Below are 60,948 nucleotides of genomic sequence, written 5' to 3'. Positions count from 1 at the left end.
TGTTGTATAGGAAACCAACATAGAAAGTTCTCCTGAATTCTGTAGTCCCTCTCTACCTCTTATACCATGATCTTAGTAAAGACCGAGATGGTAAAAAGTCCCATAACTACTCCATAATTCTTGCACTTTCCAATTTTGTTGCAAATAACAAGCAGAAGTGCAAAATTAACAGCCAGCTTTCAAATCTTTGCCAGTTACAACTACCAAACAATTACAGATCAAAAATAGCTTCGGTCCCAATTTTGAAAAGCAGGTCTTCCAAGGACGTTGTGATGTTGCAATATACACTGTGTTCGTTCACATTTCGAAGTCAAAGCTCAACATTCATGAGCTGAAAATGTGTTGCTGGCTAAAGCACAGCAGGTTAGGCAGCATCCAAGGAACAGGAAATTCGACGTTTCGGGCCAGAGCCGGATTCCTGATGAAGGGCTCTGGCCCGAAACGTCGAATTTCCTGTTCCTTGGATGCTCCCTAACCTGCTGTGCTTTAACCAACAACGCATTTTCAGCTCTGATCTCCAGCATCTGCAGACCTCACGTTTTACTCAACATTCATGAGCCAGCTCCCAGCAAATATTATTAAATCTGCCTTCTTTAATCACAGTATAAATTCAAACTCAACGTTTCATTGGTTAATGCACGCCTTCCAGAATCCTTTTTTACGATAACTCAAAGGCAGAGGATTAATGGAGATGGGGCTATAAATTTCAATGATCTTACTGGGCAGGTCAACGTTCCAAAGTATGTTCAGTTGTGACTAAATATTTTGCAACACAAAACACACAAGTTTTTAAAGTTTTTTACTCTAATTTTTTTATACAGTAAATACAAAAATATTCTTTCAAATACATATGGATTTTAGGCCTACAAAACAATCAACTGAATGCACTGGAAAATGTAAATCACAGTGACAATGAAGTTACAGCAGAAAAAGACATTTTAGGCAATTACTAAACTTTTCATTCTGCTTTGTAGACATTTATATGCAGTGCTATATATATTTACACACACACACACTAGAAAAATCAGCAGACTTGTCATTGGCCATTAGAAGTAATCAAAAACAAAATTACCTATAAATGCTTTCCTGAAGTGATGAAATTCTCCAACTGTAAAGATTTTAAACCTCAAAACCCGATACCAATAACTAAAAGGACTACTTTTTTTTGTTTTTTGTTATATACACAAAACATTAACGGGGAGGGGTAACATAAAAATACACAGGACAAGTTTTTTTTGTTATTTTACAATTATTAAAATTACACATCAGCCTTCTGAAAAGAACTGTCAATGCAATACTGATTGTTTTTCAATAAAAGGCTGTTCACAAGTATTTACACACATACAATGCATAATTCAGGGCGAAGAGACAAATACGTCCAGAGACACTGGTTGATCTTAAGAGGCCAGAAGCTATTCCATCCACTTAAGGCTTTGATTTTCTCCCCCCTCCTTCCTCATTTTCTATAACAAGGCCTCAGATTTATGGATATTGGTTAACCAGAGTCAGTCATCAGTACATGTTTTGAAATGTAAACCAAAATGTACTTCTGGTACCTTTTGCATCTTGTCTGCAAAACATATAATGGAGTAGTTTCGACTAACCCACCTTCTGGCTTCAACACCATGTCAGGATAACAATAATATAGCAGAACTCCACTTTCAACGTCTGGGCAAATTTTAACAAAATACAGCTGACATGCTTGAATAGTTTAAGAATTACAAATGACTTTTACCTGACAAGTCAGTGTTGCTACCGATTAAGGGTTAGTCTGATGGAATTTTTTATGACACGTATACTACTCGTGGGAATTGGAGATGATGCATCTGGTAGCTCCTTGCTGGGTAGTCTCTGTAAAGAAAATCAGCACCAAAAGAAGGACAGAAAGAAGCATGTTAAATTGCACTGATTAAAAAGGTGAATTCTAGAAGTACAAGAGGTGTTTTAATTTAAGAGTGAAAATTCACTCTTCAGAATCTTCAGAAAGTTTTGAGTGCAGACATTACTCGTAGAATCATCGTTTCCTGTGAAGAAAGATATTTAATAGGTAGTACCTGTGATCTTGTATCAATTGTTGGAATGGGCATGGATTTCACTTCTCCTTGGCTGTCCTGTTACATACAGACAACAATTTAATCAATTGAAGCAAAACAAGTTTTACAATCAGATAGGTGAAGTTAAGTGTCACTAACCCCCTTTCCCACTACAAAAAAACCTTGAAATGTGATTATATTTAGATACACTGATTATTTTAAAATATTTTTCAATAGTTGGATAACTATTACTTGAAATGGAAACAACTGAACCAGGCAGACATTGAAAGGGAGTGGAATATCCACTGTGGTAACTGGGCTATTCCCATGTTTGTTGATTCAAAAATTAGTCCTCACTTTGATTAGCATCAGCTGTGACAACAATATGAAGTGCTGAACCACAACAAACACTTCCCTTCAGGGGAAGAAGCCACAGGAAAAACTGCATGTAAATGGCACTTAATTTGTGCTGATAGTCTGCATTACTGTAAAAGTCAAATTAAATAGACAGCTGAAAACAGGCTTGTTATAAGTCCTTGTACAAGGTATAAAAGAAGTCTAAATCACCATGGCACAGACTGTAAAATGCAGCATTTAAAGCAAGAGCACATCTTGCACAAACTGCCTTTCCTGTATAAGAGACAGCATTTGAATAGCAACTATACATTGTGCAGACACAAGAATGCTTCATCTTCAGGAATATTCTACACAGGCAAGATGTTAATTACATCTAAAATATTTCATTAATACTAAAATGTGTTATTATTGAATATTGATAATCAAGCTGAGAGAACTGACTTACAGTAGTGTTGAGGATTATAGAAAAATGAATATTTACTGACAGGATCATCAGTTTAAGGGTAAAGCTGTGCAGTCTAATCTTAGATGCAAGTGTATGCTACATTTTAACCAGTGAGACATGAGACCCTTGTAGTCAACCTTCAGCTGTAGTTACCACTACCTGTCCATCTTTCTGAGATTTTTGTGCATCCTCTTCATTTGATGAGTAAGATTGTTTGAAAGCACAATCATCTGGCTCAATAGTACACATCTGGAAGGACAGGATAGATAAAATATTTAAAACAATATTTCAAAATGTTACTAATGCCATAAAACATTTAAATTTAATAGGAGTTAGATCAAAAGATGCTGCATATGAAAGTCCGCTAAAGTTAATGCCTATTGGCTCCTAGAAAAATATGTGCCCAATTTTGTTCTGAAATGAACATATTTCATATCCTAACATCATTGCAAAAGAATACGTTCTTGTAACATTTGCATTACAAACAAACTGAGTCAGGTGTTGTGCAGACTAGCAAAGCTTTTCCACCATCTGTGAAGATCAAGTTAGGAATGCGATAGCATTCTTACCATTTGGATGCAAAAAACAACATTCATCATTCAAGACAGACCATTACCCTAAGCTTAACATCCACTCTCTCCCCACCACTATAGCTGCACCAAGGACAATTTAGAAATACACTGCAGTAACTTAGCAGGTTTACTTTACAACATAATTACCCTCATCTGTGACTGAGAGGGAAAGCAATGAAATCACAGTTACATCATCTTCTCAAAGCGGAATACTTTAACATAAGCATGTCACCTATTTATTCAAAGTCACTTGGTCAATATCGTACTGTTCCTTCAATCAGAACCTTAAGAACATCTGTGTCACAAGGGATTCAACACTTCAAAATAAAACCTACACTCAGTGAGCCAAGGAAATGGCAAGGGACTACAAATACCACATCCAAACTGGAAAAATGTTGAGAACAAATAATAAAAATATACTTAAATGACACTTGCCAATTAATTACTTGTGTTGAACTTCATGTTTACAATCATGATGCAACAATTTCCCAAATGTATGAATCAGTTGCACATCATAATTTCCCTCCAAAAAAATAAGCTTTTTTTTGTATTGTCTGAAAAACCAATGGCCATTTCTAACTTAGGTCATCTGGAAACAATAAACTTGTTCTTTCAACATAAACTGCTTAACTGAAAGAACATAACACAAGCATTTTTAAAAGTTTACAGCGAGTGGTCAAGAGAAATATTTACAAAAAAAAAATCACTGTAGTCGGCTATTCCCCAAACTACAAAAAAAAGTAAGGGCATGAACAGTTCTCTTTTCTATTTGATTTGTAAAATAAGGAGCTTTCCTCCATTTAGACATTAAACATTGGACAATAAATTAAGTGCAATGTAACCATATTTTAATCAAAAAGCAAATGAGAGAGTACACACTATAGTTTAAACATACACAATTAGCTTCTAATTCTAATGGGTCTGCAACTGACTCTCTACAGCACCACAGCAGACCAGAAATACAATAAACTGAAATGGAAAAAGAAAATTATGTCAAGGTCAGACTAAGGAAAAGGATAAGCAGATAGGTTCTGATAAACACCTTTCCTGTATGGTATATTAAAAAAAAATCACTTTCTCCCTCAACTGCTACCGATTAATACATATTGCAGTCTATAAATACTGTTCCAATATTGTTTGAAGCATTTATTAAACTACACCATGTAAATTAAACCTTACTGGGTACTTACCACCGGGAGGTCTTTAAGCCGTTTTGGAGATTCTTCCAACGTAGGTGAATGAGGTCGTTTTGATGAAGAGCTGTTTGGGCTAGTTGTTAACTTGGTCCCATTTGGCAGTGGCTGGTTACATGGAGATGTCAAACGAGGAATTACACTGCGCCCAACAACAGTGGGAATAGAACAGAGTGCTTGAGAAGGAGTGGAACTCGTAGTAGTGGAAATAGAATCGTTCTCTGCAACGAAACATTTATTATTTAATGTCTTTGAAATCAAAATATGAAATCTTGTTGAATAGCTGTTACAATAAGTTGACGTACTTGCAACAACAGGCCGATACTTCCCTTGGCCAAGCTGAGTTTCTGGAGAATTGCCATCGTTAAGAATTTGTTTTGTTACATCTGAAGCTTGTATTTTTCCAGGTGAAATACTATGTCTATATAAAAAAAAGAGAGAGAAGTCTTCAGTGCCAAAATGTTACAACATGAATGTCAATGTGGTCAACATGTTCCAAATAAGTTTCACATACTTCTGCAAGTCCTCTGTTCCCTGAGTATTTGGTTTGGAAGATTTTTGTAACAATGCAGGAGAACCAAAAGGGGTGCCAACATCAGTATCCCTAGAACTGTCCAAAGGACTTCCTTCTAAAGACGTGCGATTTAGATTTCCAACATTTCCAGAAGAGTTCCGATTAATGTCAGGTATGCTTTGCTGGAAGGCCAAACAGAATGAGACATTAAAAAAATTGAAATCCATGGTAAAGTGCTGGATCACGTCAATTTAGCAGATTTATTTACCTTCTTTTTTTTCTGTAGGATTTCAGCTGGCAAGTACTGATGGAGCTGTTTTTTCTTGACATGTGTAGCTTCGATTCTCATTTTCTCCTTCAACATGTTAATGTTATTTGCTTGTCTATACACTGGAATTAAACCAGAATTGTTCTCTGATAAGTCATGAAGTGAAATTATTTTTACAGTTTAAATAATGTAATATCTAAGCTGTTAATAATCATAGAATTCTTATACTATGGATGACAGAAATGTTGACGTACATTGGTGAGACCTACCACTGTTTGAGGGACCACTTTGAAGAATGCATTGTTAAAGTCAATGATCACGACCTTGATATTCCAGTAGCCTCTAAATCTTAACTCTCCTTTTGTTCTCATGCTGATAGTTTTGTCCTCAGCTTCGTGCACTATTCTAGTGAAGCTCAAAGCAAACTTGACCACGGACAACTCATCTTCTCAGTTAGACCCATTTTATAGCCTTGACAAATCAATATTCCTCATTTTCTGACTGAAAGCTGTTACCCCCCTCCCCCAAAATGTTTGCACGTTTCAATTTTCTTTTTGTTTTCAGTCAGCAGCGCATGTTTTAGTTTCTTTCCTTCCCACATCAATATTCTCACTAGCCCAACAAAACTAAAAATTTCTTCCTTTGTTCAATCTCTCCTGTCTTCTACCCTGTTAGAGACCCTTTTATTATCCTGCTTCACCTGCCCGTGATCAAAGCCAATTATAATGTTTATCCGTGGATCTGACAAGGGTCAGTGACCTCAAACACTTAAGAGTCAGAGATGTACAGCACAGAAACAGCCCCTTTAGTCCAACTTGTCCATGCCGACCAGTTATCCCAATTTAGTCTAGCCAGCACCCGGCTCGTATCCGTCCAAACCCTTTCTATTCATATACCCATCCAGATGCCTTTTAAAATGTTGTAATTGTACTAGCCTCCATCACTTCCTCTGGCAGCTCATTCCATACATGCACCACTCTCAAAATGAAAATGTTGCCCCTTAGGTCTCTTTTACATCTTTCTCCTCTCACCCTAAACCTATGCCCTCAAGACTCCGCCCCAAAGAAAGGACTTTGTCTATTTATCTTGTCCACGCTCCTCATGATTTTATAAACCTCTATAAAGGTCACCCCTCAGCCTCCAATGCTAGGGAAAACAGCCCCAACCTATTCAGCCTCTCCCAATAGCTCAAATCCTCCAACCGTGGCAACATCCTTGTAAATCTTTTCTGAACCCTTTCAAGTTTCACAAGATCCTTCATATAGGAAGAAGGAGACTACACTAAAAGCCTAACCCACGTCTTGTACAGCCACAACAGGACCTCCCAACTCCTGTACTCAATACTCTGACCAATAAAAGGAAAGCATACCAAATGCCTTCTTCACTGCCCTATCTAGCTGCGACTCTACTTTCAAGGAGCTATTAACCTGCACTCCAAGGTCTTTTTGTTCAGCAACTATTAAGTGTATAAGTCCTGCTAAGATTTGTTTTCCCAAAATGCAACACCTCACATTTATCTAAATTAAACTCCATCTACCACTCTTCAGCCCATTGACCCATCTGATCAAGAGCCCACTGCAATCAGAGGTAACCTTCTTCGCTGTCCACTACACCTCAAATTTTAGTGTCATTTACAACTTTAATAACTAAACATCCTATGTTCAAATCCAAATCATTTATATAAAAGTAGTGAACCCAGCACCGTTCTTTGTGGCAATCCACAGGTCACAGGTCTCCAGTCTCCACTACCACCCTTTGTCTTCTACCTTCGAGCCAGTTCTGCATCCAAATGGTTAGTTCTCCCTATATTCTATGAGATTTATGATTCTCCATAGATGATGCCTGATCTTTGCAGCCCCAGCACTTACAAATCTTAAATCAGAAATAAAATCACAATAAGAACAGGACACCGCTGGAGACCAAAATTACAGAATTTGTATATTCAAAGATCAGTAACCAAAGGAAGCACATAATGGGAGTGATTAAACAACTCCCTAACTTTGCAACAAGTTTCCAAAAGTCTATAACTCCTACTCGAGGCTTTGCAATGATTTGTTCTGCATTGTACAGTCCCATACAAGATGTAGATAGTTGGACAATATACTTATGAAATATTGGTAACTGCAGGAAGATATAATATGTAACAATTAGCTGGTGACATTTTGTGTTCATGTTTTCAATTTGGTCCTGTTTTTGTTGCTACTAATGCTCGGTCTGAGATTATAACCATGAAGATTTGGCTTAACCAGTAGCAATCACACTATTCTTTATAGATGAGTTCAATGTTAGAAAAGGAGTACCTTGAAGTAATTAGCTGACACATTGTCATTGAATGGAATAACATTATATTTTGATGGTTTTCTTTGCATCTTGGTGCTATGGCATTCCGTTACTAAACAGATATAGGCTAGAGAGGGCAAATTATCAATAGTGATTGTAATGCCAAATTTTTGTATTTGTGAATTTTCTTTCACATATATGAAGCTGCCCTCTTACTAAATTCATTACCAGTCCGATCCAATCATCAGTTCTTTTCATCAATTTTAATATGATCACTGCTGTAATTCAACAGTTAGTGGAAAGTTGACTTTATTTGTGGTCTGCCAAGTTTAGATGCCCTGACTGCACTATGCTATCAAAGCAAGAGATTATCAGTGTGGAATTCAGGAGGACATAACTTTTACAATATGGGCACATAGTGTGCCACTCTTTTATAAAAAAAGATTCTCACATTCAGCATAAGGAGTGGCTCTGATAAACATTTTGCTTTGTGTTTGAACTTTGCATTTTATGGGAGGTGGAAATGTGTTTATAGAACAAGGAAAAAAAAAGTTAATTTCAACATCCCTCTTTATGGCTATAAATGTAAAGTTGCTCAGAGTTGCCTGAAATTAATCAAACTATTTTTCAGGTTGTAATGTCAGGTACCACATTAATCAGATTAATGCAGGTATGCTTTGCTGTAGGGATTTGCTGTATGTGCTTCCTGCAGTTGGCATTAGTCACTATTGATAATTTGTCCTTTCCCTAGACTATATCAATTTAGCAATGAAATGCCATAGCATCAAGTTGGAAAGAAAACCAACTTCTAATGTTATTTCATCCAATGATAATGTGTTAACTAACACAAACATAAATCATCTATAAGGAGTAGTGTGATGACTGCTACTGGTTAAGCCAAATCTTCATAGTTATGATCTCGGACACAGCATTAGTAGCAGCATAATCAGCACCAAATTGAAAACATTAATACAAAATATCACCAGCCAATTGTAACATACATCTACCTGCAGTTACCAGTATTTCGTAAGCATATTGTCCAGCTATCTACATCTTGTATGCGACTGTACAATACAGAACTAATCACTGCAAAGCCTCAAGTATGAATTATAGCCCTACATCTGATAAAGTATTGTCATTCAGTTTCAGAGAAAGTTCCTGGGTTCAAATTTAGTTCTACAAGAGAAATTACTGCACCTGAAAACCATTTAAAAAAACACTTCTATTACATATCCAATAGTTTTAGAAAAAAATCTTCACTTTACATTTAACTTGGTGTTTGACTTCACACTTTACCAGCATTGATAACAGAGACTCTCAACCACCACCCAGATGGGAAATAAAAAAATCAGAGTACAAAAAGGAAATGAGATTTAATTCAAGATAAAACAAAGTAAATTTTAAAAGTAAAGAAATTAAAACTCCACTCTCAATGGGAGCCAAGCACATTGTTCAGTAAATCACCTGTTTTATAATTAAGCTTGTAACTTTAGACTGGTTAGGGTGTAATTACTCCAGATAGTCCATCTCCAATTAGATAGTTCATTGCATAACTCAATAGCATTTGAAATGGAGCTGTTTTGGAAGACATTATCCATGATTGTACCATGGTGGCCTGACTTCAGAGGTCAAACATGGTTCATCTTCTGAAGTGCAAATATTTGAATTTAATTACATGCTAGTTCCTATTCTGTAAAGAGGGCATAGCTGTAGCTATAAAATCAGAAACTGAGAGATTAGAAGCATAGATCATAAAAAAAGATGAAAACAACAAATGGGATATGAAAGAGTTAGTGATGATGATAAGTTTGGACAAAGAAATTCCTGAATTTCAGAACATGTATAAAGCATGTGGGATACTGGCAAAGTTGTCTTAAATGCTCAAAAATGGTGTTTGACAGAAGACATCGATTAACCTTTTTTCTGGAACATTTCATCAAAGGGCCCGAGAAAAGTAAAAAGTTGGTTGATATGGAGCTACAACCCACAAGCAAAAGATTAGGTACTGTCCTTAGATGATAGGCAATTTAAGAAGTTGCTTAAAAAATATGGAGAGAAAACATTTGAGAGCATTATAGTAAAGAAAAAATATAAAATTAATTACTGTTGTAGCGAAAAGTCGGTTTGAAAATGCAGTATAGTTAGTGGAGAATGCTGACTCAACGAAGTTGGCTTCATCAAAAATTACAAACTAGTCGACTATCTCAGGTGGGTCTGTTTGTGGAATAAATGAACATCTCATGACCTTTCGGCTCACCACAACCCAGAAGCAGTATATACACCTTAATCCTATAAGCAACAGATGAGGCCAAAAACAAATTCCATTCCAATTAGGATCAATGGTTTTCAATTTACAATTGTCCTTGATGCACACAAACTTCTGGAAAAATCACAATTAGCAAGAAAGGCATAGTGAAAACACAGAACAATTAATCCCATCTTCTGACAAAATGCCTTGAATATGATCTGGTCATTACACATTCTATTTCAACAGAGACATACATCTTATGGCATCACTCACATCCCAAACTTTAGCACCTGCTTGACTAAGTCATTGCCTGAATGAGTGATCACAAGGATGTCTGCACAACACATGCCATGACAAGAGCTGACAACTGCTGGATCGAACCTCACCTAAACCAGTCAACCTAGACCCAAAATAGCAGTGGCAGAAGCTCTGACAATGAATATCCTGTGGCAATAAACTCAAAGACCTGCAATGAGAGTCCTGCTCAGCTAACACTTTAGTTATCTTCTTTAGTTTCAACGAGCAGGAACCACAAGATGTCCGCAGGTTCAACACAGAAAAAGGTGACATAAAAGAACAAATGACTGTTAGAAATAGTGCAACCATGAGCTAGATAAGATTCTTCAGTGCACAGAAGAGCATCCACTGCCAAGCATCCAAATAGCTATTCCACTGAAAGCCAAGAATGGAGTGGAAGCATGAGGTCAGACAAGCTGTTAGCACTCAGTGGAATGAGGACTTTGAGGAACTCAACTGTGACTCAGTCCTTGACGAGTGCCTTCAATCTCAGCACAACCAGCCGGATGTGGAGACTGAATAAACTGTCTCACAACTGAGAATCGACAAGGCTGCCTTACAGCTAGAATCCTCCTAAAAACAACACTGAAATAGGGGAAGAAACACTTATGGCAATGAACACAGGATGTCAGATTCCTCATCTGGAAAGACAGCATGTATGCCAGGGGATCACTCTGACAGGTGACAAGACTAATTACAATAATTACATAGGGGCCTTTCTGCTGTCTGCCAGGTAAAAAAGGTATGACAACTGAGCTTGGTCCAGAGTCATAATGTGGACTTTGCATCCATTAAGAAGCTCCGCTGAGGTCTTATTGCAAATATCATAAGTCCATAAAATATACAGAAAACAGAAGCAATGTCTATGCATGGCCGTCTTTGACTTCCAATTACTAAGGCCTCCAACTATCAACAGGGACAGATTATGGTTAATATTTAGGAAATGTGGTAAGGAAAAGCATGAGACTACAGACCAGTGAGCCTGACGTTGGTGGTAGGCAAGTTGTTGGAAGGGATCCTGAGGGACAGGTCTTACTTGCATTTGGACAGGCAAGGACTGATTAGGGATAGTCAATATGGCTTTGTGCGTGGGAAATTATGTCTCACAAACTTGATGAGTTTTTTTGAAGACATAAGGGCTACGGGGAGAACGCTGGTAAGTGGAGTTGAAATGCCCATCAGCCATGATTGAATAGCGGAGTGGACCTGATGGGCCGAATGGCCTTACTTCCACTCCTATGTCTTATGGTAACCAAGGGGGTCAAGATGAGGGCAGAGTGGTGGACGTGATCTATATGGACTTCAGTAAGGTGTTCGACAAGGTTCATGGTAGACTAGTTAGCAAGGTTAGATCACGTGGAATACAGGGAGAACTAGCCATTTGGATACAGAACTGGCTTGAAGGTAGAAGGAGGGTGGTGGTGGAGGGCTGCCTTTCAGACTGGAAACCTGTGACCAGTGGTGTGTCATAAAGATCGGTACTCGGTTCACTGCTTTTTGTCATTTATACAAATTATTTGGATGTGAACAGAGGAGATATAGTTAGTAATTTTGCAGATTACATCAAAATTGAAAGTGCAGTGGACAGCGAAGAAAGTTACCTCAGATTACAACAGGATCTTGATCAGGTGGGTCAATGGGCCATGGAATGGCAGATGGAGTTTAAATTTAGATAAATATGAGGTCCTGTATTTTGGAAAGACAAATCAGGGCGGCACTTATGCACTAATGGTAAAGTCCTAGAAAGTGTTGCTGAACAAAGAGACCTTGGAGTGAAGGTTCATAACTCCTGGAAAGCGGACTCACAGGTAAATGGGATAGTGAAGGCGGCACTTGGTATGCTTTCCTTTCTTGGTCAAAGCATCGAGTATACGCGTTGAAACATCGTGTTGTGGCTGTACAGGATATTGGTTAGGCCATTTTTAGAATATCGTCTGCAATTCTGGTCTCCCTTCTATCAGACGGGTGTTGTGAAACTTGAAAGGGTTCAGAAAAGATTTACAAGGCTGTTGCCAGGGTTGGAGGATTTGAGCTAGAGGGAGAGACTGAACAGGTTGGGGTTGTTTTCCCTGAAGTGTCGGAGGCTGAGGGGTGACCTTAGAGAGATTTATGGATATGGTAAATAGACAAGGTCGTTCTACCTGGGGGCGGGGGAAGGAGGAGCAAAACAGTCCAGAACTGGAGGGCATAGGTTTGGGGAGAGAGGGGCAAGATTTTAAAAAGGAACCTAGGCGGCAACATTTTCATGCAAAGAATGATGCGTGTATGGAATGAGCTGCCAGTAGAAATTATGGAGACTAGGACAATTACAATATTTAAAAAAGACATCTGGATGGGTATTTGAATAGGAAGGGTTGGTTGGGATATGGTCCAAGTGCTGGCAAATGGGACTAGATTACATTAATCTGGGACATCTGGTCTGTTTCCATGTTGTCTATCTCTAACTTTATGTCGCATCCACCTCCACCTTGGTTGCCCACTGAAATTCATCACCAACCTCTGTCTGCAGAACACAAGACGAGACGTGATCCTCACTGACAGATCAAATACAGACTCAGTAAAAGTTAAAACTGGGGTAAAGCAAGGTTGTGCCATCACACCAAATGCTCTTCTATCTTCCTCATCACAACACTCCACCCCAGTTCTACGAAGCTCCCAGATAAACGCAACATTACTAATGACTCATAGCACTCCCTTGTATGGGATCACTCAACTGGAGAAATAGTCCAAGGGAAGATACCATTCATGGAGTGTTGAAAAATGCAGGGGCAGTTCAAGTGCAATCAACAGAAGTGACGTGCGAAAAATCTGAGCAACCTACTTCACAAACACCATCTATGGCAATGTATGCAGATCCAGTATTGGGTAATTTATCATCTCAGGACCCATAACTCCAAAGTGGAAGAAAGTCATTCTCTGACCTAAACTGGATAGTTACTGAGGAATCTGAGCTGATAGCATTAAGCACATTTCAATGATAAAGCCATAACATCACCAAAACCTTTATTCAGAAAATGCAACACATCCAAAGTCAAGCTGCAGTTTTTGAAAAGATGTTAAAATTAGTTCATGCAATCTATTTTTTGCATGGGTTCTATAAACCTGTAATATTGCACAAAACTGATTATAAAATGAAAAGATTACTAGTGCTCAAACCTTCCTAATTGAGTCAGAGTTAATATTGCTAATCCAGATCAGACAAAAAGTCACGTACCTTCCCAAGATTTCTCAGGCCTGACTTCTGAAGAGTCCACTGTAAGAATCTCAGCCCAGTAAACCATGCAGACTACACTGGAGTGAATACTCTCAAAAGCCAAGCACTTTTTTATTGACTATTGATGTATTCCAGCAATGGACAAAGTCTTTAAAAAAAAAGTCCCGAAGCCTCTTTGTAAGCTACCAAAAAGGCAAGTAGGTGAGAGGGTAAGGTGAAAAGTAGTTCAGGGAGGAGTTAAAAGGTGTGAAAACAGGGATATTGGTGAGGGTCATCAGTGTTGGAGAGACCATGAAATGAGGATTAAGGTGAAGGTCAGTTTTATATTGTTATCCAGGCAAAATCTAATCTCACCCTAACCTTTTCCTGGGTAGATACTCAGGTTGAGTCAAAGCTCTTGAAAAGTCTCAGACTCTGCAGAGCTTCAGACATTTTTGGAGGCTTACGGACAGAGGGTAATTTCCTATCAGGAGCTTAAACCTCCTGCGAAGTCAAATTGGGATACACAAGAAATTTCAAAGCACACCTCTTTCACATGTCCTGTTTCAGGTTACCTGGAGATCAAGATCTGGACTAAGATCTTTTCTTGTCCTATTAAGTCTAAAACAACTCTAAATAGCAAATATCTCAAAAACTATCAAAGCCACTGAGCTTAAATCAAATTGTGCATTATTTTTTACCTGTATCAGTGAATAATTGAATATCTTGTGTCAGATCAATGTTTACACTTTCTGCATTTTCCACCTTCTTAAAAATTATTCCAATAAACCAGATGGTAACATAATCACCCCTATAAAAAAAAGAGAAAAATAGATCTCTCAGTAGGTATTTATTGTTAGAACATTGCTAATGATTTTACTTCAACAGGATTTACAAAGGTAAGCTACATTTGAGGCAGATTTTGCATTCAAAGTGATAGCAATAATTTAAATTGGAGAAACTTCCTGCAAAGATTTAGAGCAGAGGATATAGGATCAGAATAAGGTCTATCGACTTTGTTCCACCACGCAATTATGACCAATATATTTATCAATGCAATTCTCATGTTTTTTCATCACAAGTGATCTCTTGTGGGCTGAACTTTACCTGTCAAGATATTGAAGTCAATTCTGGCTTCAGCTTAAAGTAGCCCGCAGTGGTCATACTATCAAGCTAACCAGCAAATCAGGTCAGAGTTCTTACAAAGAAAGAAGAAATTAACAGTGCAAGAGGCAGCTATCTGGCCCATCATATTTGTGCAGTTTGAAAGAGCTATTCAATCTAATCCTACTTTCTAGTTCTTTTTGCCTATTTCTCATTCAAATTCACCACTGCTATGACATTTACTAATGATACTTGTTATTCATACTTAAGAACCTTATTTGTTTACCCCCAGAAAGAAAAGTGGATCGTATTGTAGAATATGGCCCTGAAACACCTGTAAAAATTCCAATTAAAATTAGAATTTGCTTTACACAGTCTGGTAAAGCCAGAACTCTGCAGTTGACGGAGTGACTGGCTAAAAGATTATCTGATACTTGTTAGACAGCTTTGTAATTGCCTGAAGCTATCCTAGACCAACACAACAGGATGCAGACTCAACTGTTACCTGACTACTCTCCACAGCGTTTTTTTTGGTTAAATGACTTACACAGGACATTAAGAAGCACACTTCTCACTATTCTGAGATCTCTTGGATCCCCACACTATAGAAACAGGCCATTTGGCCCTTCGAGTCTACACCAACCCTCTGAAAAGCATTCCAGACCCACCCCCGCTACGCTATCCCTGTAACCCTGCATTCCCATGGCTAATCCACCTATTCTACATATCTCTGAACACTATGGGCAATTTAGCATGGTCAATCCACCTAACCCACACAACTTTGGACTGTGTGAGGAAACTGGGAGTACCTGGATGAAAACCATATAGACACACAGGGAGAACATGCAAACTCTGCATACACACAGTCATTAGAGGCTGGAATTGAACCCAGGTCCTTGGTACTGAGAGGCAGTAGCACGAACCACTGCGTAACCATGCCACTCCAGTACAGTTCATTGATCCAAAGTGCATTATCTCACCCACTGCTTACTGATTTTAATCTGCCATTTTACTCTCACCTGATCAGTCCATTGATATCTTTCTGCAACATACAGCTTTCTCCTTCATCATCATCCACATGGCCAACTTCCTTTCTTGTCCCCAACATTGATAAAGTACCACAAAAAGCAAGGGAGCTAATATCGAGCTTTTCAGAATCCCACTGGAAACAGGCAGCCACAAAAATGACCATAACCTTCAGTTTCTTGCCACTGCATCAATTTTGGAGGAGCCTGTCATGCAGGACCTTTTAAAGCCACACATGCTCTATGCTACCCTGAGGTAATCTGCCTTGAATTAGTCAAACACAACCAACCATTCTTTAAATCAATGCTAATGGTCCTTGATAAATAATCAATCATTCAGAGTAGCTCAGATTTATAATGCCCTTTAATTTGCTTTCCCTTCAAATTTACTGTCTATCATAAGATGCTTGGTCTGTCACTTAGATGATCCTTTCCCCTCTTTTTAAGAGGCAGGCAAGAAGCCAGGAAGTAAAATACATTAAATTACCTTTCTCTTCATAAAAAATAAATTATATTGGAATACACAAACAAACACAACAGTTGAAGCAGATGTTAATATTTTAAAATTTTATCACAAGGAAGCGTGAGGTTCCACAATTACAAAATATTTCAGAACCAGAGAGGCTGTTCTTCTGAGTTTATGAATTTAGTTCTCGTTCAATTAACAAGGTGTGATCTATTCCCAAGGATTTTGACAGATCAAAAAAAAGAGAATTCATATCAATTGAAGAGAACAGTAAGAACATAGTAGTCACAGACGTACAGCATGGAAACAGACCCTTTGGTCCAACCTGCCCACGCCGACCAGATATCCCAACCCAATCTAGTCCGCACGGCGGCCCATATCCCTCCAAACCCTTCCTATTCACATACCCATCCAAATGCCTCTTAAATGCTGCAATTGTACCAGCCTCCACCACATCCTCTGGCAGCCCATTCCATACCCACACCACCCTCTGTATGAAAAAGTTGCCCCTTAGGTCTCTTTTATATATCTTTCCCCTCTCACTCTAAACCTATGCCCTCTAGTTCTGGACTTCCCCACCCCAGGGACGAGACTTTGTCTATTTATCCTATCCATGCCCCTCAATTATGTAAACCTCTATAAAAGGTCACCCCTCAGCCTCCAATGCTCCAGGGAAAACAGTCTCAGCCTGTTCAGCCTCTCCCTGTAGCTCAAATCCTCCAACCGTGACAACATCCTTGTAAATCTTTTCTGAACCTTTCAAGTTTCACAACATCTTTCCGATAGGAAGGAGACCAGAACTGCACGCAATATTCCAACAGTGGCCTAACCAATGTCCTGTACAGCCGTAACATGACCTCCCAACTCCTGTACTCAATACTCTGACCAATAAAGGAAAGCATACCAAACGCCTTCTTCACTATCCTATCTACCTGCGACTCCACTTTCAAGGAGCTATGAACCTGCATTCCAAGGTCTCTTTGTTCAGCAATACTCCCTAGGACCTTACCATTAAGTATACAAGTCCTGCTAAGATTTGCCGCATTTATCTGAATTAAACTCCGTCTGCCACTTCTCAGCCCATTGGCCCATCTGGTCCAGATTCTGTTGTAATCTGAGTAACCCTCTTCGCTGTCCACTACACCTCTAATTTTGGTGTCATCTGCAAACTTCCTAACTGTACCTCTTATGCTCGCATCAAAATCATTTATGTAAATGACAAAAAGTAGAGGACCCAGCACCGATCCTTGTGGCACTCCACTGGTCACAGGCCTCCAGTCTGAAAAACAACCCTCCACCACCACCCTCTGTCGTCTTCTACCTTTGAGCCAGTTCTGTGTCCAAATGGCTAGTTCTCCCTTTATTCCATGAGATCTAACGTTGCTAATCAGTCTCCCATGGGGAACCTTGTTGAATGCCTTACTGAAGTCCATACAGATCACATCTACTGCTCTGCCCTCATCAATCTTCTTTGCCGCTTATTCAAAAAAACTCAGTCAAGTTTGTGAGACATCATTTCTATGCACAAAGTAATGTTGACTATCCTTAATCAGTCCTTGACTTTCCAAATACATGTACATCCTGTCCCTCAGGATTCCCTCCAACAACTTGCCCGCCACGGAGGTCAGACACACCGGTCTATAGTACCCTGGCTTGTCTTTACCGTCCTTCTTAAACAGTGGCACCACGTTTGCCAACCTCCAGTCTTCAGGCACCTCACCTGTGACTAGCACAGGAACAGGTCCTTTGGCCCACCAAGACTGTACCGACACATGATGCCTTTACAAACAGTCCACTGAACCTGTTCAGCCAGTTAGGTAGTGGATGCCCTGTACTTCAATTCCATTTATTAGCCATTGCTCCATATCCCTTGCCTAACAAACAAAAACTAATTTTGAGACTTCCAACAAATCCATTTGCCATGGCCTTTCAGAATGCTGAATTCAAAATTTTCACTTCCCATTGAGAAAAAAAGCTTCCTGATTTCTCCCATAAATAGCCTTGCTTTGGCTTCACCCACCAAAAGGCAGGCTTTCCTGCATCTACCCTATTGAATACTTAAATCTTTTAAAATATGTCAATTAAAACTCTCTTCAATTTTACTCAAGAAAAATTAAACAAGTTTATGTAACTGGTCATCAGAGCTTGAGGAGGCAAATAATAGCATAATTCTGCTGAATCTCCATTCACAAAACCAATATATTCTTCCCAAAGTGTAAGTGTTGAAAATTTAAAGAAACGTGCTAGTTGGGATCTGACCAAAATCTGTCTGCATTCCCTGGGAGTTAAGACCAACACTCCTTTCATTTGCAATTGCCTTTTCTACTGGTGCATTAACTTTCAGCAATTTATGGGTAAGTCAGGTCTTTTTACTCCTCGTGTCACATTGATTAGAAGACTTCCTGATTTATGTTGCTTGGATCTAAAGTGGATGATGCTACATGTCTCCAAATTGAATTTCATCTGTCAGTCATCCTCATAAGATAAGTCTATGCAATGTTCTGCTCTTACCTAAAAAAGTTATTGTGCCTCCTAACCTGGTACCTTCTGCAAATTTGGATTTGCAACTAAATTGTGATATACATTTGAACAGAAGGGGCCCCTGAACATGGATGCCTGCAGAAATGGAGGTATAGGTTAAATTGATTGATAGCAAAACAAGCTCAAGGGATGATCCTCATGATTCTCTGAAATACCTTTGCAGAGTGCACAAGCCTTTCAGTCCACAGGACAGCATACAGCAGAATTCATAATCCTAATTATGGTAGAAAAAGCTTCAGACAAAATTGACAAAATTCTGTATTTGACAATGGTAAGACAGGTCCAATAATCGATTTGGCAATTTCTTCTCACCATTTTGAAGCCTTTTTGATCACCAAGAGTTCTATAATTATAACCTTTTAAGAAAACTATGATTTTCTCATTATTGTTATGTATTTTACAACAAAATAATAAAATACAGTGGAAAGTTTTTCACTGTGGTGCCACAGAATGGCACAAATTTGAATAATTTAAAAATAAGGGGGAATAAAAGATATAACTTGAAGAGAGTCCATTAGTTCTAAATCAGCTCACCACCAGTGATGCCTGTGCCACCATCCCTCTGTAACCACTTCACCAATGTCCACACTGCACCCAACAAATATCCAAGTCTCTGATCCTCAGGCGCCATCCACCACCATCCTGTGCCAGATCAACTAACGTCAGAGTCACGTCTCTTGCCGCTGGGTCCACCTCACAGATGTTGCTGGGATACCCTTCCACCAACGATCTGCCTCCAGCAGCGCCAGACCCAAGCAAAAGTTACTGATCCTTGGACGCCATCTTTTGCCACTGGGCTTATCTTGCTGATGTTGCCTCTGCCAATGTAGCAGCCACCGATTCCAGGTTCTGTGCTGTCTCTGGAAAAGTAAATGAGGGGCACTCTCCTGTGCCCCCAGCCTGGCTCAAGACCAGCACCCTAGGTCTGGCTTAAGGTCTACGTGCTGAGTTCTTGTTGCCACCAGTGCTGTCCAAGATCAGGACAAGTAATTAAATCAAAAAGGAGAGGGAGGAGAAAAAGAAGAAAATTGTCAGAGCAGACGTACTCCAGCACAGAAGCTCTATTCCGCTGCCATCTTAGACTGGACCTATTCTCATTTTGTGCACCAACAGCTTGATTTTATGCTGCATTGCAAGGTGCTCGCTCAGTGGAGAATGGAATGTAATAAGTTGGATAACTGGCCCAGATTCTTGCCATCCACCCTGCAACCTGGCTCCAACTGGGGGTGGGATTTAGTCCTGTGTGCATTGGCTCTCCGTGCTTCCACACCCAAAATGCCCTGGTCATTTTTATTGGGTCTGGCATGTATGGATCCGCTTGCAGTTCCAGCATTGCCCACTAGCTTTCTGGGGCTTCAGCTCGCCAGGGTGGGACTTCCTCCATTGTGGTCTAACTCTCACCAGCAAAAGGTAACCTGGAGCATGTCACTAAAGCAAGAAAGGTCTTTCTCAAACTTGCAATATACTTCCCTATCCTGAATTAAAATTCAATCCCACAAAACATAAATTCTAAATTAAACTTTTGAAAATCAAGTCATATAAAGATATGTAGCATGGAAACAGACCCTTCAGTCCAACTCATCCATGCCCACCAGATATCCTATAGTAATCTAGTCCCATTTGCCAGCACTTGGTCCCATATCCCTTGCTATTCATGTACTCATTCTCTTAAATGTTGTAATTGTACCAGCCTCCACCAGTTCCTCTGGCAGCTCAGTCCATACACGCACCACCCTCTGCATGAAAAGTTGCCCTTTAGGTGCAGAGGCAAACAATTACAGTATTTCAGAAAGCACCAGGCAGTAATAACGCACATTCTGCTTAGTCTCCAGACAACAACTTTTCTTCAGGTGCCTAATTTCTGCTGAACTTTACACAAAGCCCCAGTACATCACTGAAGCACATATTTGAGAAGAATGATGAATTGACATCAAAAGTCACGGGAATTTTGAAAAAGAAGCTGGTCAATTTGCCATTAGTTAACAGAAATGCAATAAAACTAGTTTTCAGATGTATCCACTTGCTGAGCATGGCAGTAAATGGAATTACGCAGCTTACTCAATAGTCTACACTTTTCATCTGAATTACTGAGTATCCACAATACTGACACTGTTCCAAAAATATTAATTTGGAAACTTGTATAGGGTAATATTCATACTTTGGTCTACACTAGTTGAGATTATTCACAATTTTGACCACAGATACAAATTAGAAGCAAATGGTGCTCACTTGTGCTCTCAAAGCAACTCCACCATTCATCAAGATTAATGCTGATCAGATTACTCCACAGTCTACCTATTCAGAATTAATTTTCATCCCCTTGCTTAGTAAAAAAAAAATCTACGTCTACCTTAAAAATATTCAAAGGATTCTGTTTCTACCATCTTCAGGAAGTGTTCCAATGACGGGAAGAACTAATCACTCCCTCAGTGTGACTTACATGTATTAGCAATTTTAGAACTAAGTAGTAGTGGTGGTACAGGAGCTAAATTTGAATAATGTTGTGACACAATAAAGGTGACACATCAATATGAATCATGAAAAGATACATCATCTGTTTATAGTACATTAATGAAAGCAATGATTTTAAAAATTATCACAAACTCAAAGTTCTACATTTTAAAAGCATGGTTGTATTGCAAGCCATTGCCAAAGTCTCTCCTACCCTCCAAATAGGATTTGCAAGATACAAACTGAATCATCAAGTTGTAGGTAAGATCTGCAGATTACCATCATACTTTAGAGTAGCTAAACATTTTTTGAAGAATTCCAATTGGTAAGCTCTTCTGCAGTCTTATCTTAAGCATATGACTGAAGATCAAGGCTTTTAGTCATCGTTGCTCTAGTATACCTGCTGAGAATTATTGTCAGCAAAAACTATGAATTTTTAAAAATTAGTGTACAAGGGATGATTAGGCCAAATGGAACAAATGTGAAACATAGGAAAAAAAAAGTCAAAATCAAAACTTTAATTGGGTGATTTTGTTTTTGCTACACATCTGGTGTTGTGTACTTTTCTTCTATAGAGCTGCTAATAAATGCAATTTTTAAAATGTTTTTGAGGTTAAATGCAGCTTAAATAATTAACTGTGGAGATTTTTGGAAGTTAATTAAAGAATAACTTCTAGCAGATATGATCTGCAATAACTAAAGCATATAAACCAAATCATCTATTTACTGAAAATACAATGGCTTCTTTCACTTTAACTTTCAACACAATACTTAACAGAAATCATTCTCAACTAATACCTCCAGATGCCTATGTGTTTAGGATACAGAGTAATTTCAAATTAGTACAAAGCACAGACATACTAGTGAAGTATCAACTTTTCTTAGCCATCATAAGGAAGAGTCTATGTTGACCGTAAAGATTAAAATTAAATTTGAAATTGAAAGAGTGTTTTTATACGAACGATGCAAATTACATCTATGCCTGCTGTGATTTGTCCTCTGATATAGACATACCTAAAACAAAAATATACCAGTTACTTTAGCATCTTCAAATTAGTCTCAGTATTGGAGTGCTGCAACTGGGTTAGTGATTAAAATATTCCTTCAAATTCCTACAAAAAATTCATATGTAGTACACCATGGTTGATCACGCATTGATTCCAATATTTGTTAAATTGTACACAAAGTTATAGGTGATTTTAACCAGCTAATTTCAAACCAGTTAAACATCAGTTCTACCATGTTTAAAATATGAAGGATTCAAGTCAATGAAAAAACCTAACTTACAGATTGTGATGCTCTTTTAAGCCAGGAAAAGACTGTGGGTTTACATGGGCAAGATTAATGTAGTCATTTCGCTCAAGGTTGCCAACAAGTACACGGATTTTTGATTCAACAAGACCAACCCTGAAAAGGAAAACATTTTTACTTTGGAAGTTAACTAAAGCAACACAAATACTGAAATAAAATACACAGATATAAGCCATTTGATCCAACTAGCCGTATCAATGTTCAGCATTCATCCAAGCCTTTTCCCATCTGGCAACCTTACATTCTCTTCACCACATCCTATCATACTTCCCCTTAATTGCATCTATCACATCTGCCTCAACCTGTGAGACAGTGTTCCACAATAGCATTACTCTGCAGGAGAACTTTCTTCTGAACTCCTTATCTCATTTTGTAGTGACCATCATCTTTTGATCTCTGGATTTTTCTTTTCCCACAGTCTTTATGAAAATCAAAATTTAAGCTTATTACACCACATTCAAGAGAAAGACTCAGCTGTGTGATATTTCGCTTGAATTGATAACGATCTTGCAATTTTTTTTTTAAGATTTCCCACAGTGTGGAAACAGGCCCTTCAGCCCAACAAGTCCACACCGACCCTCCGAAGAGCAACCCACCCCCCTATATTTACTGCTGACTAATTCTCCTAACACTACGGGCAATTTAACATGGCCAATTCACCTAACCTGCACATCTTTGGACTGTGGGAGGAAGCCGGAACACCCGGAGGAAACCCATGCAGACACGGGGAGAATGTGCAAACTCCATACAGACAGTTGCCCGAGGAGGGAATTGAACCTGGGTCTCTGGCGCTGTGAGGCAGCAGCGCTAACCACTGTGCCACCGTGCCGCCCCACCGTGCCAATATTGACAGTATCCTTGTAAATCATTTTTTACTGGATTATTTACCATTCTAAGTGATGTTCTTCAGTGGATGCACTTGCTGTTAATACAATGTAGTGCCTATAAACAAAAAGATTTATTTCAAATGTTGTTTCGTTGAGAACATTAGAAAACAATATTTCAAAATAACAGTGCAAAACAAGCTCACTATAAGGCATTCATTGCTTTTTTTTAGGAAAAGCAAAGTGCAACAATACACTGAAATAACTCAAATCATAAACACTGCCTTACTTACAATTTTCAAAATTAGGTACCAACTCATTAAATGTGCTTCACTCTTATCACACAAAATAAGCAGTAAACATGAGGCAGTTACTGATACAGAGCAGATATTTAGCAGCCTAGTCATAAGCAAAAAGATGGTTTCCCAAAAAGAAATAAAAGTTAAGTTGAATCTTAAAATTTTCTTTTTCCTCTTGCGCACTCTTTCTTGTCTATATAGTTATAAAAAATTATTTAAGATTATTAGACCACATTTAAAGAATTGCTCTACAGAGACAGCATGGACTTAATAAACCCAATGGCCTCCAATTGTCATATTCTTTCTTTAAATTCTGATTTTTGGAGATAATATTCCATTTCAATCCCACTAATAACCAATGATATTAAATCTTCAAGATGACAGGAATCAACAGCCAAGGTTTCACTTTAAAATATTTTACTGTCGAACTCAAGAAAAAATAAATCATGTAGTAAAAACAAAATGGCATTCAAACAGAGGACATTCACCTTAAACGCTCCGTCCTACCAAGCTAAATTTCAACTGTTCCAGCAACATTCCCAGAACATGTGTGGCACCACTGTAGTGTCAATGGTCTTTCAACTGCCACCTCTCAAATTCTCACTCACTAGATTTAGCCTTTGAGCTGCTGTCATCAGCAGCTTTATTTCATCCAGGATGTATTGTGTAAACATCAATAAGATACCAGTGGTTCAGAACAATCCTAATGTGGTAGCTTCCCAGAGGTTTTTCAGCTGACCAACCTACCAACACCTCATTTCACAATCTGTTCACCTGAAGTACAAACATTCAGCTCTTCAGCATTAACCATTCACATTGCTTCACTATGAGCCCTTTTTCTTAAAAATTGCCGAACAGAAAATTCACCTTCTTATAGAAGGTACTGCTATTTTCTCACACCAACAATTCAGTGAACTTGTTCTACTGCAGGAAGCTGAATTTTGAGGCCTCACCTATTAGGAATTTTTTTTTTTGGTTACCCAGCTATAATCTCCAGATAATGCCAAGTCATAGCTCGCTTCTCAAAATGACCTCACAGCTAGAAAATCCAACTGCAATCTCCCCTCACCCGAATAGAGTACTTTCATTCTGGATTAAGAAAAAGACATTTCACAAAGTGCATAGTTCAGCACAATATACTTTTTATTGTTGTAAATAAGTCACTTCACAGCTTTTGCTTTGTGTCATTGTCTCAATATAGGGCTTATTCAGCACCCTTTTCATTACATGTCGAATTCATGAGGCAACATGCATTACATAATTGGGGTGTTGCTATATGAAGTAGGGGTGCTGCCTAATGATCAACAGATGTAATTACATGTTCTGTAGGAAAAGTGCACTCCAGATTACACGCACACTTATGGGAATGGTCAATAATTGGGAAAATATCTAAAGTAGTTTCACAGTTCAAAAGAATGTAACAGATACGGGAAGAGAAAAAAAAATGTGGAATGAAACAACAACAACAACAACAACAACAACAACAGCAACATCATGGGTACAGAGCAAATGCGGGAGATCTTCAACTTTTGAAAATATGAACTAAAAAATGTACTGGTGGCTCAAAACAGAAAACATTTGCATATTTTTGGCACCTATGAAACATCCAATGATCCCTACGAACTGAAGTGGCAGGAGGGTTTGGTCACTATGCTTTTTGTTAGGAACCAATAGAATCATGTATAAGGATAGCTACCCATATTAGCAGCAGATACACATACAATGTACATCCGATAATACTGACCATGGGATAGCTGGTGCTGGATATCGAAATACACAGTTTCAACAGTCTACCTTTGACAATGACAAAGAGGATCCAGTATTGGCAGTATACTGGAATACTAAATGCTCCTGACCAATGTTGCATCACATTAATATTGGGAAAAAAAAACTTAATCAGTATTGGTTTAAAATCCAAAAGTTTATCAGATAGATATTTTGCTAAATTGGGATAGATTTCTACAGAAACAAATTGAAAGAAGAATGTAGGTGACATTGTGAAGCATGCATATACTTACTTATATTTTTGGAAGAAGCTGGGTGGTTCAAAGAGCTTAGACCAGTCTGTCTTACTTTGTAGTATTTCATCAGTAATGGCAAGACCTGAAATATACAAAGCTAAATTAGTATGGAAATGGAATAAAACCACAACTTAATAGTACAAATAATAGAAAGCATCTTAAAAAGACAACTATGACGTAACTTGCAGAATTTCATTTCATGTATTCAGTGCTACTAAACTGAAAAAAGCTCAACAACCTGTGAGAATTCATTCATGCATAATGTTGACTGTAAGGAACCAAGAAAGATGTACATGTGAACACTACTGTTATTATTCATTAAGAATCTCAAGGTTAAGTGCAATACCAATAGATTTTCTTTTGGAAAAGCAAAATGTTAGGTCAACTTTACTGCGTGACATTATTACACAAAATAATATTGCTGTTGACAGTTACAAATTATCAAATCCTTTTTAGAAGGAAAATAATTTGTTGATTTAAGATTCCTTCATGCAGAGTGTGCTTGAACTTCAAATAAAAATCTGGAAGACTACAGGAAACTAAGTAAACCAATTTTCTGCAATAATTTAAAAAGTAAACCTTGCTTGAATTCTTCGATCATTATTGTTCGAGTTGACGAGGACACATTGAATGTGGAATTTTGTTGTGGGTAGGCAGGAGTTATTATTGGCATCAGGTGATATCTGTCAGATGGGTTTACCTGTGAAACAAATGTCATATGTGAGAACATATAATAAACATAAAATCAGATTGAGTATAATTTGAATACTAATCATACCCGTGGATCCCAAACTGGCAGGTTCAAGTTGCTATCCTCTGGTTGTTTAAGCAATACTGGGTTTGGCCACTCCCTAAAAACAAAAAAAAATTTCAGGACAACTATTTAATTGAATTAGCTTAAAAATGAAATGGCAATACTCACTCAGATTCAATTCTGCCCTAACAGTGAAACATTAAATTCATACACAACGGTAACTGCTCTCTGTTGCAGCCAGGCAATATCCCTTTATATTGTCTGACCCTCTTGCTAAAGGCACCAGGGCACACTCTTCCATATATAATTTTAAAGATTGACAGTTAGAAAATAGGTGGGAGCAATTTAAAGTAGGTTTACAAAAATTTTTTAGGAGGTTCAAAGAATTCTCAAAATACTGGCTAAGGTTAGGTTTAACATTATCTTGGATTTCTAGTCAGTGATAGCAGTCCTGTACTGCATGCCTTGATTTGTCCAACTCCGATCAGAATCCACTAAAATGTTATAAATGCACATCAGATATTCAAATTAAACAAGAGCTAACTGGAATTTGGTTTAGTTTTGCATTAACTTCTATTCCAAAGTCATGACATTGCAATACAGAGCAACCTCTATTATCCGAATTTCGAATTACCCGAATAAGATCTCAAAGATGCAATGCTTTGCTCAACTGTTATCTGAACATTCAATTAGCCGAACAAAATACTCCCTGCTCCTCATCCACCATGCCGTTTAGATAATAGTTTTCCCTATACTGATTTTCAGACTAAATGAAAAATGGTATAGTTGAAATGGTGATAAAAAGACATTACAAATGTCTGCACTGGAATACTGCTTTCAGTGTTGTTACAGAACATAGAACAATACAGCACAGGATACTGAGGATTTTTTTCGTTTACTTCTTCTGTTACCTGAATGCTCAAATTGAATAAAAACATCTTTAGAATATTAGCACATTAGCTCAGAACATGCAAGTTGTCTTTTTATATAAACTTTTAGCATAGGTGTTACCTGTGGACATCAAAATTAAATGCATACGTTCAACGTCACTACCATTAGCCAAAAATGCTATTTTTGCTATTACATGACAATTTTTCACTTGTTCAGAGTTTTCCTGGAGTCCTGTCTTTAGTGTGTTCTGTACGTAATCTATTCCACACATGGAAACTGAACAGGGAAGTGCTCAACAGGTCGGGTAGTATCTACGCAGAGAGGAACAATAAGTTAACACCGAGTTGACTACGTGGTTCTCTAAAGAAGAGTTAATATACACAACACAAACGTTAACTCTGTGCCTCTCTCCACAGATGTTGACAGACCAGCTGAATACTGCCACTGTTTTCATTTCAAATTTCTAACATCTACAGCATTTTTCTTTTACATCAAAATGCATACTTGAAAAATTTTATACAATTCATCCTCTAAAATAGAACTAGAAAAAAAAACATACAATAACTTTCGGCGATAACATCTGTTGCAAGTTCCCAACAGTTTTACTTACCATTTGGAAAAGACTAGAAAAAACTTGTGGACTAAAGTAGATGCAACTGCATTAGGATACAACTGACAGGTTCTTGCTACCAACATGGCCCATGAAACACCGCCAAGGAATCCAAGCATATTAGAGTATATTCCACGTCCTGGAATAGATTTTTATAATAGCATTCAGCATTCTTTTAACATCTGTATGCATAATAATTTGTAAATAAAAGTATCTGTACTACTTACTTTTTGCCCACAGCTTAATGGCTCTAAGAGTTAACCTGAAATTCTCTTTATTTGGCACCAAATGAAGAATTTCATCTGTAACCCTGCAACCTGTCAAACCAAAATGTTTTAAGTTGTGTTAAATGCAACTCTTACACAAAATGCAAATATTCATAATCAGGTATTGGACTATCCAAAATTTACACCAAGTTAATGTTGCGTTCATGTATTAAGTATGAAAACAGTCAGATTTTGTAACTGGCTACTCCATAATGCTACAAAACCGATGTGAACTCTTGTTTAAGCCTTCCTTATTTAAATGTTGAATGACTTAGTATTGGTTTATTTAGACCAGTTGGATGGATGCCTGGCTGGTTTGTGATGCTGTGTGTGGATTCAATTCCTGCACCAGTTGAGGTTGCTACTCTCCTTCTCAAACTCTCCCTTTGCCTGAGGAGTGGTGACCTTCAGGCTAAACCACAGCAGTCGTCTCTCAAAAGAGAGCAGCTTTATGTTCTGCTAGGACTATGGCGACTTAATTTACTACTAAAATAAGTTGAAGTTAAAAGAAGTCATGAAACATTTGTTAGTCAGTTTATTAGGAAACATCTGGAACAGAACAGATACACCCATTAATTTGAACAATCAAAAGTAACATTCAAGATCAAGTTACCATTCAAACTTCGTATACATCGAATGTCAAGGTTTTTCAGACGAGAATCATCGCGGAGGTCCAAATTGTCTGGAATGGTTTGCAAAGCTAGCCTAGCAAATACAAGATCAATCTGAAAGAGAGTTAAAAGATGTCCATCACAATGGCATTGTAATGTAAACAAATGAAAGTCAGATTTAAATTAACGATAGGCCACATTTAATTACATTGATGCAATTGAGACTATAATTTTTGTACATCAACAGAAAGGTACACTGTACTCTTTACAAATACGTGCAACCATATTAGCAAGGGAAATCTTACCTCAATATTATCAAGTTCAAATTTTATAACTGGAACAAATGCATCTTCAACAGCCTGCAAAATCAAAGGATGGAAGATTGATGTGGACCATGAATTACAATTACTAACATCTCAATACAACTGGGCAGCCTTCACATTTTTTCTATTACGCACAGACAAGGGTTGAGGTCAAAAACATGAAATTCTAGGTACGGCTGCTCCCTTACTCATACACGAAAAAAAATCTTAAAAATAAACAAGGGTGGAGAGGATGGGGAAATCAATTTTTAAGTTACTGATTTCAGTTCAGTGGCATGTTAAAAAAAATAAAATGGGAAAGTCTTGCTTTGGCAAATAGTCATTTTAAAGTAGAAATTTGTTGTCAATCTATTTATGAAACACCATTGTGAAACAAAAGGAAAAGAAAGTTGAATCAGGTTCCAATATCTATAGTCAATATGTTAAACAAAAATTTCATAGTACAGAACTTGAGTACTGCTGAAAAAAAAATAGACATTTTGTCAAAAACTTTTCATCGCCCACAGGACATTTGTGAAGAGTACCAATTCAGGGGGAAAGCAAACAAACATTTATACTGCATGAGTGAAGAATGCGGATTAACTGGCAAGTGGACTCTGGCAGAGGCATTCCCATGGAAAATATGCGCTTAATACCGATTCATTTATAACTGCCAGGCTTAGTAGGTGTATTACTACATGAGGCTTCTAGTACATACAAGTACACCAAGCTGACAATTCGACTCAATCCTAAATTGAGTGTCAGTGAAATTCTTTGCACAAGCGGGATTATCCAGTAAATACTGTCTAATTGCAGAAGCATAACTAATATTAGACCCAATTTTACAGGTTTTGCAAGGATGTGCTAGTTAGGTACATTTAATACCTTGGCTAAATGCAATCAGCCAAAAGTGATATGCTGTGCAATAAGATTCACTAGTCTTTGGGATAATTAGCCTATATACAAAGCATTACACTGGCAAAGAAATTATACAGTGCAATAGGCAGAGGTCTTTCTGGCAGCCATCAGTTAGTGATAAACATCACCAATAATACTATTGCACAGGAGCAGCATGAAACAGTCAGCTTCAGCTGTTATTCAACTTTTTGAGACACTTTACTCTCCCAGGTATCCCTAGGCAGACTGGACATCTATCAGGACCAAGAGAGTGACTGCTTCCATGTAACACATATCTACTCAACCAAAGATATTGCCAAACCCTGACTGAGACACTGAGCAACACCAATTTACTCTTTAAATGATGAGTGCCGATAAACATAGGGACATGGTATGTATGGGCAGATAACTTTTAGAAAAAGGCTTATCCAGGGTAAATGTGAAGTTACACTTTTTTTAAAAACCTTGATTATTTGTAACTAAAAGACAGCGACAATTGAGCAGAGGATGGAAGCAAACAACTTTTCAGTGATTTAACAGGTATTCTTGAAGTTCAGCTCCAGCTCAGAGTTCAGAGGTTCTGCATTGCCCACCCCAACAAGCCCCAGCTGGAAACAGGAATTCCGAAATTTATAGTGAAATACAATGACAGACTCAGAGAAAGACAAGTTGAGTGACAAAAGCAAAGCAAATCAAAGCTTTGTTACAGTTTTATCTAATAAGTGTTTAAATCTACAGAAAGATCACTACAGTGTTCAGAGATAGTGGCTGTGCAGTGCTCAGTGGTATGGAATTGAATGCTACAGCAAGAGAAAGGAGTGTAATATGCAAAGAAAGAGGGTCTGGAAATGACTACACAGGGCAAGAAATGGAGTTATTACTCTAGCTGTTTAGTTTTGGATGGTTAGGAATTCTCTTCCATGATAAAATTCCTATGAAGGATGGAGGCAAGTTAATAGGGAAAGATAAAAGCAAAATTACTGTGGACATTGGAAATTTGAGATAAAACAGAAAATGTTACAGTACTTGGAAACATCTGTGGAGAGAAAAACACACAGTTTTATGTTTCGTGCCCAACGGCTTGGATTCAAAATTGGAATAGGAAAAAGGTGGCAAAGTTGTGAGACAAACAGCATGGAGGAACAACGCATAGTATGGATGCCATTCTGGGATTCATTTATGAAATAATCAAAATAGCTGGAGGTAGAAAGTAAAGTTGTGTTAAGGTAGGGGTATAAAAACAGATTTTAAGGGAGTGAGATGGTGTCCGTGGAAACAGCAATTAAATAAAAAGAATTTAAATTTGCCAAAGAGACAAAGCAATGTTCAACTTCTAATTCAAATATGGAGCATGCAAAACTTTAGTATATTTGACGTGATTCGTTTGCATAAAGATTTAGAATGGTAAGACTGAGTATTTAAGCATATGAATTAAGGAGCTCCTATCATAATTCAGCAAAAACTCTTATACATTTATGCACTTTACATAACAATCTAACAGCCCGTAAAAAACTATGGGAAGAGTCAATAGTGTACTTATGAAATAAATTACCCTCAGGTTCTTGATTCCTTCTTGCTGCTTTAGTTTTTCAAAGAACGACTGGAAGAAATCACTCCTTTCTACATGACGTGGAGCAACACACAGTGCGTCAATATCAGCACCTGCAAGTTATGTGGACACCCAAAAAAGTGCAAACATTTTTTTTCAGGTCAGTAAGTTTGACAATTGCACTAAAGAGTTTATACTATTTTAGCAATTAGATAAAATAATTGAAGCATACCTTTTGTATGCACTCCTAGCCTGTATGAGCCAAATGTAAATATTTTTCCACCAACATTTACGATGACTGATGCTGGTAGATTCTGAGAATGAAAATTAAAACCAGTCAACACAACTTCTATTCTCAAAAAGGAAATCAAACATTCAATCCCCATCTACTTGGTACAGGAATTATGCACACCCAATAACTAAATATTCTTTTTGATGAGTTCAAATATATCTGTACTGTTTATTTCAACAAAGTAATAGCTTTTTTAAAACCAATTTACAACTTTACTGGCCTCTCCAATTCTTTAAGAAGTCTACTTTAGAAATTTAATTTTGTAATTTAAATAAAGTTAACTAAAATAAAGATCATACTAGAAGCCTTTTAATACAAAAACATTAAACAATCAAATGCTCCAATTGAAAAGAGCCCTTTCAGTTACCAGGCTGCAGCCTCATTGTTCCTTATTGTAAATGACATTAGGGAAAACACTAATTTTATTGAAAATCTGAAATTAAACTTGCACTGAATTGCAGAAAACAAACTTACTCTTGTGACGGCAGCTGCTTAAACTATTTACAAGTAAACTATCAAAGCTAAACTATGCTTTCACCATGAGAACCATAAGACAGAAGAGCCAAAATAGGCTGTTCATCCCATGGAGTCTGCTCTGCCATTCAAGAAGATATGGTTAAAAATAATAATCCTCAATTCCAGTTTTCTGCCTTTTCCCCATAATTCTTGATTCCCTTATCAATTAGAATTTTGTCTATTTCAGCCTTGAAGACCCAGCCTCAACAGCCCTCTGCAGTAAAAACAAATTCCAACTACTCTTGCTCTTGACCCTTATTCTGATTAGGACGTCTGGACCTGGATTCTCCCATAAAAAGGAGAAAATAACATTTCCAATACCCTGTCATGTCCTCTAAGAATCTTGTTCATTTCAGTAAAGTCAATAAAACTTTTCACAGTATTCTAGCTGTGGTCTAACTAATGCCTTGTACAACTTTAGCAATACCTCCTTACCTTTATACTCCATTCCCTTTGCCTTCCCTACTACCCATCAAATTTGAATGCTAACGCTTGGAGATTCATGGACTCTCAGATCCCTCTGTTTCATAGTTTTCTACAGTCTTTCTCCATTTAAATAATGGTCAGCTCTTCTATTCTTCCTGTTAAAGTGAATAACTGTACCATTTTCCCACATTAAACACCATCTGTCAAGTTTTGCCCTCTCACTTAACCAGTCTATAGTCTTCGGCAGACGCCATCATCCTCACCTCTTGCCTTTCTGCCTTTTTATGTCATTTTTTTAACCTAATTTGACAAAGTCGTTGAGCATTTGACAGAAGAAAACTATTTCAACGGAGGAAATTTGAAATGAAAATTATGAAAGGTGTCTGATTGATTTTGAAAATATTGGCATACAGACTTGGCTACTTTTTTGAAGTGTTGTAAAAAATATCTATGTCAGATAGTACTTCCTGGCCTAATCCAGCACATGTCAGAGAGCAGGTACCCCTGGAAAGATAATGGAAGTAGTTGATACTATGCAACGTTAATGGGAGGTTTAGATAAGACCAGGCTGGAATCAGAAGGAAACAGTTTCTCTCCTGAAATAAAAAACAAAAAAGGATGAGAGAACAGTTCAAGGAAAGCACAGTTACTTCAGTAGAGGAGTTTAATTTGAGCATGTTCCATACCAGGAGTGACCGATTGGAGGTTAGCAGGTGATTGAAAAGTTGAGAAAGTTGAAACTCGCAGGTGAGAATATCCATATAAGGCTTCACACAAAAAAATATAAAAATTATCAGAGGCTTGCATAGGGTGTATAGTTAGAGTCTTTTTCCCAGGGTGGAAATGCCAAAACAGTCGGGGGAATAGGTTTAAGGGGAGAGGGAAGAAGTTTAAAAAGGCGATGAGAGAGAAATGTTTTTCTTAGAGAGTGGTAGATGCCTGGAACATGCTGCCGGGTAGAAAGCAGAAGTAGGCAGAAGCAGACAATAAAATTTAAGAGGCACTTAGACAGACACATGATCAGGCAGGAAATAGAGGGATATGGACCATGCGCAAGCAGATGGGACTAGTTTAGAATGGCATCACGTTCAACATAGACATGCTGGGTCAATGGGCCGGTTACTGTGTCGAAAAGTATGGTACTAGAAAAACACAACAGGTCAGGCAGCATCAGAGGAGCAGGAGAGTCGACGTTTTGGGCATAAGCCCTTCATCATAAATGTGGAGTGGGAGGAAAAAAGGGGGCATGAGATAAATAGGAGGGTGGTGGTGTGGAGGTAGCTGGGAAGGCAAAAAGGTAGATACAGATGGGGGGGGGGGGGGGGGGGGGGGAGGAAGAGGTCATTGTGATAGGTGGGAAGGAAGATGGACAGGTAAGACAGTTCAAGAGGGCACTGCCGATTTGGATTGGATCTGGGACGTAGTGACGCAGGGGCAAAAAAAAAAAAGGAAACTAGTAAAATCGATGTTGATGCCGTGTGGTTGAAGTGTCCCAGGACAGACGACGAGGCGTTCTTCCTCCAGTCGTCAGGTGGCTTGGATTTGGCAGTGGAGACAGCCCAGACTTGCATGTCCTTGGCGGAATGGGAGGGGGAGTTGATGTGGTCAGCCACAGTTCATTGAGGTGTGTGCATCAAACATCCCCAGAGATGTTCCATGAAACGTCCTGCGAGTTGTGTTCTGTTGCTCTCAATGTGGTTTCCTCTACACTGGGGACACAGGACGCCAAATCACGGAACGTTTCAGTGAACATCTCTGGGACACACACACCAAACAACCCCACTGTCCTGTGGCCGACAACTTCAACTCCCCCTCCCACTCCACCAAGTGCATGCAAGTCCTGGGCCTCCTCCACTGCCAAATCCAAGCCGCTCGTTGACTGGAGGTAGAACGCCTCATCTTCTGCCTTGGGAACCTCCAACCACATGGCATCAGCGTTAACTTCATCAGTTTCCTCTCTCTCTCTCTCTCCCACCCCCCCCCCAACCCCAGCCCAGATCCAACAACTCTGCACCGCCCTCTGATTGTCCTACCTGCCCAGACTTTTCCCTAACGCTTGTTACTGTGCTGTACTGTTCTATGAAGGAACTGGGGAGAATCAGCAGCTAAAATTTGATATTGTCAGGTAATTTACCTGGATTTCATCACAAAGATGCAGTGAAACTTTGTTTTGCTGGATGTTTTAAATGTTTTTTTCCTAACTATTCTACACCTTGATAGATGTTTTCTTTTTGTCTTTTGTTTTAAAAACTTCCACTGTGTTTAAAAGGAAAATGTATCACGCAGCATTGTTTAACTGTATTTTGGTGACTGACCACCAACTAAAATACAAACCAAAAAAAATTACCAGGAATTTGAATTTTCTTCTGGAAACCTACTTGCCCAATAGTATCATCAGCTAGGATAACAAGATACAACAGCATTACTGCAGCACTTCTTTGATAGTACTTCTCAAGCAAGTTAATACAATACCAAGTATCCAATCCACCCAGATATCCACTGAAATCTTAAAAGTCACAAAATATTTCAGTTGAAGCAATAAAAGTATTTTTACCTTAATTTCGCTGATTTCTGCTATCCATTCTTTAACTAAATTGTTCAATTTACCCAAAACAACTAATCTGTAATATTAAAAGAAACCATTAAAATTGTTCAACCAGAATCTAAACTATAAATTAATATATGCAAAAAACTACCATTTCGATATTATCACCTATGGTTTAATTCCTCTTCCTCTTCAAATACTCCAAATGGTTTCAAGGCTTCAATCAACCTCTGAGCAGAAATATCATCCACATCTTTGGGATAAGCCAGGCTAATTGGAGAAGTGATCCCATAATGCTTCTGAGCCTGCTGAGGCTGAGGCCCCAGCATAACACTGTTGCTGTAACAGGAAGTAAAATAGTATTATATACTGTACAGTGATCCCAGCAGCTCAAATCAAAATCATGCTGAAAACCATGAACTTAAGTTGAAGGTTAATGAGTAAAAGCAGTAACATCTTACTTGCACAGATAGAATCATACCCAAGAGTTTACTTATTTCAATCATTACTGCTCCACTGCCATTGGCAAGCATTGACATAGACTGTATTTTAAAGTGTATTTCCAAGGATCACAAAACAGCCATTTATTTATTCATAAAAATAGAACTGTGACTACTGGAAAGATAATTCAAGGTAGATGCAGATGGCTGCTTATTGGGGCCACATATGAAGAAGAGGACCTCCTGTGTAGTTGCAACCTCGACCAGTATCACAGCCTTTCGCTACGTCAAAAAAGACTGTGGATGCTGAAAATCTGAAACAGAGCCACAAGTTATTGGACAATCTCTCAGCATCTGTGGAGAAAAAGCAGAGAGAGCCTTCACTGACCCCAAAACACTAAACCTGCTTTCTCTCAGAGTTTCTCCAGCAATTTCTATTTTTGTTTCAGAGTATTAGCTGCTTGCATTAAAACAAACAAACTGGCTTGACAAAGGCAAACATTAAAATTCAAGTCATCCAGTCATAGCTCAGTTCAGTCCTTAACTAAAATCAAGTTCTTAATCTATCCTACATATTGTTCATTAACTGCTTCCTCAAAAAAAAATGCTGATACATACACAGAAAACAAATAAATTAACAAATGAGAAATTCCAGCCTTCAAATAACTTGGAAGAGAATTGATTGTAATAGTTAAAGGACATTAATTGGGAAAATATCAATAAATACATGTATGGAATAAGCTGCCAGAGGACGTGGTGGAGACAGCACAGTGGCACAGTGGTTAGCACTGCTGCCTCACAGCGCCAAAGACCCAGGTTCAATTCCCGCCTCAGGCGACTGACTGTGTGGAGTTTGCACATTCTCCCCGTGTCTGTGTGGGTTTCCTCCCACAGTCCAAAAAATGCGCAGGTTAGGTGAATTGGCCGTGCTAAATTGCCCCTGGTGTTAGGTGAAGGGGTAAATGTAGGGGAATGGGTCTGGGTGGTTTGCGCTTCGGCGGGTCGGTGTGGACTTGTTGGGCCAAAGGGCCTGTTTCCACACTGTAAGTAATCTAATTGGAACATTTAAGAGGCATTTGGATGGGTTTATGACTAGGAAAGGTTTGGAGGGATATGGGCCGGGTATTGGCAAGTGGGACTAGATTGGGTTGGGATATCTGGTCAGCATGGACAGGTTGGACTGAAGGGTCTGTTTCCATGCTGTACATCTCTCTGACTCTATTATTCCAATTCAGTCTGCTTTACCTTCCTTTTTTGTGGCCCTTCTATGATGCAATTGTAGGAATACTACATCTGGACTGGAAGGCCTGAATTCACATCCCACCTGCTCTAGGAGGTGTGTAATAACATCTCTGAATAGGTTGGTTTAGAAAAATAGGTTATTGAAAGAAAAATAATTTGAAAATGTTTATTAAGAAAAATTAATACCCAATATGGGATTTAACTACATGTTCTTTGGATTGACAGTCCCATTTGTTATCAACTGAGCTAAACAGCCATATAGCAAAACTGTCCACAAAGACAAAACATGAATTGAAACAGTTCGTTTTCAAGGTACGATTACATGGATCCAACTTGTGGATGCCCAACTAATGTAACTTATGGGAAACTGTTGGGGCATAAAACAAACTCACTGAATCCCCATATTATGAACTCCAGCCACCAACCAGAAAGGTGTCTAGAAAATGTCCATGCATTGGTGGCCACTACAGCAGGGGCAGAGGTTACTCTGTATATGGCTAAACTCAATGAAGTTAAACGTAACATGCTTCACTCTATTGTGTGGCTTCTGCAGTCACATATTATTTATATTTTATAATCCGGCAGTGCTTAATGGACAAGCAGAATTTGCTCCTGCTATTGTCAAAACATTTTTAACTAATCTTGCTGAAGTTTTCTTCTCTCCAATCAGATTTACATCTTTTAATGGAGATCATTACAATTAACAATATGCATTGGTAAAAGATTTCTTCCCGGGACCTCAAATCTTCAGTGTGAGGTTTCTCAGTGTTACATCATTATAAATTTGTCTTATGCATTTTCTGTAACACTAAATTTGGATAATCCTCACATGCATTGTACCCTGTGCAGAACTACTGTGGTAGCAACCCACAGATCCTGGTTGCAACAGTGCCATACTATAAAGTGCAGAATACTCATTCTTCATCGATGCTCATGGACTGTATTTCTGAATCTTCCCAACCTTTTTTTTCCCCCTTTGAAGTCTTCTATGTGGGAAGACTGTTCAAGTACCTTAAAAGGACTGAGCTGCTACAGATAATTGTCAGATTTTCTAGTAGTTCGGTCAGTTACATGGACATGTTCAAGCTATGCAAAGAATTATGTTTGCAGTGAAGAAAATCTTGATTGAGAAAGATAGCAAGCAACAATGAAAACTATAGTGGAATTGTTATCTGTGTTAATTATGTGTCTACAACACATTCTACACAAAGTTGGAACTCATGACCTACTTCAAAATCAAATGTCTGAAAACGTTATTTTGAAAAAAAATTCAAGAGATGCGGTGGGGAGTGGGGGATAAAATAAAAAACAAAATCTTTTCTTGTTTGAAGTGATCTATGCTGACCAGTCCCCATCAGATAGAGGAATACTGGGACAGAGAGCTTCCTAAGTGCTGCAGTCAGGTTGGGAAAAAAAAACAGATGAGAAAATGGCTACAGATAGAACAGACCATCACACCCAACTGTGAAAATTGGCTTCTTCTGCTCATTTGCCTTTTGGAACCAGTAATCTGCCTCTATCATAGGAGAAATATTTTCCCGTCTGAAGGGCTTAGGCCCGAAATGTTGATTCGCCTGCTCCTCAGATGCTGCCTGACTTGCTGTGCCTTTCAGCACCACACTCTCCACTCTGATCTCCAGTATTGCAGTTCTCACTTTCTCCTTTCCTGTCAATCTACTTCATAAACTACTCAAAAATGACTTTAGACTAAATATTAGTTTTATTAAAAGAACTATGCATACTAGAGCTTAAAAAATATATTTTGCCAGCATGTGTGGTGAGAAAACAGAGTTAATGTTTCAATTCATGACTCTTCATCAGAACTAACAGAAGAGTCACCACACTTGAAATATTAACTCTCTTTCTCCTTACAGTTGCTACCAGCAATTTCCATCTTTGCTTAAATCTTTAATTATTTTTCTTTCAAAAAAAAAGTTTGGAGAAATTTAATTTTCAACAAGTAATTTTTCCAGTGCCAGAAAAGTTGCACATTAATGAACTTAACACACTAAAAACACAGTTCTAGCTCATTCAAAGATGTAACTATAAGTTTTTATACAACACCAATATAAAATTGGATGCCCTCATCAGTTCAGCAAAATCTAACCAAGTGGAGCCCATGCAGACTCCAGTGAGTTCAATGACGAAGTTGAGAGTAGTTATTCTGGGTTCAACCACACATACGTGTAGCCAGATATTCATATCAGTTTCTGGGAAGCAAGGACAATGAGTGCTGGCACTTTTATGACTGCTGCAAAATCCTAACCAACAGTACAAAGCCAGGAGAAATGCATTTAACAGGACTGTGAAAATTCCAATGATACAGACAGAATTAGCTACTGAACATTTTTTCTGCAAGTTATTATTTAATCTGAAATTCAAACTAAGAATTGCACCTTCATTTGGTTCTGCACATCAATCTCATATTGTAGTAGACCTCTTGGCAGTAGTACATTCTTTCTAGAAACAGTAGATAGCAACATGACAGAAAAAGCAAAAGCAACATTCTCACAGGAGGATACTTGCATCCTTTTCTAGCAAGGAATACTTTGGCTACATCTCAAATACATTTCACATTTTTAAAAAATTTGCAACGGCAACAACCTTCAGCAAAGGTTATTGAAGCTCAAAAACTAAGTAAATTATAAACTGAAGTCCTATGTACTACTGGTTTGGGAGATAAACCCAGTTAAGATTCCACAAAATGTGAAAAGAAATTGACTTAATCTGACCAACACTCAACCTATGCATTTTAAAAATAAGCTGACTTTAAATTTTCTTACAGACTTCTTCCAAAGGTGCTGCATACCTGGTACTGACAGCATGCTTGTCAGGCTCAGCTTTGCTGGACTAGCCATGTGGTTTGCCTGGAGGATTCCCACATACCAAAGATGACATTCTCCAATCAGCAGAGCGCAGGAACCCGCACCATAGGAAGTTTCAAACTTTGATTTTCAGAACATCTTTGTATCTATCTCGGAACAGGTAAACTGGATCCCACTGTGTGGGAATTTGGACAGATCGAAATATAGAAGTCGCCATCATCTCCCCACATATTATTGCTTTTTTAAAAAAACTGTCTAGTTCCTCTTTACTACTAAGGTAAAAGTGATTTTTATGCATTACTAGCACACACACATATTGCAGTTTCACTCTCTAATATGTTAAAACTAAATAACTGGACAAATTTGTTGCAGGTGAGGAGAACACATTTTTACATATTGCACAATCCTTACACTAGCTGGTATCATTTGATCTGAATAAAATTCAAGCAAAAAAATGCCCAGCGCAACTTTTATCCCCTTCCCCATTAACATCAAAAAAGTTAATGTGCCAGTGCCAGTGACTTTAGATTCAAAGTTAGATGCATTATACAATTGACTTCAGACGTTTTCTTTTCTAATGTGGTATGCAAGCAATAACCTCAGATAAGAATTTCTGGACAGGCTTATCAAATATTTTAGAAGAGTTTCAGAGTCCATCAAAAACCTCTCTCCTCTAAAATGATTGTTCACTGGGCATTAAAAGGTCTGCAGTTGTAAAGTACTTGGATAAAAAAAAATGAGATTAGATTTCCCACGTAAACGGAATAAGTGCGTAAGAGGCGGTATTCAAACTTTTTAAAAAATCACCAGCTAGATGCGCTTTCCCGGAAAACGGTTGTTTACAAAAAGACACAGGGCGTATATCATAACACTTTTTCAAATGCGATCAGAAGTTAAATGTACTCATCCAAAAATAATCAACATATAGCCTACAGCATTAAAATTACATTTCCAAAGTTGCGCTAAAATTAGTTTAAAACACTTCACAAGTTTTCTCGTGCTTATTACGTGAGTGATCATAATGTAAAAATGACCACAGAACAAGTTAAATAGGTTGAAATACTGACAACTGGATATTACAGCCAACAGTGCTTAGTTTATCCTGGGCGTATCGGAAACGAGGGTATGGGAAGAGGCTGACGCTTAATCAGCTACTCCACTCCCGTGAAAGGAAGAATACAAAAATGTCCAGAATCCATCCAGACATCGCAAAGGTTTGTCATCTTCCCATCAAAGAGTCAGGCCCAAGATATGAAGAGGAGGACAGGCCAGAGCCTCCCTCCACAAGAAGAGCTGTGGCCACAGATCAACCCAACAGCAACAGCCGGAAATCCAGCCCGACTCATACTCACGCATCCATCACTTACGCTGACATTTCTTTCATCTCCTCACGGCAAACAGCTAACCCTCCCAATTTATTGGTTTAGTTTCTTTTCTTCCCAGAATATACCCAGTCAGAATGCGAAACTATTTTGGTAGCTCCCCAGAAATCTCATAAATACCGACCCACCGCCAACATGGCGGCCGAGCTGTCCCGACATGCACTGCTCCGGCTCTCACGTCATTCTGCACCGGCGCAAACATGTCAACGTCGCGAGTCATTTCATACAGTCTGCATGCTCGAGCCTCTAACGTCTCAGGGAACGGGGGAGGCTCAATTAATAGGTGTTTATCGGCCTAACGAGTGTAAAAGTAGGGAATTGGACTTCATAGTATCAGCAGTTAGTGTGAAGACAAATCAGCGTTCTAGATAATAGTCGTGATTCAATTGTAATACTGTAGTTTTTGAGTCAGAAAGTTATGCTTTTAAGCTCTATTCCTGAGTTGAGTGAAAATAGGCTGACATCAGTGTTTTGCAATGGAGTGCTGTCCTTGTTGCATAAACGTCTCTGCTCTCGGAAATGGGTGAGTTGTCCAAAATAACTGCTCATTTTACTGTTGTCAAATGGAGTAAGTGCATTAGGCTGTTCACAATAGACAGAATACTGACTTGGAAAATTCGGAATATGATGTTTAACATTAAATAGAGTTATAGAACTGTGCAGCACAGAAACAGACCCTTCAGTCCAATTCGTCCAGGTCGACCAGATATCCTAAATTAATTTAGTCCTATTTGCTAGCATTTGGCCCATATCCCTCTAGACCCTTCCTATCCCATCACCCATTCAGATGCCTTCTAAATGCTGTAATTGTACCAACTGGCACTACTTTCTCTGACAAATCATTTCATACATGCACCACCCTTTGTGCGAAAGGGTTGCCCCATACATCCCTTCTAAATCTTTACCCTTTCACCTTAAACCTATGACCTATCATTTTGAACTCCCCTATGCTGGGGAAAAAAAAACCTTGACAATTCACCCTGTCCATAATCTTCATGATTCATGAAACTTTAAAGTCACCCAGGGAACTCTGACACCTCTGACACTCCAGGGAAAATATCCCCAGCCTATTTAGCCTCTTCCTCCAACTCAAACCCTTCAATTCCAGCACATCTTTGTAAATCTTTCTGAATCCTTTCACATTTCACAACATCCTTCCTAAAGCCAGGAGATCAGAATTGAACAAAGTATTCCAAAAATGACCTAACCAATGTCCTGTACAGCTGCAACTGACATCCCAACTCTAATACTCAATGCACTGACTAATAAAGGGAAGTTACCAAACACCACCTTTGCTACTCTGTCTATCTGTGACTCTACCATGAAGGAACTGTGATCCTGTGCCTCAAGGTCTCTTTATTCAGCAATATTCCCCAGGACCCCCTCATTAAGTGTATACATCCTGTTTTGATTTGCAATATCAAAATGCAATACTACGCATTTATGTAAGTTAACTTCTATCTGCCACTCCTCAGCCCATTGGCTCATCTGATCAAGGTCCTTTTATACTCTGAGATAACCTGTACCATCTAATACAGTGCCAATTTTAGTGTCATCTGCCAACTTTCTAATCATTCTTCCTATTTTCAAATATAAATTATTTATAACAATGACAAAAAGAAGTGGACCCACCACTGATCCTTGCGGCACATCGTTGGCCACAGACCTCCAGTCCAAAAAAGTGTTAAATTATGATTGCACAGCACTTATTCAACAATCCTTAGTATGATAACTGGAGAACGTTTGCTGACATCCTCAAAACACACTTAAGAAGCAAGTACAAATTGTGCTCATGTAGTACCTCTGCCGTACTGTTCTAGACATCGCTCTGTTCCCATTTGTCCATATATTGTTGTACTTGGAGTCATTGAAATATTCACCTCATGGAAACAGACCCTTTGGTCCGACTTGTCTATTTTATTTAGGATATCTGTGCTGACCAGATATACTAAATAAAATTGTCCCATTTGCCAGCATTTAGCCCATATACCTCTACCACTTTCCTATTCATATACCCATCCGGATGGCTTTTAAATGATGCAATTGAACCAGCCTCCATCACTTCCTCTAACTGCTCATTCCGTACACGCACCACCCTCTGCATGAAAAGTTGGCCCTTAAGTCTCTTTTACATCTTTCGACTATCTCACCTTAAACTTATGCCCTCTGGTTTTGGATCCCTCCACCACCGGTAAAATACCTTGTCTCTTTACCTTATCCATTGCTCTTCATGATTTTATCCCTCAGTCTCTGACACTTGAGTCCCAGTCTAGCCTCTCACTATAGCTCAAATCCTCCAACTCTGGCACTATCCTTATAAAGCTTTTCTGAACCCTTTCAAGTTTTAAAACATACTTGCGGACAGTATTCCAAATGTGGCTGAACCAATGTCCTGTGCAGCCAGAACATGACCTCTCAACTCCTATACTCAACGCACTGACCATTAAAGACAAGCATACCAAATGCCATCTTCACTATACTATCTACCCATGACTCCATTTTCCGGGAACTATGAACCTGCACTCCATGGTATTATTGTTCAGCAACACTCCCCATTAAGTGTAAAATTCCTGCTCCTATTTACCTTTCCAAAACCTAAATTAAACTCCATCTGCCACTCCTTAGCCCATTGGTCCATCTGATCAAGATCCCATTTTATTCTGAAGTAACCTTCTTTGCTGTACGCTACACCGCCAATTTTGGTGTCATCTGCAAACTTACTACCTTCTATGCGTACATCCAAATCATTTATATAAATGACAAAAAGCAGTAGACAATGCACTACTGGGCACAGGCCTACAGTCTGAAAGGCAATCCTCCACCACCTGCCTCTGTCATCTACCTTTGAGCCAGTTCTGTATCCAAATAGCTAGATCTCCCTGTATTCCATGTGATCTAACCTTGCTAACCAATTTTCCATGAGGAAAATGTCAAACACCTTATCGCTCTGCCCTCATCAATCCTCTTTGTTATTTCTTCAAAAACCTAAATCAAATTTATGAGACATGATTTCCCATGCACAAAGTTGAATAACTCTGATCAGTCTTTGCCTTTCCAAATAAAAATGTAAATCCTAATCCTCAGGACTCCCTCCAACAATTTACCCACCACTGATGTCAGGCTCTCCGGTCTATAGTTCTGTTGCTTTTCCTTACCACTTTTCTTAAATAGTGGCACCATATTAGCCATCCTTCCAGTCTTCCAGCACCTCGTTTGTGGCTCTCAGTGATACAAATATCTCAGCGAGGGGTCTAGCAATCTCTTCCCTAGCTTCCCACAGAATTCTTGGGTACACCTGATCAGGTCTCGGGGATTTATCCACCTTTATTTATTTTAAGTCATCCAGTACTACTACCCCTGTAATCTGGACATTTTTCAAGATGTTACTATTTATTTCACCATGTTCTGTATCTTCCATATCCTTCCCCACAATAGACATTGATGCAAAATACTTGGTTAGTATTTTATTTGGGTGCTGGCTTTATTTTAAACTGTTGATGTTTCACAAAGCATGCATGCACAAAACCTTCTACGTATGGATTTTGTTATTACCAGGAGATGCAGCTGAAGAATTTCACAATAGTTACAAATCAGTAGGGCTTGCAATGTGGCTCACTCACACTTACAGTCATAGAATTTTTACAGCCTGGTGAAAGACTCTTCAGCCCATAATGTCTGATCTGGTGATCAAGCGTTTATCTATTCCAATCCATCTCAAAACCTCTTGAATGTCTTGATGATTCCTGCCTCTACTACCCTTTAAGCAATGAGTTCCTCAGACCCACCACCCTGTGGGTGAAAATAAGTTTGCTCAAATCCCGTGTCAATTTCCTGCTCCTTACCTTAAAACTTTGCTCTCTTTATTGACGTTCCAACCACAGGGAAAAGGTTTCTCCTTATCTATGCTCCTCATTACTTTGTAAACCTCAATTAGTTCCCCCTTAAGCATTCTCTGCTCTAAGGAAGATAACCTCAGCCAATCTGACTTGCTTCAGCCCAGGCAACATCCTGGTGAATTTCCTCTGCACCTCTTCCAATGCTGTTACATTTTTCCTATTGAGTGGTGATCAGATTGGACACAGTACTTTAGCTGTGGCCTAACTAAAGTTGTTTACAACTCTATCATGATTTCCTTGCTCTTGCATTCAGTGCCTTGACTAATAAAGGTAAATATTCCAAAAACCTCTTGACCACCTTATCTACCTGTCCTGCTGTCTTCAAGATCAATGGTAATGCACAATGAGGTTCCTCTAATCCTCTGAATTTCCTAGGATTCCTACCATTCAATGTGTATTCCCTTGTCTTGTTATTACTCCTGAAATGAAGCACCTCTCACTTTTTAGGATTAAATTCCTTTTGCCACTGTTCATCACAGCACCAGAGACCCAATTCCCGACTCAGGCGACTGACTGTGTGGAGTTTGCACGTTCTCCCCGTGTCTGCGTGGGTTTCCTCCGGGTGCTCCGGTTTCCTCCCACAGTCCAAAGATGTGCGGGTCAGGTGAATTGGCCATGCTAAATTGCCCGTAGTGTTAGGTAAGGGGTAATGTAGGGGTATGGGTGGGTTTCGCTTCGGCGGGTCGGTGTGGACTTGTTGGGCCGAAGGGCCTGTTTCCACACTGTAAGTCTAATCTAATCTAATCTAATGACTACTCTCTCTGTATTAAGGCCATCAGACATGGGAACAGAAATTAGGCCATATGGCCCATCGATTCAATCATGGCTGATAGGTTTTTCAACCCCATTTTCCTGCTTTCTCCCTGTAACCATTGATCTCCTTGGCAATCAAGAACTTATCTATCTGTGTTTAAAATGTACTCAATGACCTGGCCTCCATGGTTTTGTGGCAATGAATTCCACTGATTCACCACACTCTGAATAAAGAAGTTTCTCCTTATCTCTGTTCTAAAGGTCTTCCCTTTACTGTAAGAATATGCCACTGGGTCCTTGACTCCTCTGCTGATAGAGCTATCTTCCCACGTCCAGGCCATTCAGTATTCTGTTAGTTTCAAATCAGATCCCCTCTCATCCTTCCAAACTCCATTGCGTATAGTCCCAAATTCCTCAAACAGTCTTCATATGTTAAGTCGTCTTTTCCTGGGATCATTCTTGTGAACCTCCTCTGGACCCATTCCAGGGCCAATACATCTTTACTGAGCTATGGTGACTAAAATTGCTCTCAATACTCTAAATATGGTCTGACCAGAGCCTTATAAAGCCTCAGAGGTACAACCCTGTTTTTATATTGTAGTTATACTGTTCTGTAGTTGAAGACTTTGCCTCGTCACTTTTTACTACACCACCAATTTTCATGTCATTTGTGAACTTACTGATTAACGATCTAGATATGAATGTAGAAGGTATAATGTACATTGCAAATAGCCAAGGCCCCAGCACTGATTCCTGTGGTATACCACTGATTGCAGGTTTCCAGTCACAAAAATATCTGGGCATTCATCCACTTTCAGACCTGCTAAAATTGCTAGTACCTATTCCTCCTGAGTGCTAATTTGTTCAAGAATATCGTATTCCCTCACCCTGATTTCTATACTGACACCGTCTTTCTCTACCGTGAATACAGATGCAGAATGTTCATTTGAAACCTAAGGTATTACCTCTGGCACCATGTACAGATTGCCACTTAGGTCCCTAATAGCCCCTATTCTTCCCCTGGTTTTCCCTCTTGTCCCTCATGTGGGAATAAAACATCTTTGATTTTCCTTAATATTGCCTGTCAGTGTTTTGTGTTTTTTCATGTCCCCTCTTTGATTTCCAAATTTTTTAAAAGTACTACTTTCTAAACACCTCTTTTGACACCTGTTGTTTTGAGCCCATAGTATTTGCCATTAGCTTTCTTTTTGTTTTCTTATTCAATCCTGTATGTCGCTTGACATCCAGGGTTCACTGGACTTGTTTATCCTAGCCTTCTCTTTTATAGGAGCATGTAGACCATGCAGTCTCAGTTTTGAATGACTTCCACTGGTCTGATGGGGATTTTCCTGCAAGTAGCTGCTCCCAGTCCACTTTAGTCAGTTAGGGAGGGGGAGAGTTACCAGGGCGCTTTGTTTCAGGAGGCAGTCACACCTGGGAGATTAAGTAATTCACATTCGGTTAGTGATCAGGGACATCAGAATGTGACTGTAAGTGAGGCAGGTAGGGGGAGCCTGAGTTCAGGAGCCTCAGCCCTTGACCTTGTCCAACAGGTATGAGATTCTTGCTTCCTGTACGGCTGAGGAAAAGAGATCTGGACAGGATGAGCCAGCTGACCACCGCACCCATGGTACAGAAGGCCATTCAAGAGGGGGAGCAAAAAGACAAGTAGTTGTTATGGGGGATTCTACAATTAGGGGGACAGATAGTATCCTTTGCAAGCCGGATCGGGAGTCTTGCATGGTGTGTTGCCTGCCCGGTGCCAGGGTGTGGGACATCTCCGACCAGCTTGAAAGGATATTGGAGCAGGAAGGGGAGAATCCAGTTGTTGTGGTCCATGTTGGTACTAACAACATACGCAAAGCAAGGGTGGAGGACCTGTTTGGGGATTATGAAGCACTAGGAAGGAAATTGAAGTACAGGTCCTCAAGGGTCATAATCTCTGGATTACTGCCCGAGCCACGTGCCAATTGGCATAGGGATAAGAAAATCAGGGAAATAAACACATGGCTAAGGGATTGGTGTGGGAAAGAGGGATTCCACTTCATGGGGCATTGGCATCAGTTTTGGAACCGGGGGGGGATCTGTACCGTTGGGACGGTCTCCACCTGAACCGATCAGGTACCAATGTTCTAGCGAAGAGGATAAATAGGGTGGTCAGTAGGACTTTAAACTTCTGAGTTGGGGGGAAGGGAAAGTGAAAGTGACAGGGAGTATGGAGTTAAATGGAAAGATAAGCAACAGGATAGCATATGTGCAGGTGGATTTAAACTCGAGGCAGACTTGGAATGCAGCAAAAAGGAAGGATAACTTAGGACATCTTATGACTTCCAATATCTCTAATGATAAAGTTAGCATTAAGGCATTTTACCTGAATGCTTGTAGCATTCATAACAAAGCAGATGAACTAATGGCACAGATCATAGTGAATGATTATGATGTGGTAGGTATCACAGAGACGTGGTTACAGGGGGGTCAGGACTGGCAGTTAAACCTCCAAGGATTTTCAACTTATCGAAAAGACAGGGAGATGGGCAGAGGGGGTGGGGTTGCCTTGTTAGTTAAGAAGCAAATTAAATCTATGACACTGAATGACATAGCGTCGGTTGATGTGGAGTCTGTGCGGGTGGAATTGAAGAACCACCAAGGCAAAAAAAACCATAATGGGAGTTATGTACAGACCTCCTAACAATGGTCAGGACCAGGGGTGCAACATATACCGGGAAATAGAGAAGGCATGTCAGAAAGGCAAGGTCATGGTGATCATGGGAGACTTCAATATGCAGGTGGACTGGGTAAATAATGTTGCCAGTGGATCCAAAGAAAGGGAATTCATGGAATGCTTACAGGATGGCTTTTTGGAACCGCTTGTCATGGAGCCCACAAGGGAGCAGGCTCTTCTGGACCTAGTGCTATGTAATGAACCAGACTTTATAAAAGATCTTAAAGTAAGGGAACACTTAGGAAGCAGCGATCATAATATGGTAGAGTTCAGTTTGTAGTTTGAAAGAGAGAAAGCAAAATCGGATGTAATGGTGTTACAGTTAAATAAAGGTAATTATGAGGGCATGAGAGAGGAACTGACAAAAATGGACTGGAAGCAGAGCCTAGCGGGGAAGACAGTAGAGCAAAAATGTCACGAGTTTGTGGGTATAATTGAGGACACTGTACATAGGTTCATCCCCAAGAAAAGAAAGATTATCCAGGGAGGGATTAGACAGCCATAGCTGACAAAGGAAATGTATTAAAGAAAAAGAGAGATCCTATAAAGTGGCCAAGAGCAGTGGGAAATCAGAAGATTGGGAAGGCTACAAAAACAAACAGAGGATAACAAAGAGAGAAATAAGGAAGGAGAGGATCAAATATGAAGGTAGGCTAGCCAGTAATATTAGAAATGATAGTAAAAGTTTCTTTCAATACATAAGAAACAAACGACAGGCAAAAGTAGACATTGGGCCACTTCAAACTGATACTGGAAGCCTAGTGATGGGAGATAAGGAAATAGCAGGAGAACTTAACAAGTATTTTGCGTCAGTCTTCACAGTGGAAGACATGAGTAATATCCCAACAATTAAAGGGAGTCAGAGGGCTGAGTTGAGTATGGTTGCCATTACAAAAGAGAAAGTGTTAGAAAAGCTAAAAGGTCTTAAAATTGATAGATCTCCTGGCCCCGATGGGATACATCCTAGAGTTCTGAGAGAGGTGGCTGAGGAAATAGCGGAGGCATTGGTTGAGATCTTTCAAAAGTCACTGGAGTCAGGGAAAGTCCCAGACGATTAGAAGACGGCTGTTGTAACCCCCTTGTTCAAGAAAGGATCAAGACAAAAGGTGGAAAATTATAGGCCAATTAGCCTAACCTCGGTTGTTGGTAAAATTCTAGAATCCATCATTAAGGATGAGGTTTCTAAATTCTTGGAAGAGCAGAGTCTGATTAGAACAAGTCAACATGGATTTAGTAAGGGGAGGTCGTGTCTGACAAACCTGTTGGAATTCTTTGAAGAGGTGACAAGTAGGTTAGACCAGGGAAACCCAGTGGATGTGGTCTATCTAGACTTCCAAAAGGCCTTTGATAAGGTGCCACACGGGAGGCTGCTGATCAAGGTGAGGGTCCATGGTGTTTGAGGTGAGCTACTGGTATGCATTGAGGATCGGCTGTCTAACTGAAGGCAGAGAGTTGGGATAAAAGATTCTTTTTCGAAATGGCAGCCGGTGACAAGCGGTGTCCCGCAGGGTTCAGTATTGGGGCCGCAGCTGTTCGCATTATATATTAATGATCTGGATGAAGGGACTGGGGGCATTCTAGTGAAGTTTGCCGATGATACGAAGTTAGGTGGACAGGCAGATAGTACTGAGGAAGTGGGGAGGCTGCAGAAGGATCTAGACAGTTTGGGAGAGTGGTCCTGGAAATGGCTGATGGAATTCAATGTGAGCAAATGCGAGGTCTTGCACTGTGGAAAAAAGAATAAAAGCGTAGACTACTTTCTAAACGGTGAGAAAATTCATAAAGCCAAAGTACAAAGGAATCTGGGAGTGCTAGTCGAGGATTCTCTAAAGGTAAACATGCAGGTTGAGTCCGTGATTAAGAAAGCGAATGCAATGTTGTCATTTATCTCAAGAGGGTTGGAATATAAAAGCACCGTTGTGCTACTGAGACTTTATAAAGCTCTGGTTAGGCCCCATTTGGAGTACTGTGTCCAGTTTTGGTCCCCACAGCTCAGGAAGGACATACTGGCACTGGAGCGTGTTCAGCAGAGATTCGCACGGATGATCCCCGGAATAGTAGGTCTAACATATGAGGAGCGGCTGAGGATCCTGGGATTGTATTCATTGGAGTTTTAGAAGATTAAGGGGAGATTTAATAGAAACTTACAAGGTAATACATGGCTCGGAAAGGGTGGATGCTAGGAAATTGTTTCCGTTAGGGGAGGAGACTAGGACCCGTGGACACAGCCTTAGAATTACAGGGGGTCAATTCAGAACAGAAATGTGGAGACATTTCTTCAGCCAGAGTGTGGTGGGCCTGTGGAATTCATTGCCGCAGAATGCAGTGGAGGGCGGGACGCTAAATGTCTTCAAGGCAGAGATTGATAAATTCTTGATGTCACAAGGAATTAAGGGCTACGAGGAGAATGCTGGTAAGTGGAGTTGAAATGCCCATCAGCCATGATTGAATGGCGGAGTGGACTCGATGGGTTGAATGGCCTTACTTCCACTCCGATGTCTTATGTTCTTACCTTGTGAAAATCAATGTTTCCCTAACTCAGAATATTTATTTCTGGACTATCTTTATCTTTCCCCGTAAGTACCTTAAATCCTACTGAATTATGGTCACTATCACCAAAATGCTTCAACTTGCCTGGTTTTATTCCCTAAAATTGGGTCAAGCAACAACCCTGTTCTTGTAGGGCTTTCTATATGCTAACTTAAAGTGTTCTCTTGGACACATTTCAAGAAGTTTGCACCACCCTCCCCCCCAAAGCCTTCCACATTTTGTATCAGTTGACATTGGTAGGTTGAATATTCTACTATTATTCTATTATTATTTTTATACATCTGAGATTTGCTCACATATCTTTCTATCTTTCCCTGAATGTTTGGGAGGCTACAGTGCAAAATGCCCTTTTTTAAAAATTAATACCCATAAGACCACATTTGAGGGACCTTTAAAGTTGACCCCCACCTCTCCTGAAGGTTCTATATCCCAGAGTATTGAGTTGCCAGTCCTTTCCCTTCCCCCAACCATATTCCCATGACAGCAATTTCTTCATGTCTCGTTGTGTTAAGGAGCATCCTTAATTCATCTGTCATTTTTGCAAGACTCCTTGCATTAAAATCAATGCTGTCTAACATTCCCATGCTCCCTTGTGTCTTTTGGTTTTATTCATTGATAGGATGTGATTGTTACTAGCTGGGCCAGCATTTATCGCCCATTCCTAGCTGCCTTTGAGAAGATCGTGGTGAGCTGCTGCCTTAAAATTCTGCTGTCTATTTGTTGTAGGTAGATCCACAATGGAATTACAAAAGGATTTACAGAAATTTGACCCAGTGATACTGAGGGAACAGCAATATAGTTCCAGATCAGGACCCTGAATGGCTTGGAGGAGAATTTGCAGATATTGGTGTTTCCATGTATCTGCTGTCCTTGCCTCTTTAGGTGGAAGTGTTTGAGGGTTTGGAAGGTGCTGTTTAAGTAGCCTTCTGAATTTTCGCAGCATATCTTGAAGATGGTATATGCTGCTGCTACTGAATATTGGTGGTAGAAAGAGTGGATGAGATGTCTATCCTGGATGGTGTCAAGCTTCTTGAGTGTTATTGGAGCTGCACGCATCCAGGCAAGTGGGGATTTTTTTGAACACACCCCTGACCTTTGCCTTCTTGATGGTAGACTGACTTGTTATTGTTTTCTTAACCAATCCTGTATGTCGCTTGACATCCAGCGTTCTCTGGACTTGTTTATCCTACCCTTCACTTTGATAAGAGCATGTAGACCGTGCAGTCTCAGTTTTAAATGACTCCCTCTGATCTGGGGATGGGGATTTTCCTGCAAGTAGCTGCTCCCAGTCCACTTTGGTCAGTCTTATCTTATGAAAATCAATATTTCCCTAACTCAGAACATTTATTTCTAGACCACATCAGAAGGTGACTATGTAGCCTTCCAAATATACTTGGATCTTCTATTATACCTCATACCCTACCTCTACTCTGTATCTCATCCTCCAGCCAAATTAATTTAAATCCCCATCAAATGCACGAGCAAACTGCACATGTTCATATGCAGGAACCTCAATCTCAAATTAACTAAAGCCTGAAGGACAATACTTCTCTGATGTATTACACATAGCAACATCTCAGGCCTGACTGCCAATCAATCAGTGCAACATTCTCATTCCATATAAGTTGTTGTTTCTTTTGAATTTTGACATTCTTGTGCCTGTCTGATGAGTGCAAGACAAAACAGCTTTAAGAACATCTTTCTCTTTCCCACCAATGTTATTTATTGTAGTTTCAAGACTTCGAATTTAATAAGACATTGTCTGATGTATTTAGTGAGCTAAATTATGTTGCGATGCCAGCTAATACTCCATAAAGTCAATGCTGAAAATCCATATTGAAGATTTGTTTGGTGGCAGCATCAGGTTAGAGGTGGTGGAAGTAATGGAGATGATCCTTTGAATATGGAGGCTGGTGAGGTGGAAAGTGAGGACAAGGGGAACTGAGTTGTGATTCTGGGAGTTAGCAGAAGCGTTAAAGTCTGAAGTGCAGAAAATGGGTTGGGCACAGTTCAACACTCTGCCCACTGCGAAGTTAGGGATTCCTTGAGTGAACATAAAGGAAGACATTTTGAAAGCACTATTGCAGAAGGTATCATAATAATCAAAACAAATACATTGGGACCAGAGATAATTGGGGGAATTGAACAGAATAGGGACAGAGAATGAGGAAGTGTGGTTGAAGTAATTTTAGCAATCAATGGATTTGAAATGGATGTTAGGAGCTAGCTATCTGTGGAGGAGAAATCAAGGAAAGGAAGGGGAAAGTCAGATGGACCAGGTGAAGTTGAGAGTAGAGTAAAGTTCAATAGGCATTGATTCATTTTTCCAGTTCTGGACAAGAGCAGGAAGCAATTTTAATTATAACTGGAAAAAGAGTCGTGGAATCAATCCTGAATAGGACTACCCCAAGAGCTAACGTCAGCAACAGGCCTAGAAGCAATATCTTGATGTTCAGTGGTGGGATCATTGTTCAAGAAGAGATAGGAAGAAAAATACCCAAAAGATGCTGCTCAGCTCCAGCAAGATATGGTTTTACTGGGCTAAAAAGATCCAGAAGAACTGTGAATGCTGGAAATCTGATACAAAAATAGAAATTGGTGGAAAATCTCAGCAAGTTTGGCAGCATCTGTGGAGAGAAATCAGAGTTAACGTTTCGGGTCCAGTGACACTTCCTGTTCTGAAGATGTTCAGTTTTTGTTTCATGGTTTTTCTGGTTTATTTTGGGCCTTTCCCAGGACTACTGTGGGAGTTCTGCATACTGCAGAAGTTCAAGAAGGTATGTCACTGTGTCTCATGGCAATAAGCACTGGTCTTGTCAGTAACACTCATCCCCAAAATAATTGAATTAAAAATAAAATTAAAAATAATTTGTGCCTTCCGTTGGAAGGAATAACTCTGCTTTTGTTAATGATCAAGAAACCCTTCAAGTATGGGAGTTCCAAGAAACGTGCCAACTTTGAAAGGACCAGATAATAAATCATTTCATGGAAAAGTTATTGTTGTGATGATTGGTCAGTTTAGTCATACCTGAACAGACATGTTTGTATTCTAGTGGCTCATCATTGAACAATATTGATTAAAGCCTTCTAGCAAAAATTATCTATTACCTTGGATAAGGAATGGTGCCATGTACATATTGAAGCACTTAAATTTGGATAAAATATAAAAATGAAAAATGTGGAAATCATATGCTGTAATATGTTCAAAGACATGAATATCATCAGTGACCTAGCTGACCATCTTTGTAGGCAATGATGCCAACTACAGAAACTTGAAGCCTGGGTTTCAGCTGAGCATGTACAGAGAAGTGATTGCACCACAGCTTAAGAACATGAGACAGAAAGGAAGTGAGTGACAGGCAGATAGTCAAGGAATTCCCTGAGGTCGCACTTGCTGATTGGTTCTCTATTTTGGATACAACCGCAAGTGTTAGTTCCTTGGAGGAATGCAGTTAGATCAAAGTTCATGATGCCACAACAGCTGAAGCCCAGGACCTTGCAGGGCGAGTTGCTATTCAGATTCAGATAGAACAAATACAGAGCAGGGAACTGGATGTAGAAAATTAACAAGTGACTCTGAAAGACAGAATAGGCAAAGATTAAAAATTGTATAGTACAGGAATATGGCAGTATTAAAAGGAATACATGTAAATCAGGGAGTGTAATAAATCTGATCATCTGAGGACACACAAGGCATCCAGATATTGTTATAATGGAAAAGTCCCTTAGAAAAAACAAAAAAAATGGTTGCTTAACACCCTGGATATACATTTTCAAGGAGGATAGAGAGGAAGGATCAAATAAAATGGGAATGTAGCATTATTGGTTAATGAGTCAATTACAACAGCAAGGAGAACTGATGTATTAAATTATAATCAAATTGGGCCAAATGAGTTGCCATCTGAAATTTAAAAAAAAGGGCAGCCTCTCTGTTAAACATGTACAACGGACCCCAAAATTGTGGGAGAGAGATGGAAGAGCAAATACAAAGACAAAGTTTTGAGTGGAAAAGTAAGTGTAATAATCATTCAACTCTGCTAATACCAACTTAGAAAGATTATGAAAGTCAGAGAAGAAATACAAGTCTTGAACTACTTTTCATCATTTATATAAATGGATGTGAACATAGGAGGTATGTCAGTAAGTTTGCAGATGCCACCAAAATTGGAGTTGTCATGGACAACGAAAAAGGTTCCCATCAGAGTACAATGGTCAGTGGGCTGAGGAGTGGTTGATTGACTTTAATTTAGATAAATATGACGTGCTGAATTTTGGAAAGGCAAAACAGGGCAGGACTTTAACACTTAATTGTAAGGTCCTGGGGAGTGTTACTGGACAAAGAGACCTTGGAGTGCAGATTCATAGTGCCTTGAAAGTGGTGTCACAGGTAGACAGGATAGTGAAGAAGGCGTTTGGTATGTTTGCCTTTATGGAACCATGCATTGAGTATAGGAGTTGGGATGTCATGTTGTAGCTATACAGGAAATTGGCTAGGCTACTTTGGAGTACTGTGTGTAATTCTGGTCTCCCTGCTATAGGAAGGATGTTGCGAAACTTGAAAGGGTTCAGAAAATCTTTACCAGGATATTGCCAGCATTAGAGGGTTTGAGTTATAGGGAGAGGCTGAGTAGGCTGGGCTATCCACCATGGAGTGTTGGAGGCTGAGGGATGACCTTAAAGAATTTTATAAAATCATGAAGGGCATGAATTGGGTAAATAGACATAGTCTTTTCCTCCGGGTTTAAGATGTGAGAGGAAAGGTTTAAAGGGCATGTAAGAGGCAGCCTTTTCATACAAAGGATGGTGTGTGTATGAAATGAGCTCCCATAGGAAGTGGTGGAAGCTGGTACAATTACAACATTTAAAAGGCATCTGGATGGGTATATGAACAGGAAGGGTTTAGAGGGATATGGCCAAATGCTGGTAAATAGGACTATGTTTACTTTGGATACTTGGTCAGCATGGGCAAGTTGGACAAAAAGGTCTGATTCCTTGCCACACATCTCCTCGACTCTACTTTCAAGATAAATTATTTAGTCAGCATATAACAGGCCTAGTGAAAGGGCACGCATTTCCAGATTTAGTTTCGGAATGGAAGCTGGGCAAGTGGATGAAGTAGCAGTGTGAGAGACAGTGACCCTAATACAGTAGCTTTATGAAAAAGAACAAAGATAGAACCGGAGCAAGAATTCTAAATTGGGGTATACAAGTTTTACAAAGCTGAGAAATGATCTGTCAAAATGGACTAGATACAGCTATTTGAAGGAAGATAAGGGATAAATCAGTGGGAGTCATTCGAAAACAAGATTCTGAGGGCACCTTGTACATGTCAAACATGTAACGTGTTATACATGTATTTAAAGCCCCCGATTATCTAGAAGCAGGAACAAAAGAATAAATAAGAAAACAGATTAAGAAAGTTTATGACAGTCACAAAGAAAAAAATTACTGTGGAAATCACAGAGAAGCATAGAAAGTGCAGCAGTGAAGTAATATCGGAAATTAGGAAAGCAAAGAGAGAATATGAAAAAAATATGGGCTGTAAAGTTAAGGAAAACTACATTAAGAATAAAAAGATAATCAAGGAAAGAGTAGAGTCACCAGAAATGTACAAGGCAACAAATACGTGACGCAGACAATGCAGGCAAGGTTCTTAATGACTACTTTGTCTCTGTCTTCACAAGGGAGAGGGCTGATGTAAAGCTAAAAATAAGGAGGAAGAGTGTTTAGTATCACATATAATAAACACAATGTGAAGAAAAGTATTAGAGGACCTCATATCCTTTGAGGTGAATGAATCACTCAGGCCAGTTCGTTTGTCTCCCAGACTGTTAAAGGAAGCCACAATGGAAATACCAAATGCTCTGAATATCATTTCCAGTCGGCACTAGGCACTGTTAAAATACCAGAGGATTGGAGGCCTGTGAACATATACTACTATTTAAAAAGGATGCAGGGGATAAGCCAAATAATTATAAGCCAGTCAAGTTTGATTTTGGTGGTGAGAAAATTATTAACATCAATTCTGAGATATGAGTTAAACTCTCAGCATGGAGTATCAGCGATAGTCAGTGTTGTTCTTACTAACCTAATTGAATTTTCTGAGGAAATACAAGAATGATTGATTTGGTTAATGTAGTGGATATTGTCCACATGGATTTTAATAAGGCATTTGACTAGGTTCTACATGGCAGACTGGTCAGAAAATTAAAAGTCCATTAGGTAAGGGCGAATGTGAATTGAAAATTTACTCAGAGACAGAAAATGCAGGGAATAGTCAATAGATGTTTCTGCAACTGGAAGGTGGTTTGCAGTGCTGTTCTGAAGAAGTTATTCAACTCGAATTGTTAACTCTGTTTTTCTCTCCACAGATGCTGCCAACCTGCAGAATTGCTCCAGTTCCTACTTTTGTTATTCCACTGATTTTCCACAGAGCTCAGTGTTGGAACCCTTGCTGATTGTTGGATATATTAATCATTTGTAGTTAAATACAAGGAGCATGATTGGAAAATTGACAAAAACTGGTCATGGAGTTGATACGGAAGAGGATAACTTTCAGCTTCAGAATGATGTCACTCACTGGTTTGGTTGAATGGGCGAAAAAGTGATTTCCAGTGAAATTTGAAGAAGTGTGAGGAAATGTGTGTGGAGAGGGTAAACAAAGCTATGACTACACAATAAATGGGATGATCAAAGTTTGTGTGAAGATTTGTAGCTCGGGTGCTTGTTGTGGTTCTGTTCGCCGAGCTGGGAATTTGTGTTGCAGACGTTTCGTCCCCTGTCTAGGTGACATCCTCAGTGTTTGGGAGCCTCCTGTGAAACGCCTTTGTGATCTTTTCTCTGGCATTTATACTGGTTTGAATCTGCCGCTTCCAGTTGTCAACCTGACACCCGGAAGCGGCAGATTCAAACTACTATTAATGCTGGAGAAAAGATCACAGAAGCGCTTCACAGGAGGCTCCCAAGCACTGAGGATGTCACCTAGACAGGGGACGAAATGTCTGCAACACAAATTTCCAGCTCGGCGAACAGAACCACAACAAATGGGATGATACTGAAAGAGGTAGAGGGTGTGAGACCTTGGAGTGCATGTCCACAGGTTATTCAAGGTGGCAGGACAGGTAGTCAGGTGTGAAATGTGCATCTGTTCTTTATTTGACAAATTACAGAATACAAAAATAGGATGAAATCTGGTTAGCCCACATATATAGTTTTGTGTACAGTTCTGCACTGTATTAGAGGTAGAGCACAATGGTTGAAGAGCTGGTTTATGATCCAGAGTGTCACCAAAAGCACGGGTTCAGTTCTTATATTGGCTGAGGTTACCATGAAGGTCCTGCCTTCTCAACCTTAACCCTTGCTTGAGATGTGGTTCACCATTGTCTTATTGTCCTCTGGTGACTTTATCTTTAATTGCTCTGGAGATAGTTTGAAAATTGCAGCTACAAGGAAAGATTGGAACAGGAAACTGAGGGGTACAAACTTGAGGGACCTAGTTAGAGGAGACAGGAGAGATCTGTTTCACCGAGTGGAGAGGTCATTTACCAAGGAACACAGATTTAAAATGGTCAACGGGTTAGGAAATGTCATGAAGTAAAATCTTAACACAGTGTTTGAAATTTGCTCCCCAGTTTAGTGATTGAATTAGTAATATTCAACTTGTTTAAAAGGTACCTGAAATGCTGTAATCTATAAGGCTATGGACCAAGTGCTAGAAGCTCAGATTAGAACAGCCAGTTCTTTTCCTTTCTTAGCTGGTGTGACAACAATGACTTGAATTACCTCTTTCTTTGTTACAATTTTGATTGGTTCAGTTAGCAGAAAGATATTTCCAGAATGTTGAAGAGAAAATTTGCTGCATTTTAATTAACTTCATGAATTCTTGCCATGTTAAATGCCAAACATGAAAATAGATACTAATAAATTGAACACAACTTTAAATGTGCACCAGACCTAATGTGTGATTGTGTAAAACTCTGTTCCTGGAGCGGAATTGCTTAGGCTGGAGCATATTATAAATCGAGTTTTAATATGTGCCACCATTCCAAAAACCTATTACCTTTTCTGGAAAGCCGTAAAGTGTTACAAAATTTAATTCTGAATGTGTTTGTTTGTTACAAAGTTTAATTCTGATTACATGTACAATTATATGAATTTGTCAAACAATTAATGAGGTATAGATAACAGTTGTACTTGCACATGACTGCAAATATGTCAGTGTTCACGGACTGAATTGAATAACTGCAGTATTGTTTTCTAATGTGTTTTTTTGCTAATTACTAAAATGGTAATAGAAAAACTATACAGTGCATCATTTTAGGTTAGGAATTATGATGTCTAAAGAACCAGCAATCTTCCTACCAATTCTATTTGGTGGAATTGCTTTACGCAAACAATATATAGATGGAACAAGAAGAGGTTACACCCTAAACCAAAAACAATCTGTCAACAATATAAATAATGTTAATCATTTAGGGCATTATCTTTGGGACAATGTTTGGCAAACCTATTTTAAGTCTGGAAATAACTGTAACATTATCATAATGTTATTGGACAAGGGCATTAGCCCACTTATTTTAAATGGGCTCATGTTTCCAATGAATTAGTAAAGAATGAAATTTGTTAAGAGCTTGTACAGTAGACTTGCTCAAATCAATTTCCAGGCTTTAGTTTGTAGATAGAAATGAGCCAAAAAAGCAAGGATAATGGTGTTTTGCAAAAATGTTGCAATAATACATTTCAGTGCAATTTACTTTGTTGTATGTTTTGCAAATAAATTAGGAAGTTTCTCAAATGGAGACTATTTATTTAATCCAAATGTCATATTATTAAACTAATTTATTTTGTGGGCGGCACGGTGGCACAGTGGTTAGCACTGCTGTCTCACAGCGCCGGAGACGGGGCGGCACGGTGGCACAGTGGTTAGCACTGCTGCCTCACAGCGCCAGGGACCTGGGTTCAATTCCCACCTCAGGCGACTGTCTGTGTGGAGTTTGCACATTCTCCCCGTGTCTGCGTGGGTTTCCTCCGGGTGCTCCGGTTTCCTCCCACAGTCCAAAGATGTGTGGGTCAGGTGAGTTGGCCATGCTAAATTGCCCGTAGTGTTAGGTAAGGGGTATATGTAGGGGTATGGGTGGGTTGCGCTTCGGCGGGTCGGTGTGGACTTGTTAGGCCGAACGGCCTGTTTCCACACTGTAAGTAATCTAATCTAACCTGGGTTCAATTCCCGACTCAGGCGACTGACTATGTGGAGTTTGCACATTCTCACCGTGTCTGCGTGGGTTTCCTCCGGGTGCTCCGGTTTCCTCCCACAGTCCAAAGATGTGCAGGTCAGGTGAATTGGCCATTCCAAATTGCCCATAGTGTTAGGTAAAGGGGTAATGTATGGGTGGGTTGCGCTTCGGCGGGTCGGTGTGGACTTGTTGGGCCGAAGGGCCTGTTTCCACACTGTAAGTAATCTAATCTAATCTAATCTTATGCTGAATGCAGAATGTTGGTACTAGAAACAATTGTAGGGCATAGTTTTATTCCACAGTTCCCCACATGGTGAGTTGTCCAGGCATTTTATAAATGAAGTGTCAGCAAGCACAGCACAAAGGCTTGGAGACAAGCCCATGTGCATCACAAGCAGAATGGAGGCTGGGAATTTGGGCAATGTTGGAATTTGTTGAAAAGGAAGAATGATGTTTTTAATGTGTGTTTAATGATCTCTTTGTTTTGGTAAAAAAAATTAGGTTGATCATTTGCTTGGGGTGGTGATATTTTTAGAAAAAAGGTTGAAGCATATAAAGGGGTGCATGACAAATGTCAACTTGACTGTATGGGAGAATCAAGTTGAATATAAAATATATAGAGAAGTGGAAAAAGAAATAAGGGGGGACAGTATGAGAATAGCTTGGAGTCCAAGATTAAGGAGGATCCAAATGTCTTCTGAAGATATCAAAACAATGAGAGGGATGTCAGCAAAGCCAGTTCCTGACCAGAATTAAGGCTTATTGGTGCAGGCAATGGCCATGCTGAGATACAAAATGAGTAGA

General features: G+C 39.2%; 1 protein-coding gene across 3 annotated transcripts; it reads right to left on the bottom strand.

Annotated features, from left to right (window-relative positions):
* Nucleotides 1-782: 782 nt before the first annotated feature.
* LOC132819780 (poly(A) polymerase gamma-like) lies at nt 783-41,134 on the bottom strand. 3 transcript variants are annotated; one of them, XM_060831537.1, is made up of 22 exons: nt 40,976-41,134; nt 35,270-35,440; nt 35,111-35,177; nt 31,555-31,636; nt 31,326-31,435; nt 28,880-28,933; nt 28,577-28,688; nt 27,925-28,014; nt 27,698-27,836; nt 26,221-26,293; nt 26,022-26,142; nt 25,440-25,524; nt 23,187-23,240; nt 22,275-22,394; nt 14,102-14,211; nt 5,383-5,504; nt 5,115-5,296; nt 4,906-5,021; nt 4,598-4,821; nt 2,995-3,084; nt 2,055-2,111; nt 783-1,851 (listed from the first exon to the last, which is right to left on the bottom strand). In XM_060831537.1, exons 1-22 carry the CDS (start codon nt 40,990-40,992, stop codon nt 1,753-1,755), a joined length of 2,295 nt encoding a protein of 764 aa, XP_060687520.1. In that variant the 5' UTR covers nt 40,993-41,134; the 3' UTR covers nt 783-1,752. The 3 variants fall into 3 exon arrangements, with proteins under 3 accessions (XP_060687520.1, XP_060687521.1, XP_060687522.1); XM_060831538.1 differs by having other exon boundaries at nt 40,961-40,994; XM_060831539.1 differs by lacking the exon at nt 40,976-41,134 and adding an exon at nt 39,593-39,669.
* Nucleotides 41,135-60,948: the final 19,814 nt, after the last annotated feature.

The sequence above is a fragment of the Hemiscyllium ocellatum genome, chromosome 10 (genome assembly GCF_020745735.1).
Source record: "Hemiscyllium ocellatum isolate sHemOce1 chromosome 10, sHemOce1.pat.X.cur, whole genome shotgun sequence".
Lineage (NCBI taxonomy): Eukaryota > Metazoa > Chordata > Chondrichthyes > Orectolobiformes > Hemiscylliidae > Hemiscyllium > Hemiscyllium ocellatum.
This window is presented reverse-complemented; position numbering and strand designations above follow the sequence as displayed.

What these genes read in the sequence shown, in the direction of transcription:
- LOC132819780 (XM_060831537.1), bottom strand. An exon ending in TTTCTAGTCTTTTCCAAATG is followed by an intron (nt 26,294 to 27,697) that starts GTAAGTAAAACT and finishes TTTTGTTTTTAG; the next exon opens with GGAGTGGCCAAACCCAGTAT. An exon ending in GGAACAGAGGACTTGCAGAA is followed by an intron (nt 5,022 to 5,114) that starts GTATGTGAAACT and finishes TTTTTTATATAG; the next exon opens with ACATAGTATTTCACCTGGAA.